Here is a 64,886-nt window from a genome sequence, read left to right as displayed (position 1 = left end):
TCGCATAGCACCATCATTCTTTCGAATAAATAAAACTGGAGCTCCCCCAGGTGATACACTCGGTCGAATATATCCCTTATCGAGAAGTTCCTGTAATTGTTCTTTCAATTCTTTCAATTCCAGAGGTGCCATGCGATAAGGAGCTTTAGAAATAGGTGTAGTCCCCAGCACAAGATCAATACTAAACTCAACTTCTCGATGAGGAGGAAAATCAGGAATCTCATCGAGAAACACATCCGAGAATTCTTTCGCAACAATCTCAGATAAAAAAGGCTCCTTCTTAGAGACATCAATAACGTAGATAAGTTAACCCTCATCCCCGCTAAATAAAAATCGGGACATTTCCAAAGAGGTTACCAATGGAATTTTGGCTTGGTAACCCTTGCCATAAAAATTTCATTTGGGTCCATCAATAGGTCGAAATCGAACCATTCCATGAAAACAATCAACAGTAGCTCGATTTGTTGGCAAGATATCCATGTCGACAATACAATCAAAGTCGTGCATTGGAAGAACAATCAAATTCAGAAATATCACATTGTCCTCATATATCATTACACAATTATGCACAACTTGCTCAAACAAAATAATCTTTCCTGCTCGCGTGGCGATCAACAAAGTATCATACAACGAAGTACACATAATATCATGGGATGCAACAAATGCATGAGATATGAATGAGTGAGATGCTCCTGTATCAAATAAACACGTGCAGGATAAACGAAAACCATGCAAATAACTGCAATCACACCACCAGGACCTTCTTTCTCATGATCCTCAGTCATAGCATACACTCGAACTTGAGGAGGGACTTGAGCAGTCGACCACCTGGTCCTCGATATCGTGGAACATTCGACTGCAGAAAAGAGGGAATAGGAACAGAAGGACTCATAATATTGGGGCCACCTCTAAATCCTGGCTGGGATTGAGAAGAATTCATACCCCTGTTCGGACATACTCGAGAGAAATGACATTCTTATCCACACTGATAACAAGTGCCAAACATACCTCGACACTGCTCGATAGTATGTTTGCTTCCACAATAACTACAATAAGGAGCAATCACGGGACTCTTTCTCTGGGATCCACTCAAACTCGAAGAAGATGAAGAAGCAGAACCAGTCTTCTTGAACTTCTTACCTCTTTGACGCAAAGTAGGCTGCTGAGCTGACACTGGAGGTGAAGGAGCGTACTGAGGACCTCCTCGCCTTAGTCCAGCTTCGGCGGCCTTGGCTCTTTGTACTGCCTCTGTAAGGACCGTGTATCGTATTATCGTAACTATTATGTGATTATCGATAATTTATGAAATTGTCATGTGATTATGTATTTGATGTATATCATGACAATGAAATTGAGAAAATGAATATTGGATATGAATTGACGTTGTAAGAGTTCGAATGGAAAAGACGAACGCCAATATAAAACCAAAACCAATATTTGGACAGAACATCTGGCGCCCGAACGGTTGAAAATGACCGCCTGAGCGCCAGTGTACCAAAAGTTGGGAAATTGGACAGAACATGTGGGGCCCGAGCGGTACAAGATTACCGCCCGAGTGCCAGTGTAGAATATGTGAGTACTCGGACAGAACTTGCCGCTCCTGAGCGGTGATTTTTGACCGGCCGAGCGCGGTGTAAATGAAAGTCGGGGGCAGAATGTCTCGCGCTCGGGCGCGAGAATTCTACCGCTCGAGCGCGAGAGAGATGAGGATAAGAATGCTTTCTTTTCTTCTCTCCTTCGTCATTTTCTTTCAGAGAGTTCGAGGGACTTCGAGAGATTTTAATTTATTCCGTCCAAATCGACTTCGAAACGCTGTCTAAACGCGAAACAAATTATATATTTGTGATCTTCGCGTCGAGGGCTTCTGACTGAGGTAAATTTCTTCTGGTTCCAGCAGCTATAAATATCAAAGTGCTGAATATATGTATTTGGAGTTGAAATTCCTATATATAGTAGAATAACCAACAAGAAACTCATATTCGAAGTCGAAATTGAATTATGATCTGATTTGGATTTGATATGAATTTTTGAAGTTTCAAATGATATTTGAAACTCATATTAATGATTTTGGATTATGTTATTATTTGGAATGAGTATGTTATTGATGTAGATAAAGTATTTTATCGATATCTTCAGGCTACATCAACTGGAAACGAAGAATTGAGGTATGTTGCGATCGGGTAACATACGACATGTATCTGTATATATGATATATGTTGGATTAGTTTGATTGATTGGAATGAGAATACATGTCTATATGCCTTATTTGTTGAGTTTATGTGACATATATGACATTGTGATTGGAATATCGATGTATAAAATAAATGTTTTGTTAACACACATCGTTTGATGCATACATCGATACATGACATGCACGTTGAGCTATGATCCTTGGATACCCTGATATGATTTGATTGGATTCTGGGGTTTGTGAATACAATGCTATGTTTAGTATTATATGACCCTTAAAGCATAGACATTTGTGGCCCTGACGATTGATATGAGATTTGGGATTTGATGGCGCTTCGTCGACGTTATCATATGAGTATCCCTTATTGAGGCCAGTGTGCCAGCTCGAGCATTGATTTGATAGCGATTCGTTTGATTCTGACATGTGATCAGTGGATGGGCATTTGACCTGATACCTCCACAACATACATGCTTTGCATACCATATATCATTGTTTAGATACTTGTGGTATATATGATGGTTGTTCCATACGGAGCATTGCTCACCCCCAAGGGGGGCTGTTGTTGTCTTTGTGTGTGGACAATGGCAGGTACTCTAGTGTATCAGGAGACCGGAGAGAATACTTCTGGAGAGAGTCACAGTTTGAGTTGAGGTTTATATTTTGTTCCCAGTATATATGTATATGTATTTATATACCGGGGCATGTCCCGAGGATATGAGTTGTTTATATGATTGGTTTGATTACGTGTGGGCATGTTTAGGATGTGAGATTAAATACTATTTTTAGTATTTAAATTATAGAAGAAATATTTTGGGCTCATTGTAAGAAATTTTAAACTCATTTTTCCGCTGTAATTAGTTAACCCCAATCAAAGTGCATTGTAATAACGATTAGGAGCTAAGGGCCCCACAGCCTCTGCGTAGCTCGTAGGCAAAAGTATATATAGCATGATGTAAACTATTTACAAACCTGTTATATTTGCTTTTGCATTCGCAGTTACGTGAGGTGCATATTTCAATAAAGTAGAAAACTTCGAGGCATATTCTGCAAACAGTCAATCGTTCTCTGCTGCAGAATATTGAATTCATTCTCTTGGGCAGTATAATAAGAAAGAGGGGAATACTGCTTCAAAAACTGGGCCTTGAAGACATCCATGTGACTTCAATCACGGCTTCTTTCAATCCAATCTCAGCGGCTTCCCACCAAGATTTTGCTCGGTCTTTCAATTGATAAAGGGCAAGCTTCATTCGTCGAGCCTTAAAATATTCAGCGATATTAAACAAGTGCTCGATATCTTTCAACCAGGCCTATGCTCTTTCTACACTCTCAGTGCCAAAGAACCTCGGTGGTTTCAAGTCCTGGAATCGAGCCATCACTAAATCCATGGACAATCCTTCAAATTGTCCAACTATCATCTCAGTACTTCTACTCGCAGTTTCATTCATGGGATCCATCTACAAATCAATGGATGAAGATCACAAATCAATATCAATTTCATATCATATCATATCATATCATATCATCTATCTCATCAATAACTTACTCAAACTAAATCAAGTAGCAGCAAGTAATACAAATAAATCAAACACATACGCACAATTCATTTGTGCCTATTCAAGTGTACACAAGACTCAATCGAGCATTCCCAGCTATGCTCTGATACCACTCTGTTTGGGGCCTTTAGCTCCTAATCGTTATTACAATGCAATTTGATTAGGGTTAATTAATTACAGCGGAAAATGAGTTTACATTTTCTTTACAATTAGCCCAAAACATATTATTGAATGCTAAAAATAGTATTTCATCTCACATCATAAAACATGCCCACACATAATCAAACCCAAATACAGACAAACAATTATATCATCGGGACATGCTCCGATATATAGATACATATACATATATACTGTGATAGACAACGAAACCTCAAATCAATCATGACTTCCTCCAGAAGTACCATCTCCGGTCTCCTGATAACCTGAAGTACCTGTCATTGTCAACATACAAAGACAACAACAGCCCCTCTAGGTGAGCAAAGCTCAGTCTGAAGCAACTACAATATATACCACATATATCTAACAATGATATATAATAAGCAATGCATGTATGTCGTGGAGGTATCAGGTCAAATGCCCATCCACTGAGCACATGTCTGAATCAGACGAATCGCCATCAAATCAATGCTCGAGCTGGCACACCGACCTCAATCAGGGATACTCGTAGAATAATGTCAGCAAAGCGCTATCAAATCCCGAATCTCAATCAATCAGCGGGGCCACTAATGACTATGTTTTATGGGCACATAATGCCAAACATAGCATCGTGTTCACAAACCCCAGAATCAAATCCAATCATATCAGGGTATTCAAGGATCATAGCTCAAGGTGCATGTCATGTATGCCACATAAACTCAACAAATAAGACATATATACATGTATTCTCAATCCAATCATTCAAACATATATCATATGATACAGATACCTGTCGTATGTTACCCGGTCGCAACATACCTCAATTCTTCGTTTCCAGTCGAAATCATAACATAATTCAATTCCGACTTAAACTTAGTTTCTTGTCGGTTTAGTCTACCACATAATAATCAGAATTAATAATAACTGAGAAACAATTCTTCAATCTCAATCCAATGATTAAAATTCCCTAATTATAATAAATTAGGAATAATTCAAAACAACATCACTATAATCTTCTCTATTTCGTTAAAATCATACACTACTCAACAATCTTCAATTTCTGTATAATTTAACAATTTATCGGATTTATTACAAAAATCGATGAATTTCAAATATCACCAAAATATAAAATTTATATCTCATATTGAATATCTCGTGTTAAGGATCTCAGAACTGAAGTCGGTTCGTCGATTGGATAAATCGATAAGTCGCAACATCGAAAAGAAATTAACAACTCTATTTCTCCCTCTGTTCAAACTTTCACGGAAGTTTGAAATTTATCCTTTTCTTTTTTTTTTATTTAATTTTTTTTAATATTATATTATATTATTTTATTTTATTTTATTAATATTATATTATAATATAATATATATTATTTAAAATTTTAACATCGATATATCCCTTTGAACCAGTCAAACGATCAAATTTTCTAAACTCAAAACATGAAACTTCTATATCTTTTAGTTTTCTACGTCATATCCAAATCTCAAATCATTTGGACTTCATTTGACCAAGATATGTTGCTAATTACCATTTTGCCCTTAAAATTAATTCATTATTTTTCAACCTATTTACGAAAATGCCATGAAAATATATTGAATATTTTTCAACTTATTTACAAAAATGCCATGAATACTATTTTATTTTCGGGGTCTCACAATGATGATACGATGATATATAAGGCCAAGGCTCAGTTGACAGGTAAGAGTATCGCTGATATCCCCGCCGCCAAGTACTGTAGTTACACGTAGATAGATCCATCAACCTTAATCTAATACGAAAGTCGCAATTAAAAATCCAAATTCAATAAAAAGAAAACGTATACGTATATGATTAAAATTGGAAACATATATAATGGAATGAAAAATGTTTAATCTATCACTAAAAAAAGGCTAAAGACTACGATGAAAAACCGTTGTCATATGTCTTGTAAAACCGTTGTTAAAAGCCATGTGGTTAAAAAGTGCACACAAAGACAACGGTGAAAAACCATTGTCGTAGACATCTAAAGACGACGGTGAAAAATTGTTATCATAGGTTTTGTAAAACCGTTGTTAAAGGCCATGTGGTTAAAGAGTGTGCTCGTGAAATGTCTACTCGTTTTTAAAAGTGCGGAATATTTTTTTTAAAAAAAAACTTAAACTCGCCAAAAATCATACGTAAACATAAACGGATAAAAATATTAAAATCATCACTTCTAAAAACATTCATCTCCTTTCAATTTCATAAATTATAATGCTGAAAACACCAGGCCTGCTTACTCAGATTTCGGTAACTCCAGTCTCCTCATCATAAAGCTCACTTGCATCACACACACCTAGTGAGTCTAAGGACTCAACACACTTGTACCAGGAATAACAAGTACATATACATAGCACATAGCAGTGAAAAATATCATACTCAACATATATTTCATGAACTTAAAATCATAACGTAAACGTGTTGTGTAAAATCATATCGTGTCAAAGCATGTCATCTCATGTCATCATATTCGTAAATGTGTCGTATAAAATCATGTCGTGTCAAATCATGTCATCTCATATCATCATATACGTGTCAAGACAGCTCATCGTGTCATCATAAACTTGAAACATTTTATTTTAATTGAATTCATTTCATTAGTTGTGACATTCGTATTAGCTCAATCGTATCAGCTCTATTCGATGGATCCATCTCGTATAACCACAGTACAGCGCGGGTCTCGGCTCATCATATATCATGTCATCATATACATATACATCGTCAGTCACAACCAATTCACATCCTTCAAAAATAACATCATTTTTATCACTTAATAAAAACATGCATATAGTTAACTTTTCCTTTAAACCAAGCATGCAACATATTTATCATAATTGCTTAAAAATCGTAAAAATGATGCATGAACATTTAAAATATTATATATTTGTGCTCACGGCGCTGTCATGACCAAAATCTCACCCTGGGTGCAAAATGACCATTTTGCCCCTAGAAACCCAAAAATTATCATTTTACCCCTGGACCTCTAAAATTGACCCGAAGCTTACAAAACTCCTTAAATCATCTCAAAACATAATTATAAGTATTCTTAGACGTAAACTCGACCCAAATCATAACTTAATCGATTCGTTTTAAAACTTGGACCGGGGTCTCGATTTTTAACCTGAAACGAAGCGAAACTTAACCAAAATTTTCCCAACTTTTACCATAACTTAACAATTCATTCTAACCCATTTATGTAAAGGGACGTATTTCGTACTCGTAATTTTGCGAAATTATTTAAATATTTCTCTTTAAATAAATAACATGCATCATTCATAAAAAAAACTGGTAAATAGATTTAACTTTAAAGTAGCAGCGGAAGTAAATATTGTGTTTCAAAACAACCACTTAAAAATAATTCAACATAATAAAACTGATTTTGAACATAAAAAGATGAATAAACTGAAACATGAGGTCCTCGGGTTCCTACTACTGCTGACCCAAGCTAGCTCACTGGTCCCCGCCCTCAGTCTCGACCTGATCAGTACCTACAACAATCAAGTCTAGTGAGTCTAAAGACTCAGCATGCATACATCGTGAATAACAAGTAAATATATCATAAAACTTCATATAATCGTAAAAATGTCGGATCGTAAAGCGTAAGGTGAAAATTTTGTCATTAGTAATTATAAATACGTGCATATCTGAAAATCGTACGTAAAAGATTTGCTCGATGGAGCCCTGTCATAAAATATCATAATGAGATTTTTCTGGTAGAGATATGTTTCTACGCAAGTGACCCATAACATAACGTGCGCGTCTGATCAGACTAACCCATAGTATACTGGGCGGTAGATATCATCACAGCCCTTGTACTGGATGTACGTACCCATACATAATCGTAAACCGGTCGTATGTCACCGGTGGAAAGATCGCATAAGCGTGAGGAGGCCACAAGACATATTGCATATATCTAAAAAATAAATATTTTATATTTTATGCACGTAATATAATTATAACCCTGTTTTTACTGAATGAGTTGGATCGTTCTCAGGCTTGCTGCGACCTAATCCTAACATGAGAAACATGCAAATAGTTTAAACATGGCAAAAAAACTTCGTAATCGAACCACAAATGAGACAAACGCGACCAACAATCTAATTTTTCAACCATGACTCCGTACCAACCCGAACAAATATCGACCCATCGTTTAGTCATGATTAAAATACACATAACACGATGGAATATTATTCATAAGGACAGTAATACACGAACATAATGAATGGAGGCCAAAATCGTAAAACGCTCCTTCGAGAGTCACTTTGGCACATTGCACCGTAAACTCTCATACGACCTCTAAGCTTAACCATATCACAAACGGCCAAAAATATGACCTTCCTAACTCATTGAGGTACTGTCCAATCCAAGGCCATAGGCTAAAGGTCAACCAAGAACTCGCACAAGACCCCTGCACCGAAACCGTGCTGCTGTCAATTGCGCGATGGCAGCAGCTGCGCTTGCTATGCTTCTTTTACGAGGCTAATGGCCATTGGAGCTTGAACCACCAACCAAAGTCTCTAAACAACATTCTACGGTGAGGCTTGAACCATGGCTAAGGGCACTAGGCCAACCACAATCCAAGCAAATACCTAGGACAACACAAAGCTTCAACCGAGAGCATCAAAATTCTGTGTTGTGCGATTATTTGAATTATCTTGCTGTCTTGCATCGTTCCAGTGGCCATACGATCAACCATAGCTCAATCTAGACTTGATGAAGTGTTGTGTGAACCATGGCTAAGGGCTAAAATCCTGCCAAGATCCACCCAACATCCCAAAAGCCGAAACCATCTCATACAAAAAATCAGAAAATGAAACCGTGGGGCATTTGTCTTGTTGTTTAAAAATCTTGATGGATTCGTGTACCAAGCCTTGAAAGTTTGTCTTGGTGACGTCCTTGACATGCTAAGGGAGGGTTCCAACCGTGGTTACAGGCCTTGGACCAACCATGATTCGAACACTCGCCTTAGAAAACAAACAATCAAAAACCGAGACTCAAAATTGCAACTATGGAAGAGTTGCTGTAAAGCATTCCTCTGGCGTGCATGGACTAGAAGTAATGAACCAACATTACTCTAACCCACTCTAGTACATGACTAGATGCAGCCTTGAGCACCTGGAACCGAGCCAACCTCCTGAAATCACAAAAGCACCCAAACCATGAAGCATAAAGGAACGACAGCGAAGTGCTTGCACAGAATTTTCGAAAAATCTTGTTGTCGAATTCATTGCTGCTTAAATCGTGAACATATGATGTTTTTAAATATCTATAGGACTTTATTGAAGAGAAAAGAACAGTACATACATGTCTGAAATTTGGTTTTGAAAGAAACAAATCAATACGACGAACACGGCGCGGCGGAGACGGAGTTGTATTTTTCTTCCTTGTTTTCTTACTGCTAGTTCACGATTTCTAGCTAGTGTTTTCTCTGAAATTTTTGAAGGTAAGGAAAGAAAATGGCTAGGTAATGGAGGTGAAGGTTGCCAATTAAATGGGGAGTTTGAATGGCAATTAAAATCTTTCTATCCTTGTTGCTTGTGAGATATAGAATGATGTGTGATATGGTTTGATTGATCTAGGGAGGGGGCCGAAATTCTCTAACAAAAACAAGGTAAGAATATTTCTTAAATCATGAATTTTAAATTCTTAAAGTCTTATATATCTATTATGTATTTTACTAACTTAATAAATTAAATTAAGGTAATAAATTTCTTGCATGGCATGGCTTGGTCCATAGAATTAATTATTAAAATGTTAGGTGGTAATTTCTTGAATATATTAGGCCTTGATTATTTTATCCCCATTGGTTACACATTTTAATTTAGGCTTTTAATTAACTATTGAACATAGAAGAACTTATTTAATAACTTTTATCCAATTAAATTTAAATAAATCTTAAAAACATTATTTAACATTAAAATAAATTATTCCTTGGATTAAATTAAATTTAGGAATATTTTCTTATTATAAATTTAATCTCAATTCTCCATCTCCATTCCGGCCTCGCGTATTTATCCGAAAAGGTAAAACTAAACTCCTGCGATTAAAATAAATAATCATGACTTAACAAATTTTAAAATGCCTTAAACACTCCATAAATATAAAAGAAATCATTTTTAATTTAAATAATAGTAATTATGCATGGCTATACGTAATCTGATTTATCGGGTTCTACAACTCTCCCCCTTAAAAGAAATTTCGTCCTCGAAATTAAAACTTTTCGAATAACTCGGGATATCGACTCTTCATCTCTGGCTCAGATTCACATGTAGCTTTTTCCTCCGAATGATTAAGCCATTTGACCTTCACTAGCTTAACCAGTTTGTTCCGAAGCTTCTTTTACTGTCTGTCTAAAATTTGCACTGGTCTTTCTTCATAAGAAAGGTTTGGAGTGAGCTGCAACGGCTCAAAGTTCAAGAAATGCGAAGGATTCGCCATATGAGCCATCACTGCGACTTTCCTGCACAATGCATCCACAACTACAATAGCTTTGCCAGGGTCGTAGCTAATGTCACAGTCATAGTCCTTCACTAGCTCCAACCAACGCCTCTGACGCATATTCAACTCTTTCTGCATAAAGAAGTAATTGAGGCTCTTATGATCGGTAAAGATCTGGCACTTCTCTCTATACAAATAATGCCTCCAAATCTTCAAGGCAAATACTACGGCTGCCAACTCTAGATCATGGGTAGGGTAATTCTTCTCATGGATCTTCAACTGACGAGAAGCATATGCTATCACCTTCCCATGCTCCATCAAAACTGCGCCCAAACCAAGTTTCGAAGCATCGGTATACAAATCGAAATCTCCGGGTCCTGAAGGCATGGCCAATGCTGGTGCTGAAATAAGAGCTTGTTTCAAAGTATCGAAATCTCTTCTGACCCTCATCGTTCCACACATACTTAGCATTCTTCTTTGTCAACGACGTGAGTGGAATTTCGATAGAGGAGAATCCCTGAATAAACTTCCGATAATATCCTACTAGCCCAAGGAAACTTCGGATATCTGATGCATTCTGTGGCACAACCCAATATCTGACTGCTGCAACTTTCGCTGGGTCTACCTCAATACCGCTGCTAGAAACAATGTGGCCTAAGGACGCCACCTTCTCTAACCAGAACTCGCACTTACTGAACTTTGAGAATAACTTGTGCTTTTGCAAGGTCTGCAATACTGAGGTGATCAAATGTCTGCTGTGCTCCTCATGATTCTTTGAGTAGACGAGAATGTCGTCTATGAATACTATCACGAACTGATCAAGATATGGCTGAAATAAGCGATGCATGAGATCCATGAAGATCGCTGGCGCATTCATCAAACCGAACGGCATCACAAGGAACTTGAAGTGGCCATAACGAGTCCTAAAGCAGTCTTGAGAACATCGGAGTCTTTCACCCTCAACTGGTGATAACCAGAACGCAGATCAAACTTTGAGAATACTGAAGCTGCCTGCAACTGATCAAATAAATCTTCAATCCCGGAAGTGGGAATTTGTTCTTCACTGTAACTCTGTTCAATTACACGTAATCAATGCAGAGCCTCATCGAACCATCCTTCTTCTTCACAAATAAGAATGGCATGCCCCATGGTGAAAAACTCGGGCGAATGAACTCCTTGTCAAGAAGTTCCTGAATCTTCTTCTTGATTTCTGTCATCTTTATCAGTGCTAGTCGGTATTGTGCTTTTGAGATCGGTGCGGTACCTGTCATAAGCCCAATAGAAAACTCCACCTCCCGCACATGTGGCATACCAGAGACGTTCTTAGGAAAAACATCTAGAAAGTCCCTAACAATTGGGATATCGGAGGCTGACTGACTGGGTGCTTCGAGAACAGATACAAAAGTTTCTTAAAACGCTCGACACCCTTTATGCATGAGCTTCATAGCCTGGACACAAGATATCATACGCGGTAAAGGAAAGTACCTGTCTGGTTCGAATAAGAGCTGCTCTCTCCCAAGAGGTCGGACTAGAACAGATCTCCGCTGGAAGTAAATCAAAACTTTGTTCCTTAATAGCAAGTCCATACCAAGAATGATATCAAATTCTGGCATCGGCAATACGATAAGATCCACATAAACAAGACTACCATGAAGTTCAAGATCTATGTCCCGGATCACATTAGTAGCTGTCATCTTCTCTCCAGAAGGCAAGTACCACTGAATACGCTATATCTAGCCCAATGGTCTTGACCTTGAGGAAATTCACAAAGGTCTCCGAAATGAACGAATGAGTAGCCCCTGAATCAATCAAGGCATTTGTAGCTGAACCAGCTAAAAAAATTTTCCCTGAAAGGTTGGAACATCATGCTAAACCAATAATTTTGAAAGTTATAGACATGCGAAGATCAAAGTTCTTCTACTCTAAATTCCAGAAAGTAACAATGATTAGAACATGCAATCCTATAACCAATTATATCTTCAATATTTTAACCCAGACTCCCAAAACATTAAATCTAAAATATGAACTTAAAGCTTTAAGATACCTGTCAAGAGCATCGTCTCCGGGTTTGTCTTAGCTGTATGGAGAGCAAAAACTCTGCCTTGGGTTGGCAGACTCCCCTGAGGGCAATTCTTCAGTAAGTGGTCAGGACTACCAAACTTGTACCACTTCCTTGAGCCATACATAAAAGCTCCAGCATGACGACATGTGCACTTAGCACAGACTGGATACTCTGAGGTCCTCGGGACTACCCGCCCTGCTGCTGCTGTCCTCTGTTCCTGGATGAGCCGCGGAAATGCTTCTTACTCTGATGCTGCTGGTGAGGAGGGCGGTGCGGCGCTTGGACTGGTCGCTTGCCCTGGCGATCTCTCTCAATATCATTCTGATCCTGCTCTGCAGCTAGAGCCCTGGAGACCGCGACATCATAGGTAGTAGGGCCAGCCACCCTAACATCGCGGCGCAAGATCGACCGCAGACCATCCATGAATTGCTTCAATTTGGCTCCAGCATCATTTGCAATCAGTGGTATGAAATGAAAACCCCTCTCAAACTTACGGGTAAACTCCGTAACAGTCATGTCTCCCAGCCTCAGGGTCATAAATTCCCTGGACAACCTGGAATGCACCTCGTCAGTAAAATATTTAGATTAGAATACCTTTGTAAAGCGCGTCCAGCTTAGAGTGGCCAAATTCAGGGCTACAGATGCTCTTTCCCACCACAAGCGAGCGTCTCCTCCAAACAGATAGGTCGCACAACGAACCCTATCCTCATCTCCAAGCTCCATGAATTCGAAGATAACCTCAAGGGACTTAATCCAGCCCTCGGCAATCATAAGATCTGTCGTCCCTGGGAACTTCTTCGGTCTCATCTTCATGAACCGCTCATAGGTAGCCTCAGGCCCCGTCTGCCTGGCTACCTCAGCATTGTTCCCCGCAAACTGTGCGAAAAACTGTGTCATTCCGGCTAACATCTGGGCGTTCATGTCCGGTGGAGGGGGTGGCGAGAGATCTCTCTCCTGCCTATGATCCTCACCGTCCTCATGACGATGCTCCTCATCTCTCGTGCGATCGTTAATGCGTCTAGGAGGCATACTGTTCCATGCATAATCCACACGTAACCAACATGCATAATTCTATTATTTCTTTAAATTTAAATAAACACTGTATAATCATAATCTGAACATAAAATATTTCATGAAAACATGCCGTTAAAATATTTCATGCTTTAAACGAAATGCGTAAACGTAAAACTTACAGACTGAAGACGTGACTTCATGAGCTTCTCGAGATCAGTGGAAGTACAACCCTTTACAAGAACATAGGCTCTGATACCAAATGTAAAGGCCAGTTTTCGTACTCGTAATTTTGCGGAATTATTTAAAATTTTTCTCTTTAAATAAATAACATGCATCATTCATAAAATAAACTGGTAAATATATTTAATTTTAAAGTAGCAGCGGAAGTAAATATTTTGTTTCAAAACAACCACTTAAAAATTATTCAACATAATAAAACTGAGTTTGAACATAAAAGATGAATAAACTGAAACATGAGGTCCTCGGGGTCCTACTACTGCTGACCCAAGCTAGCTCACTATTCCCCGCCCTCAGTCTCAACCTCATCAGTACCTACAACAATAAGGTCTAGTGAGTCTAAAGACTCAACATGCATACATCGTGAATAACAAGTAAATATATCATAAAATTTTGTGTAATCGTAAAATTGTCGGATCGTAAAGCGTAAGGTGAAAATCGTGTCATGAGTAATTATAAATACGTGCATATCTGAAAATCGTACGTAAAAGATTTGCTCGATGGAGCCCTGTCATAAAATATCATAATGAGATTTTTCAGGTAGAGATAATGTTTCAACGCAAGTGGCCCATAACATAACGTGAGCGCCTGATCAGACTAAACCACAGTATACTGGGCGGTATAGATCACCACAGCCCTTGGACTGGATGTCCGTACACATACATAATCGTAAATCGGTCGTAAGTCACCAGTAGAAAGATCCCATAAGCGTGAGGTGGCCACAAGACATATCGCATATATCTCAAAAATAAACATTTTATATTTTATGCACGTAATATAATTATAACTCTGTTTTTCCTGAATGAGTTGGATCGTTCCAAGGCTTGCTGCGACTTAATCCTAACATGAGAAACATGCAAATGATTTCAACTTGGCAAAAAAACTTCGTATCCGAACCACAAATGAGACAAACGCGACCAACAAACTAATTTTTCAACTATGACTCCGTACCAACCCGAACCAACATCGACCCATCGTTTAGTCATGAATAAAATACACCTAACACGATGGAATATTATTCATAAGGACTGTAATACACGAACATAATGAATGGAGGCCAAAATTGTAAAACGCTCCTTCGAGAGTCACTTTAGCACATTGCACCGTAAATTCTCGTACGACCTCTAAAATAAACCAAATCACAAACGGCCAAAAACATGACCTTACTAACTCATTGAGGTACTGTCCAGTCCAAGGCAATAGGCTAAAAGCCGATCAAGAACTCGCACAAGACCCCTGCACCAAAACCGTGCTGCTGTCAATTGCGCGATGGCAGCAGCTGCGCTTGCTATGCTTCTTTTACGAGGCTAATGGTCCATTGTAGCTTGAACCACCAACCAGAATCTCTTACCAACATCCTAAGGTGTGGCTTAAACCATGGCTAAGGGCACTAGGCCAACCACAATCCAAGCAAACACCTAGGACAAGACAAAGCTTCGACCGAGAGCATCAAAATTCTGTGTTGTGCGATTATTTGAATTATTTGCTGTCTTGCATCGTTCCAGTGGCCATACAATCGACAATGGCTCGATCTAGACTTGATGAAGTGTTGTATAAACCATGGCTAAGGGCTAAAATACAGCCAAGATCCACCCAACACCCCCAAATCTGAAACCATCTCATACAAAAAAATCAGAAAATGAAACCGTGGGGCACTTGTCTTGTTGTTTAAAAATGTTGATGGATTCATGTACCAAGCCTTGAAATGGTGTCTTGGTCACGTCCTAGACATGCTAAGGTAGGGTTCCAACCATGGTTACAGGCCTTGGACCAACCATGCTTTGAACACTCACCTTAGACAACCAACAATCAAAAACCAAGACTCAAAATTGCAACTATGGAAGAGTTGCTGTCAAGCCTTCCTCTGGCGTGCATGGACTTGAACTAATGAACCGATATGACTCTAACCCACTCTAGTACATGCCTAGATGCAGCCTTGAGCGCCTGGAACCGAGCCAACCTCCTGAAATCACAAAAACACCCAAACTGTGAAGCATAGAGGAACGGCCGAGAAGTGCTTGCACAGAATTTTCGAAAAATCTTGCTGTCAAATTCATTGATACTTAAATTGTAAACATGTGATTTTTTAAAATATCTATAGGACTTGATTGAAGAGAAAAAAACAGTATATACATGCCTGAAATTTGTTTTTGAAAGAAACAAATCAATACGACGAACACGGCGCGGCGGAAACGGAGTTGTATTTTTCTTCCTTGTTTTCTTACTGCTAGTTCACGATTTCTAGCTAGTGTTTTCTCTGAAATTTTCGAAGGTAGGGTGAGGGAAAATGGCTAGGTAATGGAGGTGAAGGTTGCCAATTAAATGGGGAGTTTTAATGGCAATTAAAAATCTTTCTATCCTTGTTGCTTGTGAGATATGGAATGATGTGTGATATGGTTGGATTGATCTAGGGAGGGGGCCGAAATTCTCTAACAAAAACAAGGTAAGAATGTTGCTTAAATCATGAATTTTAAATTCTTAAAGTCTTAGATATCCATTATGTATTTTACGAATTTAATAAATTAAATTAGGGTAATAATTTTCTTGCATGGCATGGCTTGGTCCATAGAATTAATTATAGAAATGTTAGGTTGTAATTTATTGAATATATTAGGCCTAGATTAATTTATCACCATTGGTTACACATTTTAATTTAGGCTTTTAATTAACTATTGAACATAGAAGAGCATATTTAATAACTTTTATCCAATTAATTTAAATAAATCTTAAAACATTATTTAACATTAAAATAAATTATTCATTGGATTAAATTATATTTAGAAAAATTTTCTTATTATAAATTTAATCTCAATTCTCCATCTCCATTCCGGCCTCGCGTATTTATCCGACAAGGTAAAACTAAACTCCTGCGATTAAAATAAATAATCATGACTTAACAAATTTTAAAATGCCTTAAACACTCCATAAATATAAAAGAAATCATTTTAATTTAAATAATAGTAATTATGCATGGCTATACGTAATCTGATTTATCGGATTCTACAATTTACCATTTAAATTATGCCCTCAAATTTCAGAATGTTTCAGCCAGCACCCTACTCCTTCAATAAAACTCTCGGCACACCCTCCCCCTTTAACACTTATATTCCAACACTTGTCTAAAATCCCTTAACCATTCGGTGCACCTTCTACCACAACGTTTCCAGCTTGTAAGGCTCACCGTTTAGACCTTAATGAAGGTCCTAAACCATGCCTAACCGAGTCTTAAAGCTTCTGCACCAACCAAAACCCCAAACGATAAATACTAGCATGTTGTCTCTCCATCAAACTAAACTCCCAAGGATCGAGCTTCTCCCTCAACCAGACACCCGTGACCCAATTCTAACATCTTTCTAGACTTTAAAAGGTCGAAACATAGCTTAGTTCAAGCCCATGCACCGCCGTCCCTACCCCTTTCACTCGATGAACTCAAACCCGAAGCAACTCTTAGCAACAACTCACGGTCTCTAGCTTACCGACCACCATCTCACTTCTTCTTATTGACAGTAAATTTCTCGCTGAAAGAGACCCTTCATCAACATCACTCGACAGCCCCTTTGCATTCATGATCAAAGAAACGTGAGGAATTCACAAGTGGAACAATAAAACATATGCTTACTACCACCGATGAACAAACGAGCATGGATCCAAACATCTACTTGATTTTACGTATGCTACACACATATTATCAGCGTATATGATGCATTAAAAAAAAAAGAACAAGCGTGCCTGGGGATGATTTGGTGAATAAAGCAAGAAGAGGGAGACCCGGAAGAAGATTTTCTTTAGCAATCCAAGAGAGAACCGACGCCTTCAATTGTTGAGCTCTGAAACCGTGGGAAATCTGGAGGGAATGGGACGTATACCGGCTGTGGGTTGGGGGTTACGGGAGGTTAAGGGTTTAATATATAATAATTAGATAGTTAATCAAATAATTAATGGGTTCTTATATGATAATTAAGGGTTTGAAAAGGGTTTTAAGCCTATCAAGCTTAAAAGTAGGCCCATTAAATTCAAACGCTCTCTCGAAAATATTACGTGTTGGAAAGGTTTTGAAAATATTAGTCGAACCAATTAAAAGTCCTCCAATTCGATAAAATTCACGTACCATTAAAAATAAAGTCATGTGGGTAAGAATACCCGGTAAAATCCCATTATTTGAAAAATCCACTTAAAACACCATATATTAATTTATAATAATTAATCATGTATTAAAATAATTTTCCTGAAAATTATCCGGTCTCCGATCCTCGTTCGAGCGTGAAATGCATCTAAAAACCCTAATGCATGAACTTCTAAAATTTCGTGAATTAAATCCTATCATGCATTAATTACGCATAAAATGCATAAAAATATTAAACATAAATTAATGAAAGAAACATGCATTTTATGGTTTAAAACAATTTAATAAAATATCAAAGAAATTTAATAACTAACATGCACGTGATTCATGTGGACTTTCAAATTTTTGGTACGTTACAATCTTCCCCCCTTAAATTGAATTTCGTCCTCGAAATTCGCTTACCCTCGACAAAAAAAAAGTTTAGACGATCTTAATTCTAGAATCTCAATAGTCCACGCTTCCGCTGCGCTACTCTGACAGAGTAAGTGTTGAGTTGTCCTTACGTCTCCTCAATCCTAATTAATTTGCCTACTGAATCCTTAATTGCGAATCGCAACTTAAAACGACTTGGGTGACTTAGTTCTATTCTACTATGACCTCGAATTTGACTTCTCCCGCAATTCCTCAGACTAGAGATGCATGTCCAAACTTATCACACCTTACTTTTCTTATATTATGCCCGCGATGTTCATCGACCTATTACATTAGCATTTATGCAGTTCGATTTAAGAAACCTTAGCACCAAAATTTTCTAATCGACTTCTATCCTCGCGAATACACTTAAAAGTTAAACCTTATCTCAACCCCATAATAATATTAGCCTAAGATCCTTGAATCGAATCTTTATCTTACGGCCCCCAACTTACGTAACTTACTATTTACAAGTACATACTGGATATAAAATTGTTGCAAATCTTAAAACTCGAATAACATTAATCCATAAAACCCAATTATACAATAATGATCTTCTACTTAATTAGTAAAACCCTTCTCGCATCAGTTGCATGCTTAAATTATTCCCTTCCCAATTACAATATAGTTGAGGCCTAAGACCCTTGGACCTTCCTCCTTGAAACGAATATTGCATTCTAACGTATCCTCGATGCTTAATACATACTAGCATATAAAACTTATTAAGTCATCCCATGGGATCCTTAGACTAACTCTAATAATTCAACTTCACATATACCCCATAGAGTTCCAGGATCTCCATATCAAAGTTTTAGATTTCTTATTCGATAAAAATCTTAATATTCGTTCAATGATAACTTATGTTGGAACACCACTAATTCCCTTTTGTTTTTATTTCACCCAAAACTTTTGTACGAACATCTATTCCATAAACTTAAAATTCAAGCTTACGCGATCTAAATAGTATTAGATAACATAATTCCAACACACTTAATCGCTTATTCTCGAGTTTCTTAATGACTTACCAACAATTCCTCGAGACGAGGTGTCTACCTCAATTCTTACATGCGTTTACCAAATACCTTAACCATCAGTCATGCCCAACTTTCTAGAAAAATTTAACCATAGTGAAGATATAATTTTTAACTCATAAGATCATGATTAAAACTTATGCTACATCAAACCTTAAGTTCCCAAAAATAAGTTAACTTAATGTCTAATATTATAACTTAACTAGATGATCACTTTACCTTAAATTGTTATCACTCTAAATTCTTTTTTTTTTCCACTGTGTTATTCCTTTAACACTTAGATTTTCAAGCCCAATATTGAATCATCCTACAATGCCTTTGATTGTCATTCCTTATTACATTATAATCCAGATATAACCAAGTTCTAATTATCTCTTCAAGCTCAAATCACCGAAAAGTCTTGTCAGTTAAACCATTCAATTTTCACTTACTGCTTAACAAATCCCCAAATTTCTTAAAAATTGCAAAATTAGTTCTTACTTTCCTCGAATATTATTCGAATTTGTCCTTAATCTCTAGAATCCAACAATTACCCATAAGTTCTTGACGTTCCTAATCTCATTTTATAGGTTTCTCATAATATAAAGTTCAATAATCTTAAGATTATTAGACCCAATATCAATTCTCATAACCTCGATAATATTTTTACCCAAGTATTCCTCAAAAGTTCGAATTTAATCCTCAAAATTTCAAAATTTGCAATTTGGTCCTTAAAATTCTCGAAGATTACAATTTTGGCCCTATAACTCCTCGAAATTTGTATTTTTTATTATTATTTTTTTATATAAAATTTTCGACTTGGCATCATTAAACATTGAAATTCTCAAAATCTAAAATTTGATCCCAAAATTCGATAAATTCGAAAACAGTCCATTAGAATTTTATTTTTGCACTTAAATCCTCAAATTATTGGTTATTGCAATTAAGTCCATAAAGTTCTTAATTCGTGCAATTCAATCCTTAAACCCAACTAGATAAAGCATGCATCCTAAATAAACTCTATGCTTTATACTTCCAAAAATCATCGTAGTCTTCGAATCATTAATCCTTACATAATATCCTAAAAATTAACTCAATTAGCACCCACGAACCATCGGTATTTTTTTTAGAAAATATACAACCCCCAAAAGCATTCATAATTGTCAAGTTTAACTTATGACCCATAAGTAGAACATCACTACTACTAACCAAAAAATTAACATAGTCAATTCATTCACAACCTTTCCCTACGCCCAATTAGCCATAATCTTAATCATGTCCAATTCCACCACAAAACCAACATACATGAAAATCATATAATTTCTCATTTCATGTCGTAACATACATAAAAATTTTAAAGCATTTAATCTAAAAAATTAACGACAGATAAACATGTCCCGTAAAACGTATATTATGTAAACATGCAGGTGATAGCATTAAAAACATTTAAAACATTTAAACTTACGGACTTGAGGCTTGAAGACTGAGCGGCAGAAGCTGGCGGTGACACAACCCTATACAGGACCCTTGCTCTGATACCAACTGAAACGTCTACTCTTTTTTAAAAGTGCGGAATATTTTTTTAAAAAAAAACTTAAACTCATCCAAAATCATACGTAAACTTAACGAATAAAAATATTAATATCATCACGTATAAAAACATTCATCTCCTTTCAATTTCATAAATTATAATCGGAAAACATGCGGTCCTCGGGTCGTGTCGTCGCACCAGGCCTTCCTACTCAGAGTTCGGTACCTCTAGTCTCCTCATCATGAATCTCACCTGCATCATACACGCCTAGTGAGTCTAAGGACTCAACACACCTGTACCATGAATAACAAGTACATATACATAGCACACAGCAGTGAAAAATATCATATTCAACATATATTTCATGAACTTAAAATTATAACATAAACGTGTTGTGTAAAATCATATCGTGTCAAATCATGTCATCATATTCGTAAATGTGTCGTATAAAATCATGTCGTGTCAAATCATGTCATCTCATATCATCATAAACGTGTCTAGACAGCTCATCGTGTCATCATAAACATAAACATTTTCCTTTAATTGAATTCAGTTCATTAGTTATGACTTTCGTATCAGCTCTATCGTATCAGCTCTATTCGATGTATCCATCTACATATAACCAAAGTACCGGGCGGCGAGGGACATCAGCGACAACATTACTCGTCCACTGAGCCCGGGCCTCAGCTCATCATATCTCATGTAATCGTATACATATACATCGTCAGTCACAACCAATTCTCATCCTTCAAAAATAACATCATTTTCATTACTTAATAAAAACATGCATATACTTAACTTTTCCTTTAAACCAAGCATGCAATATATTTATCATAATTGCTTAAAAATCGTAAAAATGATGCATGAACATTTAAAATATCATATATTTGTGCTCAGGGCGCTGCCATGACCAAAATCTCACCCAGGGTGCAAAATGACCAATTTGCCCCTAGAAACCAAAAAATTATCATTTCACCCCTGGACCTCTAAATTGAGCCGAATCTTACCAAACTCCTTAAATCAACCCAAAACATAATTATAAGCATTCTTAGACGTAAACTCGACCCAAATCATAACTTAATCGATTCGTTTTAAAACTTGGACCAGGGTCTCGATTTATAACCCGAAACGGACCGAAACTTAACCAAAATTTTCCCAATTTGTACCATAACTTAACAAGTCATTCTAACCCATTTACCACTTAAATTATGCCCTCAAATTTCTGAATGTTTCAGCCAGCACCCTACCCCTTCAATAAAACTCTCGGCCCACCCTCCCCCTTTAACACTTATATTCCAACACTTGTCTCAAATCCCTTAACTATTCGGTGCACCTTCTACCACAACGTGTCCAGCTTGTAAGGCTCACCGTTTAGACTTTAATGAAGGTTCTAAACCATGCCTAACCGAGTCTTAAAGCTTCTGCACCAACAAAAACCCCAAACGATAAATACTAGCATGTTGTCTCTCGATCAAACTAAACTCCCAAGGATCGAGCTTCTCAACCAGACACCCGTGACTCAATCCTAACATCTTTCTAGACTTTAAAAGGTCAGAAACATAGCTTAGTTCAAGCCCATGCACCGCCGTCCCTACCCCTTTCACTCGATGAACTCAAACCCGAAGCAACTCTTAGCAACACCTCACGGTTTCTAGATTACCGACCACCATCTCACTTCTTCTAATTGACAGTAAATCTCTCGCTGAAAGAGACCCTTCAGCAACATCACTCGACAGCCCCTTTGCAACCATGATCAACGAAACGTGAGGAATTCACAAGTGGGACAATAAAACATATGCTTACTACCACCGATGAACAAACGAGCATGGATCGAAACATCTACATGATTTTACGTCTGCTACACACATATTATCAGCGTATATGATGCGTTAAAAAAAAAGAACAAGCGTGCCTGGGGATGATTTGGTGAACAAAGGAAGAAGAAGGATACCCGGAAGAAGATTTTCTTTAGCAATCCAAGAGAGAACCAACGCCTTCAATTTTTGAGCTCTGAAACCGTAGGAAATCTGAAGGGAATGGGACGTATATCGGCTTTGGGTTGGGGGTTACGGGAGGTTAAGGGTTTAATAAATAATAATTAGATAGTTAATCAAATAATTAATGGGTCCTGATATGATAATTAAGGGTTTGAAAAGGGTTTTAAGCATAACAAGCTTAAAATAGGCCCATTAAATCCAAACGCTCACCCGAAAATATTTCACGTTGGAAAGGTTTTGAAAATATTAGCCGAACTAATAAAAAGTCCTCCGATTCGATAAAATTCACGTACCGTTAAAAATAAAGTTCTGCGGATAAGAATACCCGGTAAAATCCCATTATTTGAAAAATCCACTTAAAACACCATATATTAATTTATAAAAGTTAATCATGTATAAAAAAAATTTTTCTGAAAATTATCCGGTCTCGGATCTTCGTTGGAGCGTGAAATGCATCCAAAAACCTAATGCATGAATTCTTAAAATTTTGTGAATTAAATCCTATCATGCATGAATTATGCATAAATTAATGAAAGAAACATGCATTTCAGGCTTTAAAACAATTTAATAAAATACAAAAGAAATTTAATAACTTGCATGCATGTGGTTCACGTGGACCTTCAAATTTTTGGGACGTTACAACTTGAATACAATGGTGAAAAACCTTTGTCGTAGGCGTCTAAAGACGACGGAGAAAAATCGTTGTTGTAGCACTGAAAAATCGTTGTTAAAGGTCAATTAGCGGCGGTTTTGCATAGTTTTTCATATGATTCCGTCGCTATTGTTTTACGTAAAATAAAAAAAATTAATTTTATAATTTAAATATCTAACAAAAAACACTTACAATCTTACTTAACTATTAATATTTACAATCTTAACTAACACTTAAAAATTTATCAAGAATTGAAGAGAAATTAAAATCGTTGAAGAGAGAAAAATTTATTTTATGAAGAAAATGGACTGAGCACGCGGATATTTATAGACAATTTGCGATGGTTTTTGTTTAAACCGTCGCTAATCTGAAACCATCCCTATTAGCTCCGGCTCTTAGTAAACCGTCGCTAATTTAAACAACAGTCGCAATTTTGAAAAATCGTCGCTAATTTGAAAATACGACGGTTTTATGAAACCATCGCTATATTCAGTGACGGTTGAAGAAAAACCATCGCTAAATAAACAGTTCCGCTTACTTCTTCTAGTAATACGACAAGGTTGTCTTATGCCCTAAAAATGTATATAGACAACGATTTTATAAATTGTTATCGTAGATACTAAAAAAATCGTTGTCTTTCACCGACGTTAATAGACAACGATTTTTAAAACCGTTGTCTTAGCTACATAAAAACGCGCTCATAGATTCTTTGTCATAGCTACTAAAATACCCGCTCATAGACAACGGTATAAAAATTGTTGTCGTAACCCATAAAAGACAACGGTTCTAACAAAAACCGTTGTCTTAGCTAAATAAAAAACAAGTACAAAGACAATGGTTTTGAAAAACGTTGTCTTGACAACCAAAGACAACAGTTTTTAAAAAACGGTTTTTAAAAAACTGTTGTCTTTGACAAGGAATAAATTCACAAAGACAACGGTTTTTGTTAAAACCGTTGTTAAAAGGAAAAAAGACAACGATTTTTGATAAAACCGTTGTCTTTTAAGTGTGGTTGAATTTGGAATATCTTGTAATGTATGCATATTCATGAAAAGATATTTTAAGCAAAAATATTTTCACTATTGCATCTAGATGTATATGTATTACTTCTTATCATGGTTAAGGTTTGCTGAGTCAATAGACTCACTATGTGTGATCGATGTAGGTAAGCATGAGATCGATGTTAATGGAGGTCTTGATGGTTTATCTAGATGGACTGAAAGTGCGTACAACCCGAGGACCGTCGCTAGTTTTCCGCACTTATGTTTATGAGTTATGCTAATGATTTAAGTTACTTTTAAGACTTTATGGCTTATGATGCTTTTGAGAGGTTTTGAGAAGATATTTGAGTTAAGTTTATATTCTAAAAAAAGTTAGTTTAGGTTGGTTGACGTTTTACGATTTATGTTTTGAATTACGTTCTTTTTTATTTTCAAATAACAGTTGGTGGGTTGATTTTAAATGGTGCAACTTATTCATATTTTAAATGTTTAGTGTTTTGGACGAATGAATTAGAAAGAAAAATAATTTTCTAGTATATTTTAAACAAAAACGAGTAGTGTCAGTTTCGTCTGAAACCATATCAAAAAAGGATTTGAGCAAAATTTTCTTTTCCAGATCTGGATCCATATAATATCCAAAACTTTAAACAATCTCAATGATTCAAGCATGAGTGACTCTGATACCACTTGTTGGAAAAACGCATAAACCGCAGAATATATTACATTAAATTATTAAGAATTTGACTGAAAAACTTAAGTGGAAGCGTACCTGAAGCCATATTTCTTAATTCTTTATAACGTGCCGTGATTTTCCAGATCTACGCGCTCTTTTCTTGAGAGAAACTTTTAGTTTCTCTTCTAAACTATTTTTTTAATGGAGAAGAGAATATGAAACATGATAAACCGAGATCAAGGAACCATGATATATATATATAGATAATATTTATCATTATTTTCTGATATTTCCGTTTTAGCCCATAATGAAAACAGAAATTACACTTTGTCTCTACACATTAAAGGTCACAACCTATTAGATACATTAAAGCCCAATAAACTGGAACCCTTAGTTGATCACTTTATTCTTGTTTTAACTTAATAGACAACTCACGACACGTAATTACTCACATGTAAGCCCGTATAAATGAAATTGATCTAAGAGCACAAACCTTTAGAAATCCTTAATTTAGGAATTTATACGTTCAAGAATTCATGTATAAAAAACTCAGTACTGTAAGTATATTGAGAATGTGAGGGAACAAGTAAAAACTGTAAGAATGGTGGTTCGGAAAACAAAAAACCGATAATATAAGGTTTCGTTTCAAATAGATCAGAAGTTTCTGATTAGTATTACAAAATACGTAAAATTACGAGAATAAATATGCCACATGAAATATAAAAATACATTGCTGACAATCCTAAAATCTGTGTCAAAAAATTTTTTTGAAACTAAAAATACACAGAAAAAGGTTGTCGCCATATTCTTGTGCTGTGAGAAAAAAATTAAGCAGATTGCGTAGCAGCAGCAGAAGCAGGGACGCACAAGGGTGGATTCTGTTTGCCGGTCAAGCTAGGCTTTACGTTGCTACACTTGGTGGTGATAGGGCCGAGTCTTCCGTCGTATGTAAGATCGATGTTGCCCACCTGAATATTTTCACAAGGCTTATTCCTGCTGCAGATAAATGTCACCGCGACAGGATCATTTGTTGTGCCCCTGATTTTGTCAATTTTTACGTTGCTGATCTTAACGAGGGATGGGGTCTGTATATAATCAATAAAGGAAAAAGTGAATTTTAGCGTGATGCGCGTTTGTTAAATAAGTTGGCGATGGAATGAGATGAATTACGTACGTCGAGTTTGCACAGGTTGTGTGGGCAATATTCTTGATCTATGACAATCGGGTACGTAACGTTGGTCATGATAAGATCTTCGAATTGCAGATTGGTGACCTGCAAAGTTGCAGGAGCCGATGGCCAAGTTTTGATCCTAACCCCGTTCTGCGTGCCGAGGAAGGTGCAGTTCTTGACGTAGATCCCCACAACATCCTTCTCTGTCGTAAACTTGCCCAAGCTTCCGACGCTGATACCGTGACCAGGCCCACAGATCACGTTTTGGACGTGGACTTGCTCGGTTCCATCACCAATTGATACACAATCGTCTCCGGTTTTTATAACTGAGTCGGTGACGTTCACAAGTTTGGAACGTGCTATATGGATGCCGTCGGTATTTGGGCTTTCTCCGGGTGCAGAAATCGTGAAGCGGAGGAACGTGACGTTGTAGCAGCCTATCACGTTTACGTGGAAGTTCTTGCTGTCCTTGGTGGTCACGTCGCGGATGGTTGAGTTGGTGATGAAATTGAAGCTCAAGTTCTGTATGCATTCAGAAAATTAAAACTTGTTGAACAATGTATCCTCTCTGTGATTTTTATAAGCCCTAAAGACACTGAATAATAGCCATCAAATTAGGTGTGATGCGTCAATAGAGTGTCTCAGCTTACAATTTATAGATGTTTTTGATCATTAACGAATAAGTGGGACGCATGGACTCTACCATATATAAAAGACAACATAGAACACTGTTTTCAAATTTAAGACCAGGCACGAGCTAGCCATCTCACCAATGGAAGTTTTACGCAGTTTTGGTTCTTGTGACAGTCATTCCTCTTCCAGGCTTCATGTCCTTGGCCGTCAAAGACTCCACCGCCTGAAAGAGTGAAATTATCGAGATAATTGATTGTCACCCACTCCCCTTGTTTGTTAGGCATTTGAGTTGGATCCAAAGGAGCTTTCAAAATGCCTTCGACCTTAAGCTCAATAGAAGCCTTATTAGGTCCAACCAATTTTGCTTGCTTCAAAGACCATGTCCCTTTTGGGATCCAAACTGTGCTTGGAGTTGGTGATGCACATGCTTCCTTCCAAGCAGCCAATAAAGCCTGCATTAAAATCAATTTTTATGTCCTCTTTATCACTAATTCGTTCATTTTTTCATACAAATTTAGTATCTAGAGTGATCCGATATTTTTGTATATACCTGACTTATATCTGCATTCGCCTTTGCACCAAACGTCCTCACGTCGAATACTTTCGTCTGTGCGTTGGCAATGCATGCCAAGAATGACAAAAAGAAGAGAACTTTGCAAATGAATGTTGGAGCCATTTAGTGTTTTGCTTTTTCCTGCTTCTTTTGTACAACTATATGTCTTTCCTTGAATATTAAGCAAATTTATAATTATATTGAGGTAAAGTGGAGAGCCACAAAACATGCCCTACCATTCATGTAATATGTGTTTTTAGGATTCTGAGAATATTTATTGGTCGAATATATTTTCTATTTGGGTCTTGTTTATGTTATCCACCAATAAAATATTGATGGGCTCAAGTTCCATGAATTAGGCTATATATGGTTAAAAAATTTGTGGTGCCAAGTTTTCTTGTTATTAAATATATATGTTATAAGTGATATTATGGATATTAATGTTAGAGTAAATTTCATGTAAGCCAGTTGTTGGCTAGGTAATTTATTGACTCATTTGTAATAAACAATCTTTATTTTAATATAATATCTTATTTCATGTTTTGTTATTTTTTATCTGTATAATCATGTGATCAATATAGAAAAAAACCTTGATTATACTTTAATATAAATTAATCATAATTCGATGTTAAAACACATTTGTAAACACTGTATAACTAAATTCGTTCCTAGTCGATTTAGCCACCTAAAACATGGATAAAGGTCGCTTGATCTCGAAAATAACATATGTGATATTGTGTACCGCGTTTCTTGGTAAGGGCATATAGATGTCTAAACATGCATATGTGAAGTCATATGATGATTATACCGAACTACCGTCCTTAGAACTTTCTAAGTGGTTATCTATAAAGTCCCGAAAATTTGTGTTTGAAAATTTGCGAAAAAATTAAAAATTTTCTCTTTAACTAATTAAAACGCCTCTTTAAATAAATAAACTGATAAAAAGATTCAGTGTTTAAATATTCGAAATAGCAGCGGAAGTAATTTTTGTTTGCAAAATAACTATTTAAAAATAATCCAACAAAAGATAAAATGTTTTAGCAAAAAAATGGTAAATGCTGAAATGAGGTCCTCGGGTTCCACTACTGCTGACCCAAGATGGCTCACTGGTCCCCCCCTTCGATCCCGACCTCATCACTACCTACAACAATCAAGTCTAGTGAGTCTAAAGACTCAACATGCATACATCGTAAATAACAAGTAAATATAGTAAAATTTCATGCAACATGAAATTATCATGAGGCTGGCAAAACGTGTAAATATCATGACATGAGTAATTATAATACGTGCATAACTGAACTAAAATCTTAAGTAAATGTTTGCTCGGGAGAGCCCTGAAATAAAATGGCATATCATAATTTTCTGTTGAGATTATGTTCTACGCTAGTGGCCCATGAACTGAACTGAACTGAACCGGTAAGTGACCACCGGGTGAAGTAATAATCGTCTGATCAGACTAATGCCACAGTATACTGGGTGGAACTGAACTGAACTGAACCAGTAAGTGACCACCGGGTGATACAATAATCCCATGATAGTGAAATGGCCACAAGCAATATCGCATAAATCTAAAAAATGAATATTTTATATTTTTATGCATGTAACATAATTAAATGGCCTAATTAAATATCCTGTAATATTTTACCACATGGATTGGATCGTTGCCAAGCTCGCTGCGACCTAAATCTAACATGAAAAATATGCAAATGATTTAACTTGACCAAACTTTGTAATTGACTCCAAAAATGAGACAATTACGCCCAATGACTTAGTATTTAATCATGACTCCGTGCCAAATCGAACCACACCGAACCCTCATTTAGTCATGATTTAAATACACCTAAAATGATAAAATAATTCTCCTAAAATGATACAAGTCGAAATTTTGGTGAATGGAGAACAAAACATGAAACGCTCTTTCGAGAGTCAATTTGGCACATCGCACCGTAATTTCTCGTACGACCTCTAAACTTGACCAAATCACAAACGGTCAAAAACATGACCTTCCTGACTCGATGAGGTACTGTCCAGTCCAAGACCATAGGCTAAAAGCCAACTAAGAACTCGAAACACACCTCTGAACCGCAGCACACTTCCTGTCAAAAAAAAATTACAGCAGCTGCGCTGCGTTTCCTTGCGTCGTTCTCAAGACTATTGGCCAATGGGGGTTGCACCACTGACCAAAGCCTCTTACCAACATCCTAGGGTATGGTTTGAACCATGGCTAAGGGCCCTAGGCTAGCGACAATTCAACCCAACCCTATGACACCCGAAACTTGCATTCGAGAGCCCCAAAAATCTGTACCGTGATGCTTCGTGATCCTGTCCCACATGTTGTCAAGCACACATACAAATAAGACAACAGCCGGATATATAAATCATGTATACATGCATTTCATATAAACAGATATAAAAGCATAAACAGATAATCATAAAATGTATCAAATCAGAAAACATAAACTCTGAATATAACATGTATCAGATCCGACATATAAATCACCACAGACTTTGAATCACACTCCGTGACTCTTGGACTCTGACTCGACTCGTCCTAATCTAGGGATCCTGATAAGAATAAGAACATACACCCACCTACACTCCCGATCGGGGTGGTGGTATGTTCTTATTCACGGACTTTGGTTCTTGCCATATCGAACATCAGTAATAGAAGAAACTCCAATTATATCCACTTCGATATATCCAAATATACGGTGTCCTGACCTACCCGTCACAAACTTTGGCATTTTCACCAATATCCTATCTTGTGACAATGTGCAATGTGCCAGTGACGACTCCATCACTATTCGGCACTACTGTCACAAGATCACTCATTTACGACTAGGCGTATCCGCCTATGACTCAATACATAAATCAATAGATCAAAGATATCAATATCATTCAATTGCAATTAACAATGCAATAAAATAAAATATGTGATTTTGGGAGACTCAAGTTAAATCAAACTCGAGTTGTGCAATCCCACATCAACATTAATTTATACCTTTATCTTCTCGGTCTGACGAAGGCGAAGTCTCGAATTCCACTCTGTCCATACCCAATTTGGCAATCACAATATCGAACAGGCACAATATAAATATTTAACTCAATTCAAAACCGGTTCTGATCAATACTCAAATCAAAATATAATCTGATCAATATCGAATCAAGATACAATCTAATCCATATCGACGATATCACGATATAATCGAAGTCACTACTGAATCTGATCAATATCAATTTACTAATGTTTCGACGGCATAACAATACAGTCTCGATAACCCCGTCAATCTCAACATCACAGATATAATACAAGAATTCATAATCAATATCGGTACAACTTATAATCAATAACAATACAACCCTGATATCGAATCTCAATCAAATCAACTCCGAAAATCATAAAAAATACATACAAAGTCTGTTCTTCAATCTAACTTCAATTATATACTGATCAGTATATCCAGAACACAATATATCAGTCAAATCATAATTCCCCCAATATCATAATTTCAAACGATATCAGAATTCAATAAAACTTACGTCCTGTTGTAGCTGTCGTCGCTAGGAACTCGGTGTTGTACTCGGATTCAAAATCGTACGGTTAGATTCCACAGAAATCACGAATCTATGATTTAGAATTTGATAATTCCCTCGACCCTCATTTCTTTTCTTCCAATTCTAAAGGCTGATATGTATGTATATATATATATATATATATATATATATATACACGATGCATGAAAGGCAAGTGGCTTGTTGCATGTTCTACACGTCTCGCGCATATGCGCGACCACCATCGGCGCATATGCACGAGACACAAAGTCTCGGCGCGTGCATCTCGGCAGCTCTTGCGCATATGCGCGCCTTCCGCCGGCGCATATGCGCGAGGTTCTCTGGGCATGTCGCTTGGCTTCTCGCGCATATGCGCGTTTGTCTTCCGCGCATGTGCGCCACATTCTCTGGAAATGTTGTTGGACACCTCGCGCATATGCGCGCCCTCACTTCGCGCATATGCGCGGGGTCTTCTGGCCAAATCGTGCATGGCTCACGCATCAAGTCGCGCATGTGCGCGAATGCACTACCCTCGCACATCTTTTGCGTCTTTTCTCTTCTTTCCCGGTCTAATACTTTCCGTCTATAATCACATTAATTAATCCATAAATCATTTCAGATTAATCTCAGATTGTAATAAATAAAATCTCGGGCATTACATCAATGCTCGAGCTGGCACACTGGCCTCAATAAGGGATACTCGCCATCAAATCCCAAATCTCATATCAATCGTCGGGGCCACAAATGTCTATGCTTTAAGGGTCGTGTAATACCAAACATAGCATTGTGTTCACAAACCCCAGAATCCAATCAAATCATATAGGGTATCCAAGGATCATAGCTCAACGTGCATGTCATGTATCGATGTATGCATCAAACGATGTGTGTTAACAAAACATTTATTTTATACATCGATATTCCAATCACAATGTCATGTATGCCACATAAATTCAACAAATAAGGCATATAGACATGTATTCTCATTCCAATCAATCAAACCAACCCAACATATATCATATAATACAGATACATGTCGTATGTTACCCGGTCGCAACATACCTCAATTCTTCGTTTCCAGTTGATGTAGCCTAAAGATATCGGTATAATACTTTATCTACATCAATAACATACTCATTCCAATCAATATCATAATCCAAAGTCATTAATATGAGTTTCAAATCATATCATAATTCAATTCCGACTTCGAATATGAGTTTATTGTCGGTTATTCTACTACATATAAGAATTTTAACTTCAAATACATGCTATTCCAGCACTTTGATATTTAGAGCTGCTGGAACCAGAAGAAATTTTCCTCAGTCAGAAGCCCTTGACGCGAAGATCACAAATATATAATTTATTTCGCGTTTAGACAGCGTTTCGAAGTCCATTTGGACGGAAGAAATTAAAAACTCTCGAAGTCCCTCGAACTCTCTGAAAGAAAATGACGAAGGAAAGAAGAAAAGAAAGCATTCTTATTCTCATCTCTCTCGCGCTCGGGCGGTAGAATTCTCGCGCCCGAGCGCGAGACATTCTGCCCCTGACTTTCACTTACACCGCGCTCGGGCGGTCAAAAATCACCGCTCGGGCGCAGCAAGTTCTGTCCGAGTACTCATATATTCTACACTGGCGCCCGGGCGGTAATCTTCTACCGCTCGGGCACCACATGTTCTATCCAATTTCCCAACTTTTGGTACACTGGCGCTCGGGCGGTCATTTTCTACCGCTCGGGCGCCAGATGTTCTGTCCAAATATTGGTTTTTGTTTTAAATTGGCGTCCGGCTTTTCTATTCGAGCTCTTACAACGTCAATTCATATCCAATATTCATTTTCTCAATTTCATTGTCATGATATACATCAAATACCTGATCACATGACAATTCCATAAATTATCGATAATCACATAAGATTTACGATAATACGATACACAGGTCCTTACATACATGCTGCCATGGGGACGAAATTGCTGTTTAGTACTTGCATTTCACCCTCAGACAGATGGCCAGTCCGAGCGAGTGATTCAGATTTTGGAAGATTTGATGCTAGCTTGTGTGATCGATTTCCATGGGAATTTGGAATCGAAGCTACTACTAGTGGAGTTTACCTACAACAACAATTTCTATTCATCTATAGGTATGGTTCCCTACGACGCATGTTATGGGAGGAAGTACAGATCGAGGATTTGTTGGGACGAAGTCGGTGAGAGATCATAACTTGGTCTAGAGATTGTTCAGCAGACTTTAGATGTGGTGGTCAAGATTCGAGATAGAATGAAGACCGCACAGAGTCGTCAAAATAATTATGCTGATAAGAGGAGAAGAGATCTTGAGTTTGCCGTAGGTGACAACGTTTTCGTGAAGATAGCGCCTATGAAGGGTGTTATGAGGTTTGGGAAGAGAGGCAAGATCAGTCCGAGATTTATTGGACCGTTCGAGATACCTGTCATAGTTGGAACTTTAGCTTATCGTGTAGCCCTACCATCGAATCTGGCCGGGGTACACAACGTGTTCCACGTCTCGATTCTGAGGAAGTATCTAGCAAATCATTCGCATGTCTTGAGCTATAAGCCGTTGCAGCTTGCTCCGGATCTGTCGTATGAGGAGAGACCTGTCCAAATACTAGACAGACAAGAGCGGAAGCTTCGGAACAAAGTGACCAAGTAGGTCAAAGTCCGGTTGTTTAATCAAGCAGTGGAGGAGGCCACTTGGGAAGCCGAGGCAGACCTGAGGAATCGCTACCCAGAACTGTTTGGTAAGACTTAATTTCGAGGACGAAATTTATTTAAGTGGGAGAGGAATTGTAGAGCCCAAAATCAGTACACATAAAACTCATGCATTTATTTAATTGTTAACTTATTTATTTAAATTAAAATGATTTTTTTAACGATACATGATTTTTGAATTTGCATTAATTTAAATTATTTATGTTTTTGTGATGCACGCTAAAATATTTTCTTGAGTTTCATGTTTCAGGCGACTATTCGATGCCGGATCAAAGAAAGGAGACCGGCGACGATTTTGGCAATTTTAAAATGTGGTATTTTATTTTAAGTCAAGAAAATGACATTTCAAATGATTTATTTAGTTTTAGCATTTTAAGAGCCTAATTTAATTATTATGTGATTTTATGATTTTAAACTTCTAAAGTTTATCAATTGTGTAGTTTATTCAAAACCAAGAGATTTTATTAAAGTTAGCTGAGTGCTACTATTTTAATTAGCTTGTTAATTATTAATTAAGCAAATTTTATTCCCTAATACTTTTAAAACACACACACACCCAATTTTGCAAACACACTCACACGTTCTTTTGGTTGGAGATGTAGGGTTCTTGAGTTTTCATTTCAGCAGCCTCCATATCACCATTCCCCTAAATTTTTCCGATATTCACGCTGGTTTTGTTGGAAGAAAATCTTGCCACGTTCGTCCCGGATCAACCCTCGCACCTTCCCCCGCTTCGGTATCGTCGTTTCAGAAATATTAAAGATCAAAGGCTTGTATATTCTATTGATTCTGCATCGATCTTGTTATATTCTGTGTTGTGATGTTTATTATGCGTGAAAATCCATGTAAGTTGTGAAAAATTTAAGCAAAAACGTTTAAAATTATTTTTAGATCAAAAATTTTAGATCTCAAATCGTGTCTGATGTCATTTCGATTTCGGTGAAAAATCAGTTGATTTTTCACCGAAGTTTTCAGCATATAAAACGTAGTAAATTTTGATATCTTCGATTTGACAGTAAATTTGTAATTTTTGAACAAGAAATGAGTGAGTTATGATTGTTTTTGTGGGACAGCTCAAACTGTGATTTTCTGAAAATGTGTTCTTGACGTGTTTTTGAAGTTTATTTGTTGCATGGTTCGTTGGGAACATTGGGTGATCACTGCTGTGACTAGATATATTGTGTAGGAGGTTGGGATGATTTGTTGTTCTTAGTTTCGTGTCTATAGGCACGTGGTTGCATTAGAAGTCGTACGAAACGTTTTGGTGTCAAAATGTTGTGATAATGAGTCGTGTTGCATTGCAGGTCGTGCTTCGTTGTTTTGGAGCGTTTGTGTGAGTTGAATCATTGCCATAGTGTCCGAGGATCAGCCTTGAAGTGTTGTTTCAAGTCGATTGGGTGTGGCATATTGTTTGCTTCAAATTTTGTTCTTTGGGGTCGAGTTTGTGCAAAGTTAGCACCACAGCGATTACCAGGGAGCGCCGCAGCGCCCATTCTTCGCAAGTCTAGCCCTGCGGCGCTGCAGCACTAGACTTGCGCCCAGGCTAGTGCCGCGGCGCTAGTGCCTAGCGCCTATGCGCTAGGCAGTGCTGCAGGGTAGCGCTGTCCAGCGCCTAGGCGCTTGTCCATGATTTTTTAAATCACTATTTTAGGCCTATGTCTTCCATGTTCGGGGAAATGTTCTCACTTCATATATAGATTGTTTTGGTGGTTCGATGTTATGGTTTAGTACGATGATTAAACGAGGTCAAGTCCCGAGTGATTTAGAACATCGTAAGTAAATTCTCATTTCGGTGGACAAGCATGACTGTTACGTCTTTATGAAAAATTTAGTGCATGTAATCATGTTAGCATGTGCAGCAGTGGCCCCAAGCGAGACCCAAATGAATCCCTCAACGGCATGTAAGTATGTTCGACGTGCAAAAGAAAAAATTTTTATGTTAATGCTAAATGTTTTGTGACCAATTATGAACGGGTTTCGAAGTCGGTGAATGTGGCCGAGGACCTCTCCACCTCGGTAAGCATAACCGAGTTTAGATCAGTATTGGAAAGCGGTAAAGCATGACCAGGGACCAATCCACCCGGTAAAGCATGACTGGGGATCTCAAGTATGTGGTAGTGGATTCTCCCTGCCAGACCAGTACTGTAGTTTAGTCTGATCAAGCGCACTTATGTATGGGTTACTTGCTTTGAAACATATCTCTGCGCAAAATGATGAAGTTTATGCATGTTCATGTATGTATGATGCAATCATGTGTATGAAAAGTTTTATTATGATGGCATGTCTATTTTTGTGTTATCACGTTCAAGTTTTAGTATGTACGTTTTACTATAAAAATGCATGTGGTTTTATTATATATTACTTGTTATCTCCAGTTTATACATGTTGAGTCTTTAGACTCACTAGACTTGATCAATGCAGGTGAGGAAGAGTATGAGGAGACAAGGGGTGGAGACCAATGAGTCGGCTCGGTCTGCGTAGGAGGCTAAACCCGAGGACCGCCTATGTTTTAAGAACTTTATGCATGTTGTTTCAAATACTCTGATTTTTTACGAGATCGTTTACGTCGTTTAAACATTTACCTTTTTGCAAACTTCGATTATAATTGTTTTTAATACAAATATTTTTAGACGAGCGGTTTATTTTAACGCAATTTGAATGATTAGTATTTAGTTTAGAAAATTTTTATTTTTTTGCAAATTTCAAGTAGTTTAAAAAGTACGGTACGTTACTGTTACTTCGTCACTAGCTTGATAGTTAAAAGATTTTGTGGGGACCCGGGCTCTAACTCAGTTCCTTTCGGGATTAATCGGATCATTGTTAAAATATACGGGTCAAAATTTTGCTTTTAACATTAACTCACATGTTTATAACTTAAGCAAAAGATAGTTCTATATTTATTTCATTACAACAAACAAAATATGCATGTCTTGTTTTGTCCATATTCTACAAACCAGTATTTAAGTACAGTACATGTCAAAAGTACAACTACTAGTTCATCTGCTACGCCCGTGATCCACACGCTATGTCCGTCTCTCATCTCTGTCGCGACCCTGATCCTGCCCCACCTGTTGTTATGCACACATACAGACATAACAACAGCCAAAAACTCCGGTGAGAACAAATCCCAGTATAAAACATGTATGCATGCTGATACATAATCATAAATCATGAATGCAAGCAATAACAATGGGTTCCATAGTCTATGAAACCAATCTATATAAACATGCAATTCAAATCAAATTATGTCTTGACTCGACTCAACTCTAACTCTAGGGATCCCGGTGTGAATAAGACGTCACTGTCTGTCACCTACCCTCCCAATCGGGGTAACTGTACGTCTTATTCCTAGACTTCGGCCCCGTCTGTATCGAATGTGTGGGGACCCGGGCTCTAATTCAGTTCTTTTCAGGATTAATCGGATCATTGTTCAAAAATACGGGTCAAAATTTTGCTTTTAACATTAAAACAAATTTTTATAACTCAAGCACGAGATAATTCTATATTCATTTCGCTACAACAAACATAACATACATGCCTCGTTTTATTCATATTCTACAAACCAGTAATTAAATACAGTACATGTCAAAAGTACAACTACTAGTTCATCTGCTACGCCCATGATCACCACGCTATGTCCATCTCTCATCTCTGCCGCGACCCTGATCCTGCCCCACCTGTTGTTATGCACACATACAGACATAACAACAGCCGGAAACTCCGGTGAGAACAAATCCCAGTATAAAACATGTACGCATGCTGATACATAATCATAATTCATGAATGAAAACAATAACAATAGGTTCCATAGTCTATGAAACCAATCTATATAAGCATGCAATTCAAATCAAATCATGTCTTGACTCGACCCGACTCTACTCTAGGGATCCCGGTGTGAATAAGACGTCAATGTCTGTCACCTACGCTCCCAATCGGGGTGACTGTACGTCTTATTCCTAGACTTTGGTCATATCTATATCGAATGTCTACAATCGGATTGAATCTGGTCCGAAGCGTCGATACCACCGAACATCTAGTTTGGCAAGTCTGCCAATGACTCTCCTATCTCAAAGGCTTGAATATAAATCTATAAACAAGACTTCATCATATCACGAGATTTGAATATAAATCTATAAACAAATCATAATCATATCAAAAGACAAGCAACTAATCTAGTATGTTATTTTGTTGGGAAACTCAAATTGAATCTTATTTGAGTTGTGTCTTCCCCAAACAAAACATGCATTATACCTTTCGTGGCACAATGTCTGTCGATGACGAAGTCTCGATGACGAATCTGTCACTATCAAATCTGAAATGGAAATGTTGATACATATTCTATCAATCTCTAATCTCAATCAATACATATCCAATTCAATACTTGATCTCGGTACAATTTGACGGCACAACGACGCAATTTCTCGATACCGGTCAATCCAACTCTCAACATATATCAACATTTCATAAGTCTCAACTCATAATCCTAGTTATAAGCACATGATAGTACTCAAAATCTGCATATTCTCAATCAAGACATGCTAAATATCATAACAAATGCATACGGTACTATTTCTTCGATCCGGTTGCAAATATACGACATCTATAATCTCAAGAATCTCTAATAGTAACCATATCATAATTTCTCCAACACATAAAATCTGAATCATGTTGGAATTGAACAATATTTACCTCTTCTTGTAGCCTTGGTTGAGAAGATCACAAATCTGAACTCTAATTAAAATTCTGATGAAGATATCTTATACAATCAATTTCTAAAAGAAATAGAGCATGAAGGAATTCTTGAAGTCTCTCTCTCTCGTTCCATCTGCTGAAATTGAGGAAGAAATGAATGACAACCATATATATATATCTTGCATGTTGAGGGGCAAGTGTCATATTTTTTAAGTAACACGTATGACCGCGGGTGCGGTAGTTCATGAACCGCGGCTGCACTCAAGCTTCGGCGGTCCATCCATATTTGCATAAACGTCGACCGCGGGTGCGGTCAGTTCTGCACCGCGGGTGCGGTGTCATTTCTGTAAATACTTTCCAACTCTCTGTCCATCAACCGCGGGTGCACTCTTTCTTGGACCGCGGGTGCAGTGACCCTACTGTAAAATTGGCCAACTTTCTGTCCATGCACCGCGGGTGCGGTGCTTCCCTAGGCGCGGGGGCGGTCTCCCTTCAAGCACACTTCATCTTTGCATTTTAAATATGACCATCTAGGGCATTACAGAATGTCTACAATCGGATTGAATCTGATCCGAAGCATCAATACCACCGAACGTCTAGTTTAGCAAGTCTGCCAATGACTCTCCTATCTCAATGCTTGAATATAAATCTATAAACAAGACAGAATCATACACAAATATAATTAACAAATCTAGTATGTGATTTAGGGAAACTCCAACCAAGTCCGATTCGAGTCGTATCTCCCGAATTCACATGAATTATACCTTTCTTGTCGTTGGAATAATTCGAATTCTCGAAGTAGGGATATCGAACCTGTCAATCCAAATCTGAAATGACAATGTTGAGATGCACAATATCAAATCATAACTCAAACTAATACTAGTACGGTTCAATATCAAATCTTGATACAATTCAACGGTATAACGGCATAGTTTCTCGATACCGATCAATTAAAATCTCAACATATATATCCTCAACTCATAGTCAGTACCATAACCATTTCAAACTCTGAAAATCTGCATAATCTCATGCACATATATGCTGGAATTTCATAACAATTGTATATGACATCCGATAATCGATCCGTTTACGATTATACGACGTCTATGATCTCAAGAACATATAATCACAAACATATACGATGGCTAAATCTTGCACAAGCTCAATTCTAAAATGAAAGAAGCCTTTCCTTCTTTTTGGAATAACTCTCGGTTCTCTCCTCAAGAAATGAAGAAGAATGACTCAGCCCAAGTGGATACATATATATATATATATATATATGCCATGTGTCAACATAAGAATCAAGGGTGTCTTTCTCGCACAGGCACCGCGGGTGCGCTCCGTCTAGACCGCGGGTGCGCTTAAGCTTCGGCACCACTTTTCATTTTCCAACATTCGACGACCGCGGGTGCGGTGTCTTGTGGACCGCGGGTGCGGTCTTGCTTCGCATAAAATTTCCTACCCTACTGGCCATGCACCGCGGGTGCGGTACTTCTTCACCGCGGGTGCGGTGTCACTTCTGTAAATAATCTCCAACTCTCTGTCCATCCACCGCGGGTGCAGTAGCTTCCTAGAGCGGGTGCGCTCATGCTACTGTAACTCTTCCATATTTTATGAACCATAACCGCAGGTGCGGTCTATATCTCATGCAACACTTCATAATCTCATTTAGTGCCTCTCATTACATGTCATGCATACTCATATCTTCCGAATATAAAATCAATGAAGACTAATAAATCTCAAGCCTTACATTTCTCCCCCTCTAAGAAATGATTTCGTCCTCGAAATCGAAGGTAATTCTATCAATGTAAGTATACGAGGCAATAAAATCAAAAGCTGAATAATTACTTACATCATGTAAATAACTCGGGATATTTCTGTCTCATATCTGCTTCTGTTTCCCAAGTCGCTTCCTTAGTGCCATGACGACTCCACTGGACTTTCACTATTGGAATAATATTCGTTCTGAGCTGTTTTTCTTTCCGATCAAGAATCTGTATTGGTTGCTCAGTATAACCCAAAGTCTGATCAAGCTCAGCTTCATCAGGCTGAATGACATGAGAAGCATCAGGCATATATCTACGCAGCATTGATACATGAAATAAGTCATGTATTCCGGATAGAGAAGGAGGAAGAGCTAATCGATATGCTCGATCGCCAATCTTCTCAAGAATCTCGTATGGACCGATGTATCTAGGAGACAACTTCCCGCATTTGCCAAATCTGACAACGCCTCTGAAAGGAGAAATCTTAAAAAACACTCTGTCTCCTTGTTCAAATACTAACGGTCTACGTCTGATATTGGCATACTTGTCTTGCCTATCCTGTGCCGTCCTCATCCTCTTCTGAATTATCTTTACTTTCTCAGTCATTTCACGAATCATATCAGGCCCAAGTTCTGGTACCTCAGATATATCATCCCAATATAGAGGAGATCTGCACTTCTTGCCATATAATGCTTCAAACGGTGCCATCTCTATGCTCGTTTGATAGCTGTTGTTGTACGAGAATTCACACAACGGTAGTGAATCTTGCCAACTAGTGCCAAAATCTAGCACTACAGCTCTCAACATGTCCTCTAAAGTCTGGATAGTCCGCTCTGACTGTCCATCTGTCTGGGGATGATAAGCAGTACTCAGGTGCAATGTCGTACCTAAGGCGTGCTGCAAACTATGCCAAAAGTGTGAAGTGAATCGTGGATCGCGATCTGATACGATAGACTTCGGCACACCATGCAATCTGACTACCTCTCTGATATAAATCTCAACCAAGTACCTCTGAAAGACACGGTTCATTAGTCCCATAAACACCGCTGGAGCATTCGTTAAACCAAAAGGCATAACAACAAACTCATAATGTCCATACCTGGTTCGGAATGCTGTCTTCGATATATCAACATCTCTAACTCTCAGCTGGTGATATCCAGATCTCAGATCGATCTTGGAATAAACAGAGGATCCCTGCAACTGATCAAATAAATAATCGATACGAGGCAATGGATATTTGTTCTTTACCGTCGCCTTGTTCAGTTGCCGGTAGTCGATACACAATCTCATTGAACCGTCTTTCTTTCGTACAAAAAGTACTGGAGCGCCCCAAGGAGATACACTGGGTCTGATATATCCCTCGGCTAGAAGATCTTCTAAATGTGCTTTCAATTCTTTCAATTCTATCGGCGCCATCCTATAAGGAGCTCTCGAAATAAGAACGGTACCCGGAATGAGATCAATGCTAAAATCTACCTCTCAGACTGGGGGTAATCTTGGAATCTCATCAGGAAATACATCTGCAAACTCCCGTACGACTGGCAAATCTGCCAAGGCCGAGCTCGATTTCTGGAGATCTACAGAATAAATTTGGAACCCCTCTGCTCCTTTTTGCAACAATCTACTCATAGTCAAAACAGATACTAAGGGAATCCGAGATCTGGAACCTTTTCCGTAGAATTTCCACTCTTCTGTCATTTCAGGTCTGAATCTGACAATCTTGTGAAAACAGTCTACGGTGGCTCTGTACTTAGTCAACATGTCAATCCCAACAATGCAATCAAAATCAGATAAAACAAGTACAACACAGTCTAAATCAATCTCATGCCCCTCAAACTGTAGTATACAATGTCTAACTGAAGTTACAGATATCAAACCACTCCCCAACGGAGAAGAAATAGACACTACAGTAGACAATGACTCGACAGGCAATGTATGTGTCAATGAAAAACGTTCTGATATGAATGTATGTGATGCACCTGTATCTATCAATACATATGCAGGATACCCGCAAAGAAAACAGTTACCTGCAATCACATCGTCCGGTGCATCTTGGGCTTGCTCCTCCGTCAATGCAAACACCTGAGCCTGTTGTCTGAGAGGTTGGCTCACTGTCTGGCCACCTCTGGCTCTAGGCTGGGACTGTGTAGGCGTGGGCTGGAAGGAATGGACAGACGAAGCTTGCCTCTCAGGCTGAGTCACTGATGCTGATGACCCTGCACTCTGAAATCTCTGTGCACCTCTCTGGGGACAGACTCTGGCGAAATGTCCCTGTTGCTTACGTATGTTACATCTGCCCATCACTCCCTGACACTGCTCGGTGGCATGTCGGCCTCCACAAGTAGTGCAATACACACCTGTCACATCTGTACTCTGGCCAGGACCTCTCTGTCTTGACCCACTGGAGCTCGACGAACTGCTCCCTGATCTCTTGAACTGCTTACCCTTAACTTTCAAAAAATCCTTCTTGCCACTACTACTGCTTCCACTATCAAATCGAGGAGGAGGTGGTGGAAACTGGGCGGCGGGCTGTGGCTGTCTCTGACTCTGAGCACTATAGGAATCCCCTCGCTGTCTAATCAAGCCAGCCTCTGCTCCTTTCGCTCTATTCAGTGCATCAGAAAAAGTTTTAGGTCGTCCCGTGTTCACCAAAGTAAAGATGTCAGGGTTTAAGCCGTTGATGAACTGGTCCGCGACCGCTTCGTCATTTCCTGCCACGTGTGGCGCAAATCGGAGCAAAGAAGAAAACTTTGCAACATACTCTTCTATGTTCCACTGCCCCTGTGTGAAGTTGGCAAATTCGGCCCCTTTGTCTTTTCAATACGACACTGGAAAGAAACGTTGATAAAATTCATCTTTAAATACTTTCCAAGTAATATCGATACCTCGATGTTCTAAGGCTCTTTTTGTGGTCAACCACCAGCTTTTCGCAACTTCTTGCAACTGATGCCCGATTAGTTTCACTCTTCGCTCGTCTGTATAAGCCAGAGATTCAAACAACATCACTATATCGTCTAACCAGCTCTCACAATCCACTGCATTTTCTGCGCCCTTCAAGGTAGGTGGATGGAATGATTGAAATCTCTTCAACAAAGTCTCCATCGGTGTCGCAGTCACGTCCATCTGAGTACCCGACGTACTACCCTGTTCTGGCACTTGACCTGCAGCTGGTTGTGGTATTCTTCTAGGCGGCATATCGGATTATCAAACAGATTAGGATACAATCTATACAATCTGTCTCAGCCCTCCTCTGATCATATACCTCTGATCCAGAATCGGTTCTGATTCAGTCTTTACAAGTATATGCTGTAAATCAACTCAGATACAATACAACATATAATAGGGAAAGCATTAAATCATGCTAGCACATCAAAAGCAAGGAAGAAGACTCGATCTAGCCCGCTCATTCTATTCTATCTCAGTCTACAGAAACTACTGCTCTGATACCACCTGATGTGGGGACCCGGGCTCTAACTCAGTTCCTTTCGGGATTAATCGGATCATTGTTAAAATATACGGGTCAAAATTTTGCTTTTAACATTAACTCACATGTTTATAACTTAAGCAAAAGATCGTTCTATATTTATTTCATTACAACAAACAAAATATACATGTCTTGTTTTGTCCATATTCTACAAACCAGTATTTAAGTACAGTACATGTCAAAAGTACAACTACTAGTTCATCTGCTACGCCCGTGATCCACACGCTATGTCCGTCTCTCATCTCTGTAGCGACCCTGATCCTGCCCCACCTGTTGTTATGCACACATACAGACATAACAACAGCCGGAAACTCCGGTGAGAACAAATCCCAGTATATAAAACATGTATGCATGCTGATACATAATCATAAATCATGAATGCAAGCAATAACAATGGGTTCCATAGTCTATGAAACCAATCTATATAAACATGCAATTCAAATCAAATTATGTCTTGACTCGACTCAACTCTAACTCTAGGGATCCCGGTTTGAATAAGACGTCACTGTCTGTCACCTACCCTCCCAATCGGGGTAACTGTACGTCTTATTCCTAGACTTCGGCCCCGTCTGTATCGAATGTCTACAATCGGATTGAATCTGATCCGAAGCGTCGATACCACCGAACGTCTAGTTTAGCAAGTCTGCCAATAACTCTCCTATCTCAATGCTTGAATATAAATCTATAAACAAGACAGAATCATACTCAAATATAATTAACAAATCTAGTATGTGATTTAGGGAAACTCCAACCAAGTCTGATTCGAGTCGTATCTCCCGAATTCACATGAATTATACCTTTCTTGTCGTTGGAATAATTCGAAGTCTCGAAGTAGGGATATCGAACCTGTCAATTCAAAACTGAAATGACAATGTTGAGATGCACAATATCAAATCACAACTCAAACTAATACTAGTACGGTTCAATATCAAATCATGATACAATTCGACGGTATAACGGCATAGTTTCTCGATACCGATCAATTCAAATCTCAACATATATATCCTCAACTCATAGTCAATACCATAACCATTTCAAACTCTGAAAATCTGCATAATCTCATGCACATATATGCTGGAATTTCATAACAATTGTATATGACATCCGATAATCGATCCGTTTACGATTCTACGACGTCTATGATCTCAAGAACATATAATCACAAACATATCTGAATTTCCTCCACATGTCAACTTCAAAACATGCTGAAAAGATATAGAAAGTATACCCTTTTGAAGCCCTTGTCAAGAGGAACAAGAATCTCAACTTGGATTAAAGTTTGGATGGCTAAATCTTGCACAAGATCAATTCTAAAATGAAAGAAGCCTTTCCTTCTTTTTGGAATAACTCTCGGTTCTCTCCTCAGGAAATGAAGAAGAATGACTCAGCCCAAGTGGATATATATATATATATATATATATGCCATGTGTCAACATAAGAATCAAGGGTGGCTTTCTCGCACAGGCACCGCGGGTGCCCTCTGTCTAGATCGCGGGTGCACTTAAGCTTCGGCACCACTTTTCATTTTCCAACATTTGACAACCGCGGGTGAGGTCTTGCTTCGCATAAAATTTCCTACCCTACTGGCCATGCACCGCGGGTGCGGTACTTCTTCACCGCGGGTGCGGTGTCACTTCTGTAAATAATCTTTAACTCTCTGTCCATCCACCGCGGGTGCAGTAGCTTCCTAGCGCGGGTGCGCTCATGCTACTGTAACTCTTCCATATTTCATGAACCATAACCGCAGGTGCGGTCCTTTTCTTACCGCGGGTGCGGTCTATATCTCATGCAACACTTCATAATCTCATTTAGTGCCTCTCATTACATGTCATGCATACTCATATCTTCCAAATATCACATCAATGAAGACTAATAAATCTCAAGCCTTACATATTTAAAGATTTTGTTAGTAATTCTATTAGAGATTTTATGATATCATTCGAAGTTAATTTGGTTCATATTAAAGGTAAAAGTAAAATTTTGATAATTAATGATGTAGGGATTTTGTTATGCACTTGAGATTTTAAATTGTTAAATTAGGCGATTTATGGAAATATTAAGTTATTTTGATTAACGAAAATGTTAATTTAGTCGAATGGTGATTTTTGAAGTTTATGTTAAAAAAATGTACTAGAATTTTAAAGTTAAAAGCGACATATAGATACATATACATATATACTGTGATAGACCACGAAACGTCAAATCAATCATGACTCCCTCCAGAAGTATCATCTCCGGTCTCTTGATAACCTGAAGTACCTGTAATTGTCAACATACAAAGACAACAACAGCCCCCTCTAGTGGAGCAAAGCTCAGTCTGAAGCAACCACGATATATACCACAGATATATAAACAATGATATATGATATGCAATGCATGTATGTCGTGGAGGTATCAGGTCAAATGCCCATCTACTGAGTACATGGCTGAATCAGACGAATCGCTATTAAATCAATGCTCGAGCTGGCACACCGACCTCAATCAGGGATACTCGTATAATAACGTCGACAAAGCGCTATCAAATCCCAAATCTCAATCAATCAGCGGGGCCGCTAATGACTATATTTTAAGGGCCACATAATGCCAAACATAGCATCGTGTTCACAAACCCCATAATCAAATCCAATCATATCAGGGTATCCAAGGATCATAGCTTAACGTGCATGTCATGTATGCCACATAAACTCAACAAATAAGGCAAATAGACATGTGTTCTCAATCCAATCATTCAAACATATATCATATGATACAGATACCTGTCGTATGTTACCCGCTCGCAACATACCTCAATTCTTCATTTCCAGTCGATGTAGCTTGAAAATATCAGTATAATACTCTATCTACATCAATAACATATTCATTTCAATCAATAACATCATTCAAATTCTATAATATAAATTTCAAATATCTTTTGAAACTTTGAAAATTCATATCAAATCGAAATCATAAGATAATTTCAATTCCGAAACTTAGTTTCTTTTCGGTTAGTCTACCACATATATAATCAGAATTAATAATAACTAAAAAAAAATTCTTCAATTTCAATCCAACGATAAAAATTCCCTAATTAAAATAAATTAGGAATAATTCAAAACAACATTACTATAATCTTCTCTATTTCGTTAAAATCATACACTACTCAACAATCTTCAATTTATGTATGATTTAGCAATTTATCGGATTTATTTCAAAAATCGATGAATTTCAAACATCACTAAAAATATAAAATTTATACCTTAAATCGAAGATCTCGTGTCAACGATCTCAGAACTCAAGTCGGTTCGTCGATTGCATAAACCTCTTAAGTCGCAACATCGAAAAAAAAAATTAACAACTCTATTTCTCCCTCTGTTCAAACTTTCGGTGAATGAACATTTGTTCATGGAAATTTGAAATTTATCCTTTTCTTTTTTTTTTATTTTTTTTAATATTATATTAATATATATTATTTAACATTTTAACATTGGTATATTACTTTGGACCAGTCAAACGATCAAATTTTCCAAAACTCAAAATATGAAACTTCTATATCTTTGAGTTTTCTACGTCATATCCAAATCTCAAATCATTTGAACTTCATATGACTAAGATATGTCACTAATTATCATTTTGCCATTAAAATTAATTCATTATTTTTTCACTTATTTACGAAAATACCATCAAAATAAATTGAATATTTTTCAACTTATTTACAAAAATGTCATCAATACTATTTTATTTTCGGGGTTTCACATTTCTCTTCAACTAAAAAGATTTCGTCCTCGAAATCTCAAACATCTCTATATACATAACATTAACAAACATATGATATGTCACCAGTTATAGTACATATTTAAACTAAAATCAGTAAACAGATCATTATACATTGAATACAATGGAACATATGGAAGAGAATCAAACAAATGCGGATATGAATCTCGCATCTTGCTCTCCAATTCCCACGTCGACTCTTCCACCCCATGTCATGTCCATTGCACTCGAACTAGCGGAATAGATTTATTACGCAATACTTTCTCCTTCCGATCCATAATACGAACAGGTTGTTCGACATAGGAAAGAGAAGGATCAAGTTCAACCTCATCAGGTGCAAGTACATGTGATGGATCTGGTTCATACTTTCTCAACATAGAAACATGAAATACATCGTGAATGGAAGACAGAGCTGGTGGCAATGCCAACCGATACACAAGATCCCCAACTCGATCAAGGATTTCATATGGACCAACATATCGAGGAGATAATTTCCCTCGAATGCCGAATCGAACAGTGCACCTAAAGGGAGATATTTTCAATAACACTTTATTACCTTTCTGGAATTCTAAGAGTTGTCTTCGTTTATTCGCATATCTCGTTTGACGATCCTGAACAGCTTTCATCCGCTATCGAGTTAACTGAACCTTATAATTCATTTCCTGTATCATTTCAGGTCCAGTCAATTGTCTTTCACCGATTTCATCCCAGAATAACGGTGACCTACATCGTCTCCCGTATAAGGCTTCAAACGGTGTCATACCAATACTCGTTTGGAAGCTATTATTGTAAGAAAATTCCATCAATTGTAAAGCATCTTGCCATCTCATTCTGAAATCCATCACAATCGCACGCAACATATCTTCTAACGTTTGAATTGTACGCTCAGTCTGGCCATCAGTTTGAGGATAATACGCAGTACTCATAGCCAAACGCATACCCATAGATTCTTGTAAACTACCCCAAAATTTAGAAGCAAACTTGGGATCACGATCAGATACAATTGAGACTGGCACACCGTGCAGTCTCACAATATTCTCGATTTATAAACGGGCCATTCTCTTATAAGGATAAGTCCGCTCATACAGAATGAAATGTGCAGATTTCGAAAGCCGGTCAATAATAACCCAAATAGCATCATAGCCCTTTGGGCGAACGAGATAAATGAGTCACAAAATCCATAACAATATGTTCTCAATTCCATTTCGAGATTTAAAGACTATGAAGTAATCCTCCAGGTTTCATTCTCTCGGCTTTAACTTGCTGGCAGACAAGATATTTCGAAATAAATTCAACGATGTCCTTCTTCATACGTCTCAACCAGAATTGAGGTCTCAATGTCAAATACATCTTTCGGCCTCAAGGGTGAATACTGTATTCGCTACAATGTGCTTCACGAAGAAAGGCAGATTTCAAATCATAATTATCAGGAACTATCAGCCGACCATTAAGTTGTAAATAACCATCAGAAGAAATCTGAAATCCAGACTGATGTCCTACAGATACAAGTTCTTTCGACTTTTGGTCAGAGCATCGCTTTGTTGGGTCTTTCTTATTTTCGATATCAAGTTCGGCTCAATTTGTAATGCTGAGACAGTGACAGAATTCCAATTCGAGTGAAAAGTCCAACCAAACGTACATATATCCTCATGTACCTTGGCAACACAAACCGAAGCTAAAACATAATCATGCACCTTACGACTAAGGGCATCCGCAGTAATATTCACCGATCCAGGGTGATACTGAATCTCACAATCAAAATCCTTCAGGAGATCCATCCACCTGCATTGCCTCATATTCAAATCAGATTGAGAAAAGAGATATTTCAGACTTTTATGATCTGAATAAATAACAAACTTCTCTCTATACAGGTAATGGCGCCAAATCTTCTAAGCAAAAACAATGGCGGCCAATTCAAGATCATGAACAGGGTAACGTGTTTCATTAGATTTCAATTGACGAGACGCATAAGCAACCACTTTGCCATGTTGCATCAGAACACAGCCCAAACCTTTACCAGACGCATCTGTACACACCACAAATCCTCCGGTACTTGAGGGAATAGTAATCACAGGTGTTGTGGTCAATCTCGTCTTCAATTCAAGAAAACTAGCTTCACATTCATCTGACCAAATGAATCGCTGATTCTTCTGTGTCAGTTGAGTAATAGGTTTAGCTATTTTCAAAAATCCTTCAATAAAACGACGATAATATCCAGCTAAACCCATGAAGCTACGGATCTCAGGAACATTCGTAGGTCTTGGCAAATTTAAGACAGCTTCAACCTTCGCAGAATCAACAAATATGCTATGTCTCGAAATGACGTGGCCCAAAAATACAACTCTATCCATCCAAAATTCACATTTAGACAATTTAGCATATAAATGCCTATTACGAAGAGTTTGAAGTTCCAGTCTCAAATGTTCAACATGCTCTTTTTTCGATTTCGAATACACAAGAATATCATCAATAAATACAATAACGAATCGGTCAAGATAATCTCGGAAGACACGATTCATTAAATCCATAAAAACAGCAGGAGCATTCGTGTGACCGAAAGGCATAACCAAGAACTCTTAGTGGCCATACCTGGTACAGAAAGCAGTTTTATGAACATCTTCGTCTCGAACTCGTACTTGATGATATCCAGAACGAATATCAATCTTAGAGTAAACAGAAGTACCCTAAAGCTGATCAAATAAATCATCAATACGAGGAAGTGGATACTTGTTTTTCACAGTATCCCGATTCAATTGCCTATAATCAATACACATTCGCATAGCACCATCATTCTTTCGAATAAATAAAACTGGAGCTCCCCCAGGTGATACACTCGGTCGAATATATCCCTTATCGAGAAGTTCCTGTAATTGTTCTTTCAATTCTTTCAATTCCAGAGGTGCCATGCGATAAGGAGCTTTAGAAATAGGTGTAGTCCCCAGCACAAGATCAATACTAAACTCAACTTCTCGATGAGGAGGAAAATCAGGAATCTCATCGAGAAACACATCCGAGAATTCTTTCGCAACAAGAATCTCAGATAAAAAAGGCTCCTTCTTAGAGACGTCAATAACGTAGATAAGTTAACCCTCATCCCCGCTAAATAAAAATCGGGACATTTTCAAAGAGGTTACCAATTGAATTTTGGCTTGGTAACCCTTGCCATAAAAATTTCATTTGGGTCCATCAATAGGTCGAAATCGAACCATTCCATGAAAACAATCAATAGTAGCTCGATTTGTCGTCAAGATATCCATGTCGACAATACAATCCAAGTCGTGCATTGGAAGAACAATCAAATTCAGAAATATCACATTGTCCTCATATATCATTACACAATTATGCACAACTTGCTCAAACAAAATAATCTTTCCTGCTCGCGTGGCGATCAACAAAGTATCATACAACGAAGTACACATAATATCATGGGATGCAACAAATGCATGAGATATGAATGAGTGAGATGCTCTTGTATCAAATAAAACACGTGCAGGATAAACGAAAACCATGCAAATAACTGCAATCACACCACCAGGACCTTCTTTCTCATGATCCTCAGTCATAGCATACACTCGAACTTGAGGAGGGACTTGAGCAGTCTGACCACCTGGTCCTCGATATCGTGGAACATTCGACTGCAGAAAAGAGGGAATAGGAACAGAAGGACTCATAATATTGGGGCCACCTCTAAATCCTAGCTGGGATTGAGAAGAATTCATACCCCTGTTCGGACATACTCGAGAGAAATGACATTCCTATCCACACTGATAACAAGTGCCAAACATACCTCGACACTGCTCGATAGTATGTTTGCTTCCACAATAACTACAATAAGGAGCAATCACGGGACTCTTTCTCTGGGATCCACTCAAACTCGAAGAAGATGAAGAAGCAGAACCAGTCTTCTTGAACTTCTTACCTCTTTGACGCAAAGTAGGCTGCTGAGCTGACACTGGAGGTGAAGGAGCGTACTGAGGACCTCCTCGCCTTAGTCCAGCTTCGGCGGCCTTGGCTCTTTGTACTGCCTCTGTAAGGACCGTGTATCGTATTATCGTAACTATTATGTGATTATCGATAATTTATGAAATTGTCATGTGATTATGTATTTGATGTATATCATGACAATGAAATTGAGAAAATAAATATTGGATATGAATTGACGTTGTAAGAGTTCGAATGGAAAAGACGGACGCCAATATAAAACCAAAACCAATATTTGGACAGAACATCTGGCGCCCGAACGGTTGAAAATGACCGCCTGAGCGCCAGTGTACCAAAAGTTGGGAAATTGGACAGAACATGTGGGGCCCGAGCGGTACAAGATTACCGCCCGAGCGCCAGTGTAGAATATGTGAGTACTCGGACAGAACTTGCCGCTCCTGAGCGGTGATTTTTGACCGGCCGAGCGCGGTGTAAATGAAAGTCGGGGGCAGAATGTCTCGCGCTCGGGCGCGAGAATTCTACCGCTCGAGCGCGAGAGAGATGAGGATAAGAATGCTTTCTTTTCTTCTCTCCTTCGTCATTTTCTTTCAGAGAGTTCGAGGGACTTCGAGAGATTTTAATTTATTCCGTCCAAATCGACTTCGAAACGCTGTCTAAACGCGAAACAAATTATATATTTGTGATCTTCGCGTCGAGGGCTTCTGACTGAGGTAAATTTCTTCTGGTTCCAGCAGCTATAAATATCAAATTGCTGGAATAGTATGTATTTGGAGTTGAAATTCCTATATATAGTAGAATAACCAACAAGAAACTCATATTCGAAGTCGAAATTGAATTATGATCTGATTTGGATTTGATATGAATTTTTGAAGTTTCAAATGATATTTGAAACTCATATTAATGATTTTGGATTATGTTATTATTTGGAATGAGTATGTTATTGATGTAGATAAAGTATTTTATCGATATCTTCAGGCTACATCAACTGGAAACGAAGAATTGAGGTATGTTGCGATCGGGTAACATACGACATGTATCTCTATTTTATGATATATGTTGGATTGGTTTGATTGATTGGAATGAGAATACATGTCTATATGCCTTATTTGTTGAGTTTATGTGACATACATGACATTGTGATTGGAATATCGATGTATAAAATAAATGTTTTGTTAACACACATCGTTTGATGCATATATTGATACATGACATGCACGTTGAGCTATGATCCTCGGATACCCTGATATGATTTGATTGGATTCTGGGGTTTGTGAACACGATGCTATGTTTGGCATTACATGACCCTTAAAGCATAGACATTTGTGGCCCCGACGATTGATATGAGATTTGGGATTTGATGGCGCTTCGTCGACGTTATCATATGAGTATCCCTTATTGAGGCCGGTGTGCCAGCTCGAGCATTGATTTGATAGTGATTCGTTTGATTCTGACATGTGATCAGTGGATGGGCATTTGACCTGATACCTCCACAACATACATGCTTTGCATACCATATATCATTGTTTAGATACTTGTGGTATATATGATGGTTGTTCCATACGGAGCATTGCTCACCCCCAAGGGGGGCTGTTGTTGTCTTTGTGTGTGGACAATGGCAGGTACTCCAGTGTATCAGGAGACCGGAGAGAATACTTCTGGAGAGAGTCACAGTTTGAGTTGAGGTTTATATTTTGTTCCCAGTATATATGTATATGTATTTATATACCGGGGCATGTCCCGAGGATATGAGTTGTTTGTATATGATTGGTTTTGATTACGTGTGGCATGTTTAGGATGTGAGATTAAATACTATTTTTAGTATTTAAATTATAGAAGAAATATTTTGGGCTCATTGTAAAGAAATTTTAAACTCATTTTTCGCTGTAATTAGTTAACCCCAATCAAAGTGCATTGTAATAACGATTAGGAGCTAAGGGCCCCACAGCCTCTGCGTAGCTCGTAGGCAAAAGTATATATAGCATGATGTAAACTATTTACAAACATGTTATATTTTGCTTTTGCATTCGCAGTTACGTGAGGTGCATATTTCAATAAAGTAGAAAACTTCGAGGCATATTCTGCAACAGTCATCGTTCTCTGCTGCAGAATATTGAATTCATTCTCTTGGGCAGTATAATAAGAAAGAGGGGAATACTGCTTCAAAAACTGGGCCTTGAAGACATCCCATGTGACTTCAATCACGGCTTCTTTCAATCCAATCTCAGCGGCTTCCCACCAAGATTTTGCTCGGTCTTTCAATTGATAAAGGGCAAGCTTCATTCGTCGAGCCTTAAAATATTCAGCGATATTAAACAAGTGCTCGATATCTTTCAACCAGGCCTATGCTCTTTCTACACTCTCAGTGCCAAAGAACCTCGGTGGTTTCAAGTCCTGGAATCGAGCCATCACTAAATCCATGGACAATCCTTCAAATTGTCCAACTATCATCTCAGTACTTCTACTCGCAGTTTCATTCATGGGATCCATCTACAAATCAATGGATGAAGATCACAAATCAATATCAATTTCATATCATATCATATCATATCATATCATCTATCTCATCAATAACTTACTCAAACTAAATCAAGTAGCAGCAAGTAATACAAATAAATCAAACACATACGCACAATTCATTTGTGCCTATTCAAGTGTACACAAGACTCAATCAAGCATTCCCAGCTATGCTCTGATACCACTCTGTTTGGGGCCTTTAGCTCCTAATCGTTATTACAATGCAATTTGATTAGGGTTAATTAATTACAGCGGAAAATGAGTTTACATTTTCTTTACAATTAGCCCAAAACATATTATTTGAATGCTAAAAATAGTATTTCATCTCACATCATAAAAAATGCCCATACATAATCAAACCCAAATACAGACAAACAATTATATCATCGGGACATGCTCCGGTATATAGATACATATACATATATACTGTGATAGACAACGAAACCTCAAATCAATCATGACTTCCTCATGAAGTACCATCTCCGATCTCCTGATAACCTGAAGTACATGTCATTGTCAACATACAAAGACAACAACAGCCCCCTCTAGGTGAGCAAAGCTCAGTCTGAAGCAACTACAATATATACCACATATATCATCTCCGGTCTCTTGATAACCTGAAGTACCTGTAATTGTCAACATACAAAGACAACAACAGCCCCCTCTAGTGGAGCAAAGCTCAGTCTGAAGCAACCACGATATATACCACAGATATATAAACAATGATATATGATATGCAATGCATGTATGTCGTGGAGGTATCAGGTCAAATGCCCATCTACTGAGTACATGGCTGAATCAGACGAATCGCTATTAAATCAATGCTCGAGCTGGCACACCGACCTCAATCAGGGATACTCGTAGAATAATGTCAGCAAAGCGCTATCAAATCCCAAATCTCAATCAATCAGCGGGGCCACTAATGACTATGTTTTAAGGGGCACATAATGCCAAACATAGCATCGTGTTCACAAACCCCAGAATCAAATCCAATCATATCAGGGTATCCAAGGATCATAGCTCAACGTGCATGTCATGTATGCCACATAAACTCAACAAATAAGACATATATACATGTATTCTCAATCCAATCATTCAAACATATATCATATGATACAGATACCTGTCGTATGTTACCCGGTCGCAACATACCTCAATTCTTCGTTTCCAGTCGAAATCATAACATAATTCAATTCCTTAGTTTCTTGTCGATTAGTCTACCACATAATAATCAGAATTAATAATAACTAAGAAACAATTCTTCAATCTCAATCCAATGATTAAAATTCCCTAATTATAATAAATTAGGAATAATTCAAAACAACATCACTATAATCTTCTCTATTTCGTTAAAATCATACACTACTCAATAATCTTCAATTTCTGTATAATTTAACAATTTATCGGATTTATTACAAAAATCGATGAATTTCAAATATCACCAAAAATATAAAATTTATATCTCAAATTGAATATCTCGTGTTAAGGATCTCATAACTGAAATCGGTTCGTCGATTGGATAAATCGATAAGTCGCAACATCGAAAAGAAATTAACAACTCTATTTCTCCCTCTGTTCATTCACGGAAGTTTGAAATTTATCCTTTTCTTTTTTTTTTAATTTTTTTTAATATTATATTATATTATTTTATTTTATTTTATTAATATTATATTATAATATAATATATATTATTTAAAATTTTAACATCGGTATATCCCTTTGAACCAGTCAAACGATCAAATTTTCTAAAACTCAAAACATGAAACTTCTATATCTTTTAGTTTTCTACGTCATATCCAAATCTCAAATCATTTGGACTTCATTTGACCAAGATATGTTGCTAATTACCATTTTGCCCTTAAAATTAATTCATTATTTTTCAACCTATTTACGAAAATGCCATGAAAATATATTGAATATTTTTCAACTTATTTACAAAAATGCCATGAATACTATTTTATTTTCGGGGTCTCACAATGATGATACGATGATATATAAGGCCAAGGCTCAGTTGACAGGTAAGAGTATCGCTGATATCCCCGCCGCCCAGTACTGTAGTTACACGTAGATAGATCCATCAACCTTCAGCTAATACGAAAGTCGCAATTAAAAATCCAAATTCAATAAAAAGAAAACGTATACGTATATGATTAAAATTGGAAACATATATAATGGAATGAAAAATGTTTAATCTATCACTAAAAAAAGGCTAAAGACAACGATGAAAAACCGTTGTCATATGTCTTGTAAAACCGTTGTTAAAAGCCATGTGGTTAAAGAGTGCGCACAAAGACAACGGTGAAAAACCATTGTCGTAGACATCTAAAGACGACGGTGAAAAATTGTTATCATAGGTTTTGTAAAACCGTTGTTAAAGGCCATGTGGTTAAAGAGTGTGCTCGTGAAATGTCTACTCGTTTTTAAAAGTGCGGAATATTTTTTTTAAAAAAAAACTTAAACTCGCCAAAAATCATATGTAAACATAAACGGATAAAAATATTAAAATCATCACTTCTAAAAACATTCATCTCCTTTCAATTTCATAAATTATAATGCTGAAAACATGCGGTTATCGGGTCGTGTCGCCTCACCAGGCCTGCTTACTCAGATTTCGGTAACTCCAGTCTCCTCATCATAAAGCTCACCTGCATCACACATACCTAGTGAGTCTAAGGACTCAACACACTTGTACCAGGAATAACAAGTACATATACATAGCACACAGCAGTGAAAAATATCATACTCAACATATATTTCATGAACTTAAAATCATAACGTAAACGTGTTGTGTAAAATCATATCGTGTCAAAGCATGTCATCTCATGTCATCATATTCGTAAATGTGTCGTATAAAATCATGTCGTGTCAAATCATTTCATCTCATATCATCATATACGTGTCAAGACAGCTCATCGTGTCATCATAAACTTGAAACATTTTATTTTAATTGAATTCATTTCATTAGTTGTGACATTCGTATTAGCTCAATCGTATCAGCTTTATTCGATGGATCCATCTCGTATAACCACAGTACAGCGCGGGTCTCGGCTCATCATATATCATGTCATCATATACATATACATCGTCAGTCACAACCAATTCACATCCTTCAAAAATAACATCATTTTTATCACTTAATAAAAACATGCATATAGTTAACTTTTCCTTTAAACCAAACATGCAACATATTTATCATAATTGCTTAAAAATCGTAAAAATGATGCATGAACATTTAAAATATTATATATTTGTGCTCACGGCGCTGCCATGACCAAAATCTCACCCTGGGTGCAAAATGACCATTTTGCCCCTAGAAACCCAAAAATTATCATTTTATCCCTGGACCTCTAAAATTGACCCGAAGCTTACAAAACTCCTTAAATCATCTCAAAACATAATTATAAGTATTCTTAGACGTAAACTCGACCCAAATCATAACTTAATCGATTCGTTTTAAAACTTGGACCGGGGTCTCGATTTTTAACCCGAAACGAAGCGAAACTTAACCAAAATTTTCCCAACTTTTACCATAACTTAACAAGTCATTCTAAACCATTTATGTAAAGGGACGTATTTCGTACTCGTAATTTTGCGAAATTATTTAAAATTTTTCTCTTTAAATAAATAACATGCATCATTCATAAAAAAACTGGTAAATAGATTTAACTTTAAAGTAGCAGCGGAAGTAAATATTGTGTTTCAAAACAACCACTTAAAAATAATTCAACATAATAAAACTGAGTTTGAACATAAAAAGATGAATAAACTGAAACATGAGGTCCTCGGGTTCCTACTACTGCTGACCCAAGCTAGCTCACTGGTCCCCGTCCTCAGTCTCGACCTGATCAGTACCTACAACAATCAAGTCTAGTGAGTCTAAAGACTCAGCATGCATACATCGTGAATAACAAGTAAATATATCATAAAACTTCATATAATCGTAAAAATGTCGGATCGTAAAGCGTAAGGTGAAAATTGTGTCATTAGTAATTATAAATACGTGCATATCTGAAAATCGTACGTAAAAGATTTGCTCGATGGAGCCCTGTCATAAAATATCATAATGAGATTTTTCTGGTAGAGATAATGTTTCTACGCAAGTGACCCATAACATAACGTGCGCGTCTGATCAGAGTAACCCATAGTATACTGGGCGGTAGATATCATCACAGCCCTTGTACTGGATGTACGTACCCATACATAATCGTAAACCGGTCGTATGTCACCGGTGGAAAGATCGCATAAGCGTGAGGAGGTCACAAGACATATTGCATATATCTAAAAAATAAATATTTTATATTTTATGCACGTAATATAATTATAACCCTGTTTTTACCGAATGTGTTGGATCGTTCTCAGGCTTGCTGCGACCTAATCCTAACATGAGAAACATGCAAATAATTTAAACATGGCAAAAAAACTTCGTAATCGAACCACAAATGAGACAAACGCGACCAACAAACTAATTTTTCAACCATGACTCCGTACCAACCCGAACAAATATCGACCCATCGTTTAGTCATGATTAAAATACACATAACACAATGGAATATTATTCATAAGGACAGTAATACACGAACATAATGAATGGAGGCCAAAATCGTAAAACGCTCCTTCGAGAGTCACTTTGTCACATTGCACCGTAAACTCTCGTACGACCTCTAAGCTTAACCAAATCACAAACGGCCAAAAATATGACCTTCCTAACTCATTGAGGTACTGTCCAATCCAAGGCCATAGGCTAAAGGTCAACCAAGAACTCGCACAAGACCCCTGCACCGAAACCGTGCTGCTGTCAATTGCGCGATGGCAGCAGCTGCGCTTGCTATGCTTCTTTTACGAGGCTAATGGCCATTGGAGCTTGAACCACCAACCAAAGTCTCTAAACAACATTCTACGGTGAGGGTTGAACCATGGCTAAGGGCACTAGGCCAACCACAATCCAAGCAAACACCTAGGACAACACAAAGCTTCAACCGAGAGCATCAAAATTCTGTGTTGTGCGATTATTTTAATTATCTTGCTGTCTTGCATCGTTCCAGTGGCCATACGATCAACCATAGCTCAATCTAGACTTGATGAAGTGTTGTGTGAACCATGGCTAAGGGCTAAAATCCTGCCAAGATCCACCCAACATCCCCAAAGCCGAAACCATCTCATACAAAAAAATCAAAAAATGAAACCGTGGGGCATTTGTCTTGTTGTTTAAAAATCTTGATGGATTCGTGTACCAAGCCTTGAAAGTTTGTCTTGGTGACGTCCTTGACATGCTAAGGGAGGGTTCCAACCGTGGTTACAGGCCTTGGACCAACCATGATTCGAACACTCGCCTTAGAAAACAAACAATCAAAAACCGAGACTCAAAATTGCAACTATGGAAGAGTTGCTGTAAAGCATTCCTCTGGCGTGCATGGACTAGAAGTAATGAACCAACATTACTCTAACCCACTCTAGTACATGACTAGATGCAGCCTTGAGCACCTGGAACCGAGCCAACCTCCTGAAATCACAAAAGCACCCAAACCGTGAAGCATAAAGGAACGACAGCGAAGTGCTTGCACAGAATTTTCGAAAAATCTTGTTGTCGAATTCATTGCTGCTTAAATCGTGAACATATGATGTTTTTAAATATCTATAGGACTTTATTGAAGAGAAAAGAACAGTACATACATGTCTGAAATTTGGTTTTGTAAGAAACAAATCAATACGACGAACACGGCGCGGCGGAGACGGAGTTGTATTTTTCTTCCTTGTTTTCTTACTGCTAGTTCACGATTTCTAGCTAGTGTTTTCTCTGAAATTTTTGAAGGTAAGGAAAGAAAATGGCTAGGTAATGGAGGTGAAGGTTGCCAATTAAATGGGGAGTTTGAATGGAAATTAAAAATCTTTCTATCCTTGTTGCTTGTGAGATATAGAATGATGTGTGATATGGTTGGATTGATCTAGGGAGGGGGCCGAAATTCTCTAACAAAAACAAGGTAAGAATATTTCTTAAATCATGAATTTTAAATTCTTAAAGTCTTATATATCTATTATGTATTTTACTAATTTAATAGATTAAATTAAGGTAATAAATTTCTTGCATGGCATGGCTTGGTCCATAGAATTAATTATTAAAATGTTAGGTGGTAATTTCTTGAATATATTAGGCCTTGATTATTTTATCCCCATTGGTTACACATTTTAATTTAGGCTTTTAATTAACTATTGAACATAGAAGAACTTATTTAATAACTTTTATCCAATTAAATTTAAATAAATCTTAAAAACATTATTTAACATTAAAATAAATTATTCCTTGGATTAAATTAAATTTAGGAATATTTCTTATTATAAATTTAATCTCAATTCTCCATCTCCATTCCGGCCTCGCGTATTTATCCGAAAAGGTAAAACTAAACTCCTGCGATTAAAATAAATAATCATGACTTAACAAATTTTAAAATGCCTTAAACACTCCATAAATATAAAAGAAATCATTTTTAATTTAAATAATAGTAATTATGCATGGCTATACGTAATCTGATTTATCGGGTTCTACAACTCTCCCCCCTTAAAAAAAATTTCGTCCTCGAAATTAAAACTTTTCGAATAACTCGGGATATCGACTCTTCATCTCTGGCTCAGATTCCCATGTAGCTTTTTCCTCCGAATGATTAAGCCATTTGACCTTCACTAGCTTAACCAGTTTGTTCCGAAGCTTCTTTTACTGTCTGTCTAAAATTTGCACTGGTCTTTCTTCATAAGAAAGGTTTGGAGTGAGCTGCAACGGCTCAAAGTTCAAGAAATGCGAAAGATTCGCCATATGAGCCATCACTGCGACTTTCCTGCACAATGCATCCACAACTACAATAGCTTTGCCAGGGTGGTAGCTAATGTCACAGTCATAATCCTTCACTAGCTCCAACCAATCCCTCTGACGCATATTCAACTCTTTCTGCATAAAGAAGTAATTGAGGCTCTTATGAGCGGTAAAGATCTGGCACTTCTCTCTATACAAATAATGCCTCCAAATCTTCAAGGCAAATACTACGGCTGCCAACTCTAGATCATGGGTAGGGTAATTCTTCTCATGGATCTTCAACTGACGAGAAGCATATGCTATCACCTTCCCATGCTCCATCAAAACTGCGCCCAAACCAAGTTTCGAAGCATCGGTATACAAATCGAAATCTCCGGGTCCTGAAGGCATGGCCAATGCTGGTGCTGAAATAAGAGCTTGTTTCAAAGTATCGAAATCTCTTCTGACACTCATCGTTCCACACATACTTAGCATTCTTCTTTGTCAACGACGTGAGTGGAATTTCGATAGAGGAGAATCCCTGAATAAACTTCCGATAATATCCTACTAGCCCAAGGAAACTTCGGATATCTGATGCATCCTGTGGCACAACCCAATATCTGACTGCTGCAACTTTCGCTGGGTCTACCTAAATACCGCTGCTAGAAACAATGTGGCCTAAGGACGCCACCTTCTCTAACCAGAACTCGCACTTACTGAACTTTGAGAATAACTTGTGCTTTTGCAAGGTCTGCAATACTGAGGTGATCAAATGTCTGCTGTGCTCCTCATGATTCTTTGAGTAGACGAGAATGTCGTCTATGAATACTATCAAGAACTGATCAAGATACGGCTGTAATAAGCGATGCATGAGATCCATGAAGATCGCTGGCGCATTCGTCAAACAAACGGCATCACAAGGAACTCGAAGTGGCCATAACGAGTCCTAAAAGCAGTCTAGAGAACATCGAAGTCTTTCACCCTCAACTGGTGATAACCAGAACGCAGATCAAACTTTGAGAATACTGAAGCTCCCTGCAACTGATCAAATAAATCTTCAATCCCGGAAGTGGGAATTTGTTCTTCACTGTAACTCTGTTCAATTACACGTAATCAATGCAGAGCCTCATCGAACCATCCTTCTTCTTCACAAATAAGAATGGCATGCCCCATGGTGAAAAACTCGGGCGAATGAACTCCTTGTCAAGAAGTTCCTGAATCTTCTTCTTGATTTCTGTCATCTTTATCAGTGCTAGTCGGTATTGTGCTTTTGAGATCGGTGCGGTACCTGTCATAAGCCCAATAGAAAACTCCACCTCCCGCACATGTGGCATACCAGAGACGTTCTTAGGAAAAACATCTAGAAAGTCCCTAACAATTGGGATATCGGAGGCTGACTGACTGGGTGCTTCGAGAACAGATAAAAAAGTTTCTAAAAACGCTCGACACCCTTTATGCATGAGCTTCCTAGCCTGGACACAAGATATCATACGCGGTAAAGGAAAGTACCTGTCTGGTTCGAATAAGAGCTGCTCTCTCCCAAGAGGTCGGACTAGAACAGATCTCCGTTGGAAGTAAATCAAAACTTTGTTCCTTAATAGCCAGTCCATACCAAGAATGATATCAAATTCTGGCATCGGCAATACGATAAGATCCACATAAACAAGACTACCATGAAGTTCAAGATCTATGTCCCGGATCACATTAGTAGCTGTCATCTTCTCTCCAGAAGGCAGTACTACTGAATACGCTATATCTAGCCCAATGGTCTTGACCTTGAGGAAATTCACAAAGGTCTCCGAAATGAACGAATGAGTAGCCTCTGAATCAATCAAGGCATTTGTAGCTGAACCAGCTAAAAAAATTTTCCTTGAAAGGTTGGAACATCATGCTAAACCAATAATTTTGAAAGTTATAGACATGCGAAGATCAAAGTTCTTCTACTCTAAATTCCAGAAAGTAACAATGATTAGAACATGCAATCCTATAACCAATTATATCTTCAATATTTTAACCCAGACTCCCAAAACATTAAATCTAAAATATGAACTTAAAGCTTTAAGATACCTGTCAAGAGCATCGTCTCCGGGTTTGTCTCAGCTGTATGGAGAGCAAAAACTCTGCCTTGGGTTGGCAGACTCCCCTGAGGGCAATTCTTCAGTAAGTGGTCAGGACTACCAAACTTGTAGCACTTCCTTGAGCCATACATAAAAGCTCCAGCATGGCGACATGTGCACTTAGCACAGACTGGATACTCTGAGGTCCTCGGGACTACCCGTCCCTGCTGCTGCTGTCCTCTGTTCCTGGATGATCCGCGGAAATGCTTCTTACTCTGATGCTGCTGGTGAGGAGGGCGGTGCGGCGCTTGGACTGGTCGCTTGCCCTGGCGATCTCTCTCAATATCATTCTGATCCTGCTCTGCAGCTAGAGCCCTGGAGACCGCGACATCATAGGTAGTAGGGCCAGCCACCCTAACATCGCGGCGCAAGATCGACCGCAGACCATCCATGAATTGCTTCAATTTGGCTCCAGCATCATTTGCAATCAGTGGTATGAAATGAAAACCCCTCTCAAACTTACGGGTAAACTCCGTAACAGTCATGTCTCCCAGCCTCAGGGTCATAAATTCCCTGGACAACCTGGAATGCACCTCGTCAGTAAAATATTTAGATTAGAATACCTTTGTAAAGCGCGTCCAGCTTAGAGTGGCCAAATTCAGGGCTACAGATGCTCTTTCCCACCACAAGCGAGCGTCTCCTCCAAACAGATAGGTCGCACAACGAACCCTATCCTCATCTCCAAGCTCCATGAATTCGAAGATAACCTCAAGGGACTTAATCCAGCCCTCGGCAATCATAAGATCTGTCGTCCCTGGGAACTCCTTCGGTCTCATCTTCATGAACCGCTCATAGGTAGCCTCAGGCCCCGTCTGCCTGGCTACCTCAGCATTGTTCCCCGCAAACTGTGCGAAAAACCGTGTCATTCCGGCTAACATCTGGGCGTTCATGTCCGGTGGAGGGGGTGGCGAGAGATCTCTCTCCTGCCTATGATCCTCACCGTCCTCATGACGATGCTCCTCATCTCTCGTGCGATCGTTAATGCGTCTAGGAGGCATACTGTTCCATGCATAATCCACACGTAACCAACATGCATAATTCTATTATTTCTTTAAATTTAAATAAACACTGTATAATCATAATCTGAACATAAAATATTTCATGAAAACATGCCGTTAAAATATTTCATGCTTTAAACGAAATGCGTAAACGTAAAACTTACAGACTGAAGACGTGACTTCATGAGCTTCTCGAGATCAGTGGTAGTACAACCCTTTACAAGAACATAGGCTCTGATACCAAATGTAAAGGCCAGTTTTCGTACTCGTAATTTTGCGGAATTATTTAAAATTTTTTTCTTTAAATAAATAACATGCATCATTCATAAAATAAACTGGTAAATAGATTTAATTTTAAAGTAGCAGCGGAAGTAAATATTTTGTTTCAAAACAACCACTTAAAAATTATTCAACATAATAAAACTGAGTTTGAACATAAAAAGATGAATAAACTGAAACATGAGGTCCTCGGGTTCCTACTACTGCTGACCCAAGCTAGCTCACTAGTCCCCGCCCTCAGTCTCAACCTCATCAGTACCTACAACAATCAAGTCTAGTGAGTCTAAAGACTCAGCATGCATACATCGTGAATAACAAGTAAATATATCATAAAATTTTGTGTAATCGTAAAATTGTCGGATCGTAAAGCGTAAGGTGAAAATCGTGTCATGAGTAATTATAAATACGTGCATATCTGAAAATCGTACGTAAAAGATTTGCTCGATGGAGCCCTGTCATAAAATATCATAATGAGATTTTTCAGGTAGAGATAATGTTTCAACGCAAGTGGCCCATAACATAACTTGAGCGCCTGATCAGACTAAACCACAGTATATTGGGCGGTAGAGATCACCACAGCCCTTGGACTGGATGTCCCTACACATACATAATCGTAAATCGGTCGTAAGTCACCGGTAGAAAGATCCCATAAGCGTGAGGTGGCCACAAGACATATCGCATATATCTCAAAAATAAACATTTTATATTTTATTCACGTAATATAATTATAACTCTGTTTTTCCTGAATGAGTTGGATCGTTCCAAGGCTTGCTGCGACTTAATCCTAACATGAGAAACATGCAAATGATTTCAACTTGGCAAAAAAACTTCGTATCCGAACCACAAATGAGACAAACGCGACCAACAAACTAATTTTTCA

General features: G+C 37.9%; 1 protein-coding gene across 1 annotated transcript; it reads right to left on the bottom strand.

Annotated features, from left to right (window-relative positions):
- Positions 1-25,680: 25,680 nt before the first annotated feature.
- On the bottom strand, positions 25,681-27,568 carry LOC142548109 (polygalacturonase-like). Its single transcript, XM_075656453.1, has 4 exons — positions 27,407-27,568; positions 26,994-27,308; positions 26,227-26,745; positions 25,681-26,137 (listed from the first exon to the last, which is right to left on the bottom strand). Exons 1-4 carry the CDS (start codon positions 27,530-27,532, stop codon positions 25,880-25,882), a joined length of 1,218 nt encoding a protein of 405 aa, XP_075512568.1. The 5' UTR covers positions 27,533-27,568; the 3' UTR covers positions 25,681-25,879.
- Between the last annotated feature and the right edge of the window lie 37,318 nt (positions 27,569-64,886).

The sequence above is a fragment of the Primulina tabacum genome, chromosome 6, assembly GCF_025594145.1.
Source record: "Primulina tabacum isolate GXHZ01 chromosome 6, ASM2559414v2, whole genome shotgun sequence".
NCBI lineage: Eukaryota > Viridiplantae > Streptophyta > Magnoliopsida > Lamiales > Gesneriaceae > Primulina > Primulina tabacum.
The sequence above is the reverse complement of the archived record's forward strand: the minus strand, read 5'-3'. Positions and strand labels throughout refer to the sequence as shown.

Excerpts from the sequence above, each read along its gene's own strand:
- LOC142548109 (XM_075656453.1), bottom strand. The coding sequence starts at position 27,532 with ATGGCTCCAACATTCATTTGCAAAGTTCTCTTCTTTTTGTCATTCTTG. Across the intron at positions 26,746-26,993 it reads ACTGCGTAAAACTTCCATTG|AACTTGAGCTTCAATTTCAT; the intron begins GTGAGATGGCTA and ends GAATGCATACAG. Across the intron at positions 26,138-26,226 it reads ACAACCTGTGCAAACTCGAC|ACCCCATCCCTCGTTAAGAT; the intron begins GTACGTAATTCA and ends GATTATATACAG.